This window comes from Piliocolobus tephrosceles, chromosome 11, assembly GCF_002776525.5.
Source record: "Piliocolobus tephrosceles isolate RC106 chromosome 11, ASM277652v3, whole genome shotgun sequence".
Lineage (NCBI taxonomy): Eukaryota > Metazoa > Chordata > Mammalia > Primates > Cercopithecidae > Piliocolobus > Piliocolobus tephrosceles.
The window spans coordinates 114135760-114207848 of NC_045444.1; the positions used below are offsets into that span (position 1 = coordinate 114135760).

Below are 72089 nucleotides of genomic sequence, written 5' to 3' on the forward strand. Positions count from 1 at the left end.
CTCCTGAGTAACTGGGACTACGGGCACGTGCCACCACACCTAGATAATTTTTGTATTTTTAGTAGAGTTGGGGTTTCACCATGTTGGCCAGGCTGGTCTCGAACTCCTGGCCTTTAGTGATCTGCCCATCTCGGCCTTCCAAAGTGCTGGGATTACAGGAGTGAGACACTGTACCTGGCCTTCTGCTGGGTATTCTTTTAGATACTCTTTTAATCTTCACAACAGTTCTGGGAAGTAGGACCACCCGTTTTATAGGCTAGAACATTGAGGTAGAAAGATGTTAAGTAACTTTCCCGAGGTCAGGCAGGGAAAGTCATGCATGGTGCAGGGATTTGAAGCTGGAAAGGCTGACAGGAGAGTCTGAACCACGAGTCTGTACCTCTTAAATAAGTGGCACAGACAAAACACATCCACCTGTAGCTCCAACAAGATACCGTGTCAAAGCGTCCCATTCCCTCTTCAGTCAGTGAGGAGATCAGGAGGCTGGTAAATTGAACAAACTATCCTTTCTGATTACTGCTTGTTTTTATTCCTTTCCAGGTCCATTTTTCTTGTCTTTTGCATGTGTATGTGAAAAGATTTTAAGCTTCTGATGTGATTTATTTAATAGTTACACAACAATTCATGCTTTCTGTTTCTTCCTGTCAATTTCATTAAGGTTTTTAAAAAATTTTTTGTAGAGTTGGGATCTTGCTATGTCTCCCAGGCTGGTCTCAAACCTTGGTTTCAAGAGATCCTCCTGCCTCAGCCTCCCGAAGTGCTGGGATTACAGGTGTGAGCCAATGGCCAGGCAAGTTTAACTATTAAAGTCTGAAGTTAGTCAGTGTGCTTATTCTCCTCCGAAATCATTCAAAGATCTTAGTATGCTTCATCTCAGGCGACTGCCTTTCTAACTGAAATGCAGTGGTTGGCCTGTATTTTAGTGCTATTTTTTCTTTACCCCATGGATGAGAAATTACTGTTGTTTTGTGGTCATTTGACTTTCTAGATCACCAGGTTTACTAGTTAGTTTGTTCAATACTGTCCTTCTCAAGGTCTCAGATCTTTCCTCTGGAATCATTTCCTTCTTCCTGAAGTACATCTTTTGATGCAAATTCCTTCAGAGAAGGTCTGTTAGTGGTAAATGCTCCATTTTTGTTTGTCTGAAAACATTTTCATTTCCCCAAAAGCTTTGAAAGAGACTTTCTTTTGGATACAATTCTAGGTTGATATTTATATCCCACTGTCTTCTGACTTCCATTGGGCTGAGACATCTACTTTTGGTTTAATGCTCATTCTTTTGTAGGTAGTCTTTCTTTTCCTTCTGGCTAGTTTTAGATTTTTCTTATTGTTATTGTTGTTCTTTAGTTTTACTAGAAGGTGTGTGGTTTGAATTTCTTTGATTTTTATGCAACTTGATTTTTTTTTTTTTTTGAGACGGAGTCTCACTCTGTCGCCCAGGCCGGAGTACAGTGGCTGGATCTCAACTCACTGCAAGCTCCGCCTCCCGGGTTTAGGCTATTCTCCTGCCTCAGCCTCCCGAGTAGCCAGGACTACAGGCGCCCGCCACCTCTAGTTTTTTTGTATTTTTTTGTATTTTTTAGTAAAGACGGGGTTTCACCGTGTTAGCCAGGATGGTCTCGATCTCCTGACCTCGTGATCCACCTGTCTCGGCTTCCCAAAGTGCTGGGATTACAGGCTTGAGCCACTGCGCCCAGCCACAACTTGATTTTTTTGAGACACTTGAGTTTGAGCATTGGTATCTTACATCACTTTGAAAAATTACTAATCATTATCTTTGAATATTACATCTTCTCCATTGTATTATCTTCTTCTGTAGTTTCAGTTAGACATTGGTTAACGTTCCTCCACAGAAGCACTGTTGCACATTTCAATGGGAAAATTCTTCATTGTTGAGACTGTTTCTTGTGTTACAGGACATTTTATATTCCTGGTTCCCAGATACTAAATGTCATTCAGATGAAAGTGACTTCATACATTTCCAAATGCCCCCTAAGATAAGGAGCAACACCTCTGCTTGAGAACCACTCTGAGAAATCTTCCCTTTTTCAACTATGTTTTTTTACCTTTCATATTTTTAAATCTCTTTGCCTCTCTGTGCTGAATTCTGAGTAGCTTATTAAGCTGTTTTCCATCACCAAATTTCTCTTCAGCTGTGTCTAATAATCTGTTTAACTTGGCCATTCAGTTTTTACCTTCAATTGTTTCAGTTTTTATTTCTTCAAATTAGGGAAATTTGGTCCCTTTGCAGATTTGTTTGGTCACCATTGATAGTCTAGTGTTCCTTTGCCATATTTACATTATCTTCTTTTATTTCTTTGAACTCAATATGTCATTGACTATATGAGAAACTTCGTAGGCCGGGTGCAGTGGCTCACACCTATAATCCTAGCACTTTGGGAGGCCGAGGCAAGCAGATCATGAGGTTAGGAGTTCGAGACCAGCCTGGCCAACATGGTGAAACCCCCATCTCTACTAAAAATACAAAAAAAAAAAAAAAAAAAAAAAAATTAGCCGGGCATGGTGGTGCGTGCCTGTAATCTCAGCTACTCAGGAGGCTGAGGCAGGAGAATCACTTGAACCTGGGAGTCAGAGGTTGCAGGGAGGTGAGATCACACCATTGCACTCCAGCCTGGGCAATAGAAAAAAAAAAAAAAGAAAAGAAAGAAAGAAAAAGAAACTTCACTCTTATGTGTCACTAAGAAAGATACCAGGATCTCTTTTTAACACACAAGTGTTCCTATAGTCTCCTGCTGTAGAGTAATATTTTTTTCTTTTCATTCAATACCTTGAGGGCACAGACAAAGTCTTGTCCATCTTCAGAAACTGATTAAAGATCTAGGACTTTTTCTTGAGATTTCCCTGTAATCTGAATCAAGGCTTACGCTTTAGGACTATAGTGGGAGAATCCAGGGAGACAGCATATTAGCTTGCACTGCTGTAACCAAGTACAACAGATTGGGTGGCTTAAACACCAAAAGAAATTGATTTTCTTAAAGTTCTGGAAACTGGAAGTCTGAGATCAAAATGCCATCAGGATTCAGTTCTGGTGAGACTTATCTTCCAGTCTTGTAGACAGCTGCCTTCTTACTGTGTCTTCACCTTATCCTTTCTCTGTCAGACAGAAAGAGCTCTGGAATCTTTTCCTCTTTTTATAGGAACATCAGTCCTGTAGGACTAGGGCATCACCCTTATGACCTTATTTAACCTTAATTATGTCCTTAAGGGCCCTGTCTCCAAATACAATCACATTGGGAATCGGGACATTCACATATGAGTTTTGGAAGGACACAGTTCAGTCCACAATGGATGGTAACTCTAACAGAATTCAAAACTCAAAGGAAAATCTCATTGGCATGCCGCATCATGTATTTCAATTACATAAGTTTTTCTGTAATTTCTAGAGTTCTACTTTATCTGTCCATGGAACCATCTTCTTCTTTGCAAGTTAATACCTCAGGTATGCATTATATTTCCATGTTACTCACAGTCAGAAGGACATGTACTTTCAACTGTGTCTAAAGGTGGTGATAATTTGCTTTGAGTAATACACATTTCCCTATCCAGTCAATCTGCCAAACAATGGTACAGAAGACAACAGGGATGTTTAGGTACAATCTGTGGATATGATAGTGGAATATAGCTAAGTGGCCCACAGAGCAGTAGAATCTCTTCTCTGGCCCCAGTCAAGACCTTGTGGTCCTTCCTTGAGAACACAGTCTCCATCTGGTTCTCTCTGGTGCTGCCAATAGCCTGGAAGATGGGCTGCATTCCCCATTGATCCTAGTCCTGCCTGGCTGCCCTGAGGCCCTTGGTTCCTTGATCATTTCACTCCTGCTGTGGTGACACCCTGGCACCTCATCTGCCAGCTTCCTCGGCTGTCCTCTCTGTTCCATTGTGCAAGGAGATGTTCTGGGCCTCTTCCATTCCACGTGGGATCTGGGGGAGGCTTGGGGGTCACTCTCTGAAGTTGAGCAGGCCATCCCAGGAAGAGGATAAGATACACATCAACATATTTCTTCTACCTCTATTTTTCTTTCTCTTCTTGTCCCCATATCCTACTGAGTCAGAAGGCATTCATACCCCCCTTCCTTGTATATCACACCTTCTGATTTTTTTTCTTTTTTAATCTTTGAAGCCTGGTTCTTAATATGTAAATAAGAGCTTTAAAATTTTAGAAAAATTTCTTCTAAACTGTAACTCTTTTTTAAAGCCAAATGTTTCCAGAGTGGATATAGATGAGAAAGAACTCTAGATTCCTTTATTCATTTCCTTTACACATAGTGGGATAAATAGTAACAAGGAAGTAGCTATTTGTCATGTGTCGTGGGTCACTCCACCAGCATCCTCCTCAGGATGGTACATAAGGGCCTCCCCCAGCAGAAGGAGGCATCAGACCTCCTCACCTCTCCCGAGTCCTCCCTCCTCACTTTACTCGAGTCCTCTCTACTGACACCATGGGTTGCTGTGGTTGTGGAAGTTGTGGTGGTTGTGGTGGTTGTGGTGGTGGCTGCGGTGGCTGCGGTGGTGGCTGTGGTGGCTGTGGTGGCTGTGGCAGCTGCACCACCTGCAGGTGCTACCGGGTGGGCTGCTGCTCCAGCTGCTGCCCCTGCTGCCGCGGCTGCTGTGGGGGCTGCTGTAGCACGCCCGTGATCTGCTGCTGCCGCCGCACCTGCAGTTCGTGTGGCTGTGGCTGTGGGAAGGGCTGTTGCCAGCAGAAGTGCTGCTGCCAGAAGCAATGCTGCTGCTAGGCGGCCGGCCTGGCTCTGCTTCTAGACTGAGATGCTGGGTCCTGCTTTCTCCAGGTAATGAGACTTTCCCCCATACCCCTGCCTGCTTCTCTCCCAGACCTCCCTATCTGGTATCACCTGGGTGTCCAGGAACTTGCTCCTTTGGATTCTATAACCCCCTCTTTGAATGTAGTGGTTTAAAATCTTTTTACTAAAAAAAAAAATCCAGATAGGAAATGGCCATTACCAAAATACAACCCCAGACTCATCCTTAAAGATCAGTCTGCCTTGCTGAGCCCAGCCAAGAGGGTCGTGATCCCAAGTGTTCTGTTTCCTGGGTATTCAGGTGGTCTCCACCTTCGTGTTTCTACTTCTCCACACCTGTATGGGCACTGTTTCCCACCTTTTCTGTGAGTTTTGTTTCCAGTCACCACATAGCTACTGCTTATTTCCCAAATAAAACAATGTCAACAACCCTGAGTGCTTCTGTGGTTAGTCTGCCATGTCAACAGGGGGAACATAAGATATTTCTATCTTGCTGGGTGTGGTGGCTCACACCTGTAATCCCAGCACTTTGGGAGGCTGAGGCGGGTGGATCACTTGAGGTCAGGAGTTCAAGATCAGCCTGGCCAATGTGGTGAAACTCCGTCTCTACTACAAATACAAAAATTAGCCAGATGTGATAGTGCGTGCCTGTAGTTCCAGCTAACTGGGAGGCTGAGGCAGGAGAATTGATTGAACCCGGGAGGCAGAAGTTGCAGTGAGTCGAGATAGCACCACTGCACTACAGCCTGAGCAAAAAGAGTGAGACTCCGTCTCAAAAAATAAATAAATAAATAAATAAACAAATAAATAAATAAAAAGAGATTTCTGTCTCCTTGAACAAGTTGAGTGACAGATGCACCATGACTGGACCGCAGTGCCAGCACAGGGCTGCTGGGGAGGCCACCACCAGGCCTTGGGACCTGGCCTCCCTGCCATCTACCTTTTCTCCATCTCCTGAGATCGGCACTTCCCTCAGGTATTTCCACACCTGCTGCCACATACCCCTGTTCTTCTAAAGACCCCAAGACCCAGCTTACTTGTCAAAAAGTAACCATGCACCTCTCCAGATGCAACTTCCTCAAAACAAATCTAAATACTTCACGTAAGTCCACGTCGAACTGTAAACAAAAGGCAGGTCTAAATAAGCTAGAAAAATGGCCTGTCATTTTTTCTAAGGATAGTTATTCTCTGGCCTTTTCTGTTCCCTTATTTCTGTTCTTTGTCTGTGAACCCTTGTGTTTGTGGCTGTTGTCCCGGAGTTGTTCTGTGTACAAACTAAAGCCCTTAAAATGTTTCTCCATAGGGTATTCCTATGAGCCACAAAACTGCTATCTCTTACAAAGCAAACCTACATTCTCATATTTTTTCTACCTTATTTTTTATTTCTAGCTATATTTTTCTTTTCTTTATTTTTGAGACTGGGTCTCACTCCGTCACCCAGGCTGGAGTGCAGTGTCGTGATCACGGCCCACTGCAGGCTTGAACTTGTGGGCTTAAGTCCTCCTCCCTCCTCAGCCTCCCAAATAGCTGGGACTACAGGTGCACGCCACCAGGCTCGGCTAATTTCTTCTGATTTTCTGTAGACACAAGGCCTTACTATGTTGCCGAGGCTAGTCTTGAACTCCTGGGCTCAATTGATCCTCCTGCCTCAGCCTCCCAAAGTGCTGTGATTACAAACTTCAGCCACAGTGCCCAGTGTCTTCTAACTTTATTAAAAGTGAAAGAACTGCAAAGGCCTAAAAACTTGTAGCCAATAGAACAAAGAATATTTTTAGTGCTTTTTCAAAGGCATGTTTCCCTCTACTGGTGTATTCCAAAGAGGAAAGGAACTACAATCAGTTTATTTAGTAAATTAAACCAAGATGCGATATGAGGCATCTTTTACTAGGAGTGATCAAGGTTGACTACTCAATCTTTTACTTATATTGACTTTGAATACCAAGTGAGTTGACCAAAGCATTTGTGACTATTATTATATTAACAACAAAGCAACCTTTGTTATGTCGTATAGTTGGTTAACAAATATGAACACAGAAACCAGAAGCACCTACGTGACCTCTAAGGGCAAATAATTAATATGAACAACATGTTCAGTGTCACTGTTAAGAACTGTGAGCCCCATTAGCCAATTTTCTAGGACCCTATGCTTTACTAGCATAAATATACATGGAAACTTTGGAATCAATACCTCCTTATTTAAACTAGTGGCTGTAGGCCGAGTACTGTGGCTTACACCTATAATCCCAGCACTTTGGGAGGCCCAGGCAGGCGGATCACCTGAGGTCAGGAGTTCGAGACCATCCTGGGCAACATGGTGAGACCCAATCTCTACTAAAATACAAATATTAGCCAGGTGTGGTGTGCACCTGTAATCCCAGCTACTTGGGAGGCTGAGGCACAAGAAGCGCTTGAAACCAGGAAACTGAGGTTGCAGTGAGCCAAGATCATGGCACTGCACTCCAGCCTGGGTGACAGAGTGAGACTCTATCTCAATAAAATAAATAAATAAATAAAATAAAATAATAAAATAAAATAAACTAGGACTTTCCAGGAGGTGGTACTGCCCCCGTGGGGTGCTTGGGAATTTGTAGAGGTGGTTTTTCATTGTCACTGTCAGGAGTACACTACTGGTATCTGTTGGGCAGGTGCAGGGATAGTAGATCCTGCCATATACAGGATATCTCCACAACAAAGACTTGTTTTATGACACATATGATTTTCAAAAGTCTCTTTGGCATTCAAATAAATGAAGCCCCTGTGTATAATATTGGAACCCATAATTAACTCCACTCTACATATAAACAGAGTATTTTTCCCATTAGCTTACTGTACAGTGAAGTTTCTAGGAAAGCAATAGCTATGTAAATTAAGAGAAGATTGCATTCTGGTTGGTTGGGAATTTTACCAAGCATGTTCCTTAATTTCAGCAAATCATGTCATTGATTGTCCCTCCGCAAAACAGAATTCACTTGCATGTCCATAGACAAGAATCAATTGCATCATCATCATTTCTTGGTGTTCCCATTAGTTCTCTGCATGGTTTTCTGTTCTCTGTAACAGAGTTATGGAATAGGCAGTGGAAGGCTAACATCAGAAAACCCAGAAAGATGTACTATAAACAATGCGTAGTCCTCTGCTGGAGACACCCAGTAATATTTTTGCTTATTCCAAATGTCTTAGGCATTTGAATTAGTTATAGTAGATTAGTTTCAGGTATTCTATTAACAGTATGTTACATTGCTCTTTCTGTGTATTTTTTATGCCAGGGGCACACTGCCTTCATTAGTTTAGCTCTGTAATAGGCTTTTATATCTAGTTGCAGAAAGTCCTCTCTCTCTTTTTTTTTTTTTTTCAAATTATCCATCTATTTTTCCTCTGTGTCCACATAAGTTTTTGTTTAGGTTTCTGTGGTGCAGTGGTTAGCCTGTTTACCTTACACATACAGGATCATTTCATCACAGGAAAACAGCATCTTTAGACTTTGTAATTATAGAAAAGCTCACAGATTGATGAGGAAAGAATCAACATTTTTACAATAATCCATGTTGTTATCCAAGGGAGGTAGGAATATAATTATAGTTATTTTTAAAACTTTTGGAGTTTTCAAGCTTAAGCAAAAAGGTTTTACTTCTTTAAAGGATTCAATTCTCAGATCAATCTAGTTCAGGGAAAACTATCATTGGTTTTCATTTCTGTAGTTGAGGAAAGCAAAGATCACAGAAGTTAAAGTGCTTGTTGAGATTTGCACAATTAGTATGTGGCAGATGTAGGATTTGACTTCCCATACCAAGGTCTGTGTTCTGTGTCGTTACATCAGGGAGAACCAAAGCCTAGGGTGGTTGCAGATTTATCTGATATTCATGCTTACTACGTTTTAGAAATTGGAGAAAGATTGATTTGAATCACAGCCATGATGAGAGCATCTTTCATTTGGTCTTGGGGTCCTCTAAGAAACTCTAGAGTTTTTAACATGAATAATACAGAGAGACACAAGCCTTCCCTTGACAGCATTCAAATGAAGACAAGAATCATGATTTTTAATATTTGTAAAATGACTTACTACAAAATGACAACACTTCAAACTTCAGCTTTAATCCCACTGTTTTCTTACCTGGAAGGCATCCAAAAATCTTACAAAAATACTTAATGAACATGAGTTAGTACATATAAAAACATAATTAACACATTTATACCATAGTCAGCAATCATAAGGTTATAGTCATTTACATAATCACAAATGTCTTAATTTTTATGTTGTTTTTTCTATCTTTCACAATAGGAAAATTTACAAAGGAAGAGATTGTTGTTCTCCCAAGGCCCTTAAGGGTGAAAGAGAATTCAATGCCTGAAGAATAGGAGTGGTTTTTTAAATTCTCTTTTTTTATTTTTCATCTTCTTACTTTTTGGTGGCAAGAACAAAGATCCACTTTACTTACAATTTTTATTTTTATTTTGTAATAGAGACAGGGTCTTGCTATGTTGCCCAGGCTAGTTTCAAACTCCTGAGCTCAAGCAATCCTCCTGCCTTAGCCTCCCAAAGTGCTGGGATTACAGGTGTGAGCCACTATTCCCTGCCAAGAACAGTAGTTTTGAAATCTACTCTTAGGTTGGGGCCTTCAGAAAACACAACTTGATAAATTAGATAATGATAAATTATGATGAGATATCAAATAACCAGCTGATAACATTTCAGCATTTCAAGGTTGAAAAAACTTCCTTGGAAAGAGATTTAAAAATTAGAAGTAAAATAGAGATACCCTCATGATAAAGCTTGTCCTACCCACGGCCCAGCATGGCTTTGAATGTGGCCCAACACAAATTCGCAAACTTTCTTAAAACATTATGAGGTTGTGTTTTGTTTGTTTGTTTGTTTGTTTGTGCATCAGCCATGGTTAGTGTTAGTGTATTTTATGTGTGGCCCAAGACAATTCATCTTTTTCCAATGTGGCACAGGGAAGCCAAGATTGAATACCCTTGCTCTAGATGATGAAAAATGGATCAGAGTAGAAAGAAATATCTGACTGTTCTACTGACAAAACCTATAAACTATCTTAACCGGGGAACATTGGTCATTCCATGTGGCATTTTTCTTGGATAAAGAGAGCTACTTGTGATTACTTGGAGTTTGTTGATGGATTGTGTCCATATTGGTCAGAGAATCCTGGGTGTCCTGGTTTGCTGAGTCATGTTTGCCTGTGTTTGGGAGTGGTGACAATGGTGAACAGACTGCTTTGATGTGGGTAATAGACTTTTTGATGAGGTTCATTGGAATCCATATTTTAAAAGTACCAAAGAAGCATAAAACATAAAGATGCATTTTGGTACTACAAATTTGCGACTAGAATATCTGTGTGACATGCCAAAGAGATGCTCATGGACCAGGAGGAATCAGCAAATAAGCTGGAACTTTGCCTCTTTTCTTCTGTCTGATGGTTCCTCTAGTCCTGGCCCACATGAATTCTGACCAGTTGTGGGGCGCCCCCTTCCTTTTTGACTTTGTTCAAGAGATTTTGTATGTGCTTCCCATCAGGAAAACTATCAGTGAGTACAAAATAACCTCCATGAACTATATAACTGGAAAAACTCAAAATTCCTAATACACAGATTAATTCTAAAGACAGATAAAGTACGATTTGCTTGCTTAAATGATGAGGTTACAGAGATCCAGGATCTGATATTGGTCCGTTCAGTTTGAGAACTTTTTTGACTACAACTCAGCATGCAGTACACACACATTTTCTATCCAGGGAAAGAGTATTTTTTATAGAGAGAGTTCAACTCTTACTGTTAGGTTGATGGAAAAGTAACTGTGGTTTTTGTGGCATTACTTTTAATGACAAAAACCACAATAACTTTTGCATCAACTTAATACTACCTAGGACTTCATATTTTTGCTTTTCTCTCTAGCCTGGGCAACATAGCAATATGTTTTGCTTTTCTCCTCTGGATTTTTGCTTTTTTCCTCTGGCTTTCAATGAACCAGTTTTTCTTTTTTTTTTTTTTCTTCCCAGTAGCTAACTTTTGCCATAATACTCAATATCTAAAAATAGGATATAAATAACTTAATGAAATAGTATTTTAGCATGAACGTAAAAAATTTTCTGATAAATTTTTTGAATATAGAAGAGAAAAGATAAAGAGAAGATATGAGTAATTGTGATACAAAGTCAACTAGAAGTTTTCAACGAATGTCTTAAATCTTGATTTTATTTGTCAAAACAAATCATTTTAAAAACGTGGGTGGCCTCTGGGGAAAAGACAGCTTGCATGTTAGATTTCTTTTCTAACTTGAGTGTCTTTTTCTCTCGTTTTCATTTTTTGCATAGCCTCTTACAGTAAACGGAAACATGCTGATTTCTAAAAAGACATTTAAATTAAGGTTTGGGGGTTTTTTTTGTTTTCTTTTTTTAAGAGTTTTAAGTAACAGGAAAAAAGGAGAAAGATTAATCGTGGATTTATTGGATTTGAATAAAAGGAGATCTATGTCAAGTAAAAAACTTGCAAAGAGATGAGTACTAAAATAAGAAGTAATTTCTCTTTGGGTAAAATAAAGTAAAATAAAATTACTTTTAAATAGTACAAGTTTCACATATTCACAGGTTAATATACGATGTTTTTCATTTATTTAAAAAATAGTTTAACATTGAATATAACCATATCACCCAAGTAGCAGACACATCATCTCTATGAACAACCCAGTGTGTTAGGCACACTTAAAAAAAATAGCTTTGTGAAGATATAATTTAGATACCATACAATTCACCCATGTAGAGTGTACAATTTTTTTGGCATATTCACAGGGTCATGTAAACATTAATACAATCTAATTTTAGAACTTTTTTTTTTTTGAGACGGAGTCTCGCTCTGTCATCCGGGCTGGAGTGCAGTGACCAGATCTCAGCTCACTGCAAGCTCCGCCTCCCGGGTTTACGCCATTCTCCTGCCTCAGCCTCCCGAGTAGCTGGGATTACAGGCGCCCGCCACCTCGCCCGGCTAGTTTTTTGTATTTTTTTTAGTACAGACGGGGTTTCACTGTGTTAGCCAGGATGGTCTCAATCTCCTGACCTCGTGATCCGCCCGTCTCGGCCTCCCAAAGTGCTGGGATTACAGGCTTGAGCCACCGCGTGCTTTTAGAACATTTTTGTCCTCCCTTAAAGAAACACCATACCCATTAGCAGTCAACTATCCTTTCCCAACTCCCAGTCTTTTTTTGAAATTGTTTTGGCTATTCTGAGACCCTTGTATTTCCACATAAATTTTAAGCTTCTCAACATCTGAAAAGGAGGCAGCTGGGATTTTGGTAAGGATTGAGTTAAAGATGCAGATCAGTTTGGAGAGTATTGCCATCTTAACAATATTAAGTCTTCCAATCCATGAACATGGGATGTCTTTTGATTTATTTAAATGATCTTTAATTTTTTCAACAATATCGTATAGTTTTTAGTGTACAAATCTTACACTATACTTCTTTTGTTACAGTTATACTTAAGTATTTTATTCTTTATGATTCTATTGCAAATGCAGTTATTTTCTGGGTATATTTAAAAAAATTATAGATGTGGGCCAGGCATGGTGGTTCATGCCTATAATCCCAGAACATTGGGAAGCCAAGGAGGGAAGATCACTTGAGCTCAGGAGTCTGCAGCCAGCCCCAGCAACACGGTGAAACGTTCTCTCTACAAAAAATACAAAAATTTGTCAGGTGTGCTGGTGTGCGCCTGTAGTACCAGCAAGTCAGGAGGCTGAGTTGGGAGGATCACTTGAGCTAGCGGGGGAGCGGAGGTTGCAGTGAGCAGAGATTGTGCCACTGCACTCCAGCATGGGCCACACAGTGAGTGAGAGCCTGTGTCAAAAAAAAAAAAAAAATTATAGATGTGAAAACTGAGGCTCAGAAAAATATCTTTTCCTAAAGCAATTGCATACAAGAACCATGTACAAAAGAATTACTCTACCTTGCCTAGGCATTCATGTGCTTACATAAAAGTTCCCTGTTTATTTTTTTAAGCAATAACAATTACACCTTAACAATATCTTAGTAATTGCTTCATAGCTTTAGAAGCAATTAAAAGAGGCACAGCAGGAGACCAGAGGTCATGAGGCTCACCTGAGCCCAGATTCTCAGTTCTGTCCTCACTGGTCAAGCAGTCTAAGTGATGGCCCGCTGGATCAGTGGTGAAATAACTGTTTCCCGACACCAGGACACAGCATTTCACGCTATGGTTTCCTGCAATCTGAGATCTGACATTGCTCAAAAGCTTAAATCTTATCAAAGAACATTTATGAATTCTCTTATTTTTCTACATTTATTTTTCTTTCTAAAAGTCACACATGAAAACATTCTTTTAAAATTTTCAAATGATGTAGGCAAAGCTACTAAGTTTCTCCTTACAAGTATCTCATCAATTCCAGTATGCTCCCCTGAGGAAATCAGTATTGTCAGTTTGGTGTATGACTTTCCATACCTCTTCCCAGGTATATGCATGTAGCTGCGGAAATATAGGCTTTACTTTTGTGACTATTATCTTAAGTAGCACCGTATGACACTTATTGCTCTGCAGTGTCTTGGAGATCATTCCATGTTCGTATAAGGTCTACTTTATTCTTACTAATCGGTGCAAAGTATTCATTGGCATAAAAACACTGTGTTTAAATTTAATCAATTCCCTGTTAATGGGCATTTAGCATTGGTTCTAATCTCTTGTTCCTCCTTGTTTGTTACATGCCACCAGGAGGATGAATGTTTCTTGAGGTTAAGTGTCAGTGTGGAATTGCTGGTGTCTTAGTTTGGTCTGCTATGACAAAATACACAAACTGGGTCTTATAAACAACAAACTTTATTTCTTACAGTTCTGGAGGCTGGCATGCGCCACCGCCCCCGGCCACCGTTCTTTAGAACTTCCTTCTGCAGTTTCTCCAGGTCCCAATGCTGACTAAGACCACATTGCCACCATCAATTCAACCTTTTCATTTTCTTTCTCTGTATTCATCTTTTTCTCTGCTGTCGTCTCCATAATCAAATGGTGTTTGTTAAAAAGTAGTATATTCTGATGCCCGGCACAGTGGCTCATGCCTGTATTCTCAGCACTTTCAGAGGCTGAGGCAGTTGGACTTCTTGAGCCCAGGAGTTTGAGACCAGCCTGGGCAACATGGAGAAACCCCATCACTACAAAAAAATACAAAAATCAGCCAGGCATGGTAGCGTACACCTGTAGTCCCAGCCACTTGGAAGGCTGAGGTGGGAGAATTGCTTGAGCCCCAGAGGCAGAGGCTGCAGTGAGCAGAGATTATGCCACTGCACTACAGCCTGGGTGATGGGAGTGAGACCCTGTCTTAAACAAACAAACAAACATAAAACATAAGCAGGATATATAAAATAGATGGTATCTCTTAATTCTACACTGATTAAATGGAGCCTCAAAGAGTATTATATAACTTACACACTTTGTAAGGAATAGAATATGATTGAGAATTAGTCCATCCAATTAAGGTTTAATCACATGGTCCCGTGATAAAGTATATAACAAAAGTAGAATTGTTGGGTTCCCTGCTTTGTAATCACTCCTTTCTTAATAAGAAGTATTCTTGGTTGAGCACAGTGGCTCATGCCTGTAATCCCAGCACTTTGGGAGGCCGAGGTGGGTGGATCACCTGAGGTCAGGAGTTCAAGACCAGCCTGGCCAACATGGTGAAACCCATCTCTACTAAAATTTAAAAATTAGCTGGGCATGGTGGCACATGCCTGTAATTCCAGCTACTCAGGAGGTTGAGGCAGGAGAATCGCTTGAACCCAGGGATGGAGGTTGTAGTGACCTGAGATCGTGCCACTGACTCCAGCCTGGGCAACAGAGCAAGACTCCATCTCAAAAACAAAAAAACCAAAAAAAAAAAACCAAAAACATGTTCTTGACAGTGATCTCTGAATGTGCACAGATAGCACAGCGATTTTGTGAAACTGACTTAAAGAATGTTTACTTTGACAAGGTAAAGTAAAAACACCTTACACTTCAATAGTTTCTCTTGCCTTGTTATATATGTGAGAATTATACGATGATGTCTTATGATTCCATGAAACTTGAATTATAATATGCTGGGTAGATACAAAGCGAACATCCCCTGTTTTCCCCCACATAATACTGTTCTGGTTTCAGTCAACTCTGGGCACAATATAACATGGATTGCCTAAGAGACTCAGAAGAGCTTTGGTTCTCTGAATCTCAATTTCTAGGAAAGAGAAAGGTAATGGACAGAAGAAGGCATAGAGGAAAGTGTAGATGTCCATCCCAAATTGCTGCTCCTTTCCTTCCATCTGAACTTGGGGGAAGAGAAGCCACATGCAGAGCCACAGAGAAGGCAGAGCAGTGAAGGAGCTACTGGCAACAGTCTACCAATGTCTTCCTTTAAGAGCGGGTGAACTGGCTGGGCACAGTGGCTCACGCCCGTAATTCCGGCACTTTGGAAGGCCTAGGTAGGAGGATCACTTGAGCCCGGGAGTTCAAGGCCAGTCTGGGCAGCTCAGGGAGACCTCCATCTCTATTGACTGATATAAAATTTAAAAAAAGAGTAGTTGAATTGATGCTCCAGAGGATCTGCTGGGCTGAATTTGGGCTGTGCTTGTTATTCCCGTGTGTGTGTGTGTGTGTGTAAATTTATGGGACACAGTGTAATTTTGTTACATGAATATGTAGTCCAGTGGTGAAGTCAAGGCTTTTAGTGTATCCATCACAAGAATAATATACATTATACATCTTAAGTAATTTCTCATAATCCACCCCTCCCAGGACCCCCACCCTTCCTGAAATGCAATTCAGGCATAATAAAGAATGAAATCATGTCTTTTGCAACAAGTTGGATGGAACTGGAAGCTATGATCTTAAGTGAAATACTTCAGATACAGAAAGACAAACATGGCATGTTCTCACTTATAAGAAAGAGCCAAATAACGTAGATACATGGATGTAGAGCTTGTCTTTTGTTTTGACTTGATCCTTCTCACCCTAGAGCTGTCTGAGATGTGACTGTATCTGCCCTGTTTCTGAGGCAAACTGCATTCCTCCCCCATTTTGCCTTTAGTCTAGCCACCAAAAGTAGTGGTATTTAGGCTTCCAATCAGTATCATTCTCCATGCACTCTTTTCTTGGCTTTACTTGGAGAATATAAAACTAGCCCAATGGTTCAAGTCTTCATTTAGGACAGACAAAATTTCTCATTTTGTTTTAACAAGGACAAGTGGTGGATCGTTTAAATGAGGGAAGGTGATTGCTGGGAGGAAAATGGTTCTTGGAAAAAGGGTAAATTTCTGATTCAAGTGACATTTCTATCCCAAAGCAAGTGAAATGCTGCAGCCTCTTATCTTCTCCTACTTGTATTTCCATGACCTGCAGATATATTGGGATAAATCCTGGGAGCAGATGATGTACCTTCTAGGATTGCTTAAAAACTCCTGACCTTGTGATTCACCCGTCTTGGCCTCCCAATGTGCTGAGATTACAGGCATGAGCCACCGTGCCTGGTCATAGGATTATGTTTTGTTTGTTTGTGTTTTTGAGATGGAGTCTCACTCTGTCACCCAGGCTGGAGTGCAGTGGCACGATCTCAGCTCACCGTAGCCTCTGCCTCTTGGGTTAAAAACATGGTGAGATGACCTCAAAGAAGAATAAGTACTCCCTTTGGAGAAATATTTGTCCAAGTCTTCCTTTACCTTGTAAGACTTTAATTTTAGGTCCAGGGCAATAGGATCATCTGGTCAGAATTTACAATTTGAGATACTGTATAAATAAAGCATTTGAGTGTTTTGAATCCCAGCCATCCTCCACTACTTTTGTGTGTGTGTAAAAGCAAACAGGTGACACTAAGTAAGCTTCACTGAAATGAATCCCGGTTAAGGTGAATACAAAAATGTGAATCTTTGTTATTTATTATCCAAGAATCGTAAATGTCTGTCTGTGAGTGTAAACTTAAACTAAGCATGTATTCTTCTTTGAGGTCACATTTCTCTCTGGTTCTGGTATTAGAGAAGAAAAAGTCTTCTGGCTGCTCTGTGGAGAGAAAAATCTATATACACAGATGATTACTGTAGGAACAACCCCAGATTGGCTCAATAAATTTTGGCAGTGATCCATGACTGAAACAAAGTCAAAAGTAGGTAAGCAGATTGGCCACTGGAATATCCTTACTAAAAACTAAACTGAGTGGGCCAGGCGCAGTGGCTCACACCTGTAATCCCAGCACTTTGGGAGGCCGAGGCTGGTGGATCACAAGGTCAGGAGATTGAGACCATCCTGGCTAACATGGCGAAACCCCATCTGGACTAAAAATACAGAAAAAAAAAAAAAAATTAGCCAGGCGTGGTGGCAGGCACCTGTAGTCTCAGCTACTCGGGAGGCTGAGGCAGGAGAATGGTGTGAACCCAGGAGGCAGAGCTTGCAGTGAGCCAAGATTGCACCACTGCCCTCCAGCCTGGGCAACAGAGCAAGACTCCATCTCAAAACAAAACAAAACAAAAAACAACAACAACTAAATTGAGTGTATTTGATAAAACTGGAATTACCTTCCAAACTCTTTTCTAGTTTAGATCATGGTTTCAGGTTGATTTTGCATAGTACTAATCTGACTGGTAACTCTTTGTGTGTCTTTTTCTTCATGAAAAAAATTAATGATTATTTTGAAGCAGTTTATAGGTCAAGATTAAGTTTTGTTGACCTATAAGTGAAACAGAGGGATCACTAATAAATAATCACTCCAGGATAATGTTTTGCATGGTGCATCCGTGACAGTCTCCTAGTAGGGAATGAAAATGACAAACTAGAGTCCACGGAATTTTGCTAGGAAGGGAAGGAAGCTAGTAGTCATGAGGTCTCTTAAGTGTTAAACCCTGAAGGAGACTTTCCATTCTTGTCAGTAAAATGTACACATAGTCTGTAGCTATTGATACATTGAAAACAGGTATTCAGATATACACGTTCTTTAAAATGTGTTTTAAGGTTGGTCAAATTACCGGTGGAGAAAAAGATAATAGATACAGACATGATAGGCTAGGCACGGTGGCTGACACCTATAATCCCAGCACTTTGGGAGGCTGAGGCAGGCAGATCACTTGAGGTTAGGAGTTTGAGACCAGTCTGGCCAACATGGTGAAACCCCGTCCCTATTAAAAATACAAAAAATTAGCAGGGTGTGATGGCGAACACCTGAATTCCTGGCTACTCAAGAGGCTGAGGCAGGAGAATTGCATGAACCTGGAAGGAGAAGGTGGCGGTGAGGCTGAGATCACACCACTGCACTCTAGTCTGAGCAACAAAGTGAGACTCAATATTTAAAAAAAAAAAAAAAAAGAAAAAGATACCGACATGGCAAAAGTTTCTTCTAGAGCATTACAGTTAAAGTGAATATAGGTGGACCACAGGATCCACAGGATTGTGTCTCTCTTTTTTTTTTTTTTTTTTGAGACGGAGTCTCACTCTGTCACCCAGCCTGGAGTGCAATGGTGTGATCTCGGCTCACTGCAACCTTTGCCTCCCGGGTTTAAGCGATTCTCCTGCCTCAGCCTCCTGAGTAGCTGGGACTACAGGTGCATGCCACCACACCTGGCTAACTGTTGTATTTTTAGTAGAGACAGGGTTTTACTATGTCGGCCAGACTGGTCTCAAACTCCTGACCTTGTGATTCACCCGTCTTGGCCTCCCAATGTGCTGAGATTACAGGCATGAGCCACCGTGCCTGGTCATAGGATTATGTTTTGTTTGTGTTTTTGAGATGGAGTCTCACTCTGTCACTCAGGCTGGAGTGCAGTGGCACGATCTCAGCTCACCGTAGCCTCTGCCTCTTGGGTTCAAGCGATTCTCCTCCTCAGTCTCCCGATTACAGCTATGCACCACCACACCTGTTTAATTTTGTAGTTTTAGTAGAGACAGGGTTTCTCCATGTTGGTCAGGCTGGTCTCGAACTCCTGACCTCAGGTGATCCATCCACCTCGGCTTCCCAAAGTACTAGGATTACAGGCATGAACTACTGTGCCCGGCCATGTCTCTTACTTGGAATAGTTTCTATTCAGATAATCATTGTTTTAATTTTAGAAAAGAAGCATAGCAACCATAAAAGGCCATATTGAGAAGGAAATAATTGAAAATTAACTTTTTTCCTTAGGTTCAAAATATATCTCCATTTAAAAACCAAAACCTGTATTGGTCTGTTCTCACACTGCTATGAAGAAATGCTTGAGACTGGGTAATTTATAAAGGAAAGAGGTTTAATCGACTCACAGTTCAGCATGGCTTGGGAGGCCTCAGGAAACTTACAATCATGGCAGAAGGCTAAGCATCTTCTTCACAAGGCGGCAGGACAGAGTGACTGCAAGCAGCGGAGATGCCATATGCTTATAAAACCATCAGATCTCGTGAGAACTCAATCACTTCCATGAGAATAGCATGGGGGAAATCACCGCCATGATTCAATAACTTCCACCTGGTCCTGCCCTTGACACGTGGGGATTATGGGGATTACAATTCAAGGTGAGATTTGGGTGGGGACACAGAGCCAAGCATCACATCCTTAAAAAAAATAATAAAGTAAATCCATCCTTATTTAGAATTTAAATACTAAAAGGGAAGGGTTGCTGTTCAGAGTTATAAATCACATTGGAACAATGTATAAAACCTACTGCATCTGAAAAAATACAAGTACACAGATAATCTTAAATGTTCTAAAAGTTCTCAACAGCTCACACTCAGGACTCAGCTCAGTGATCAGTAGTTTCTTTTTGTCATGAATTCCTTGCCCTGAGCAGGTGGAGTTGATCGGCCCTCCTAGCATGCGTCTGGGAATCTGCTCTTTTGGCCTTAACCTCTCTCTGGAAGAGCATGTGTTTGGCCACTGATCCTATTTATCTTACTGCTCGTCTGCTAGTCCTTAAAAGAGGGACCATGCCATCCTTTTTACTTTAAATTCACTGATTTTTTTTTTCTTTAGAATATGGGGTCTCTGTCACCCAGGCTGAAGAGCAGTGGCAAAATCATACGTCACTGCAGCCTCAAACTCCTGGGCTCAAATGGTCCTCCTGCCTCAGCCTCCTGAGTAGTCAAGACTACAGACTCACACCACCACACCCAGCACAATTTTTAAAAAGTCTTTTGTAGAGACATGGTCTCACTACGTTGTCCAGGCTGGTCTTGACCTCCTGGCCTCAAGCAACCCTACTGCCTTCGCCTTTCAAAGTGCTGGGATTGCAGGCATGAGCCATCACATCTCGCCAACCGTCACTGATTTTATGGTGCCCGGTAAAGGGCAGTTATGTAAGAAACTTTTGAAATGTAAAAATTCTTTAGATCAAAATGTTTTCTAGCTACTCCTGAGTTATTCTAAAGTATACTTTAAAATTCATAGCACTTAATTTCCCTGCAATCCTACAAGTTGACATTTTGCTGGTTAGTGGTCCCCAAACTTTTTGGCACCAGGGACTGGTTTTGTGGAGGACAATTTTTCCACAGACTGGGTAGAGGGGATGGTTTCAGGATGATTCAAGCACATTGCATTTAATGTGCACTGTACTTCTTTTCTTTCTTTTTTTTTTTTTTAGACAGAGTCTCACTCTGTCACCCAGGCTGGAGTGCAGTGGCACGATCTTGGCTCACTGCAACCTCTGCCTCCCAGGTTCAAGCAATTCTCCTACCTCAGCCTCCTGAGTAGCTGGGATTACAGGTGCCTGCCACCATGCTAGGTTAATTTTTGTATTTTTAGTAGAGATGGCATTTCACCACATTGGGCAGGCTGGTCTCGAACTCCTGACCTCAAGTGATCTGTCTGCCTCGGCCTCCCAAAATGCTGGGATTACAGGCATAAGCCACTGTGCCTGGCCTTGGGCACTGTATTTCCATTACTATTTCATTGTAATATATAATGAAATAATTATGCAACTCACCATAATGTAGAACTGGTGGGAGCCCTGAGCTTGTTTTCCTGCAACTAAATGGTGCCATCTGGGAGTGATAGGAGACAGTGACAGACATCAGATATTAGATTCTCATAAGGAGCATGCAACCTAGATCTCTAGCACACACTGCTCGCAGTAGGGTTCCCACTCCTATGAGAATCTAATGCCTTTCCGCTGATCTGACAGGAGGCAGAGCTCAAGTGGTAATGTGAGCGATGGGGAGCAGCTGTAAATGCAGATGAAGCTTTGCTCACTCACCTGCCACTCACCTCCTGCTGTGCGGCCCAGTTCCTAACAGGCCACCGACCAGTACCAGTCCATGGACCGGGGAAATAGGGACCCTGCTCTGGATTTTATCTTTCATGAGTGGGTACAATACTCTCCTGTGTTGAGTATAGAGCAGGGTGGTATCATAGAAAGACCACAGTGGTCAGACATACTTGAATTCAAATTGCACCTTCACTATTTCCTGCGTGCTTGACTTTGAACTAGTTTCACATGCCTATGAGCCTCCTTTCTGACTGAGGAATCACAGTTGGGATTGATCATCAAATGACACCCCAAAGTGGCTGGCACTTATATGAGGGGTCATTATTTAAAAAAGTTTTTTTAATTAATGAGATACCAAATAAAAAATTTTAATTTAATTTTTCAGTATCAGGTCTACTTATTATTAATTTTTTTGAGATGGAGTCTCACTATGTTGCCCAGGGTGGTCTTGAACTCCTGAGCTCAAGCGATCCTCCCACCTTAGCCTCCCAAAGTGCTGGGATTTCAGGCATAAGCCATGGTGCCCGACCAGGCCTACTTATTTTTTTCTTCTGTTGCTTGTCCCTTTTAATTATAAATGCATATTTAGTAATTCATTCACATTACCAAAAACATAAAACCATCATAATGGTTGCATAGCAAATCTCCAGTTCCTTATTCTTCAATGCAAATTTATTTCCGAAGAGGTTAAATGCTTTTTTGTAAAAGTAGTATTTTAATTTAATGGTGGGTTATTCATTTGGTGCAAGCATCAAATGCCATGAGAATGTGATGTCTCCCTCCCATTTCCCATTACTCCACGATGGGCAATCGTTGGTATGAATTTCATTTGTTTATTTATTTATTTGTTTGATTGTTGGTTCGTTTGTTCTAGACAGGGTCTCACTCTGTCACCCAGGCTGGAGTGCAGTGGCGCGATCTGAACTCACTGCAACCGCCACCTCCAGGCTCAAGCGATCCTCCTTTCTCATCTCCCTCAAGTAGCTGGGAGTACAGGTGCAAGCCACCATGGCCAGCTAATTTTTGTATTTTTTGTAGAGACAGGGTTTTACCATGTTGCCCAGACCGGTCTCGAATTCCTGAACTCAAGCAATCCACCTGCCTCAGCCTCCCAAAGTGCTAGGATTACAGGCATGAGCCACCGTGCCTGGTCTCATTTGTCTTTTTAGAAAAGTTATATGCATATGTAAGCCAATACAGATGTTTTTCTCCTTTTTGTACAAATGCTGAGTTGCTGCATTCATTATTACTTTGGTGCTTGACTTTTTTCCACTTGATAATAGAGCTCTTAGAGTTCTGTGTCACTAAAGATCTTCCTCATTTTTTAGCAGTTAATTTTGTTATAGGTGAATATGTGAATGAATCATAATGCATTTTTTTGTCCCCTTTGGGTCTCACTCTTTTGCTCAGGCTGGAGTGCAGTGGCACAATCTCAACTCACTGCAACCTCTGCCTCCAGGGTTTAAGTGATTCCTATGCTTCAGCCACCGAGTGACTGGGATTACAGGCATGCACCACACTCGGCTAATTTTGTTGGTTTTAGTACATACAGGGTTTCACCATGTTTCCCAGGCTTGCTTACAATTCCTGGCCTCATGTGATCTGTCCGCCTCAGCCTCCCAAAGTGTTGGGATTACAGGCATGAGCCACTGCACCTGGCCTCCTTTCCAATTTTTGACTTCTGATTTTTCTTGTTTGTCTAATTGTGATGCCTAACACCTCCAGTATAATATGTTAAAAAAGAAGGATAATGGACTGAGTGCGAGGTGGTTCACGCCTGTAATCCCAACACTTTGGGAGGCTGAGACAGGCAGATGACCTGAGACCAGGAGTTCGAGACCAGCCTGACCAACATGGTGAAACCCCATCTCTACTAAACATACAAAAATTAGCTGGGCAGGGTGGCGGGTGCCTATAATCCCAGCTACTCAGGAGGCTGAGGCAGGAGAATTGCTTGAACCCGAGAGGCAGAGGTTGCAGTGAGCTGAGATTGTATCATTGCACCCCAGCCTGGGTGACAGAGCAAGATTCTATCAAAAAAAAAGAATAGCAGCCATTCCTTCCTTGCCTTCAATGTAAGTAGGAATGTTACTCGTTTTCTCCACTAAGTGAGTGCATTGGTTCTTGGGCTGGATCTTAGTCCAGTGAATGAATTTGGGGATTTGGAGAGAAGTGTACTTGAGAAACATATTAGTCCATTATCACATTGCTATGAAGAAACACCTGAGACTAGGTAATTTGTAAGAAAAGGCGTTTAATTGGCTCACAGGCTATATAGGAAGCGTGGCAGCATCTGCTTCTGGGAGTCCTCAGAGAGCTTTTACTCATGGCAGAAGGCAAAGTGGGAGCAGGCATCTTCACATGGCCAAAGCAGGAGAAAGAAAGAGCGAGGAGCTGCTACCCACTTTTAAACAACCAGATCTTGCGATAACTCGCTGTCATGAGAACAGCACTGAGGGGATGGTGCTAAACCATTCATGAAGGATTCACTCCCATGATCCATTCACCTCCCAGCTGGCCCCACCTCTAACACTGGGGATTACACTTCAACATGAGATTTGGTGGGGACACAGATCCAAACCATATCAAAATGCAATTAAAGATTTTTTTGATTTATTTTAGAGACACGGTCTTGCTATGTTGGCCAAGATGGTCTCATACTCCGACCCTCAAATTATCCTCTCACCTCAGCCTCACAAATTGCTAGGATGACAGGTGTGAGCCACAGGTGCCAGCCCTAATATAAATCTTGACTCAGCATTCTTTATTCTCACTGTCAGACTGCTCAATGCATCCCTTCTTGAAGTTTCAAAAAACAGGTATGTTCAGATAATTTTCAGCAGAATTCGTCAAAAAAATGTTAAAAACTCTTTAAAATTTTGACACATTTTATGTAGCAGAATTGCTGCCATTTAAAAATTGGGTGTTTTGGTCAGCATGATGGTTCACACCTGTAATCTCAGCTCTTTGGGAGGCCGAGGCAGGCAGATCACCTGAAGTTAAGAATTTGAGACCAGCCTGGCCAATATGGTGAAACCCCATCTCTACTAAAAATATAAAAATTAACCAGGCATGGTGGTGCACACCCATAGTCCCACCTACTCAGGAGGCTGAGGCAGGAGAATGGCTTGAACCCACGAGGCGGAGTTTGCAGTGAGCCAAGATCACGCCACTGCATTCCAGGCTGGGTGAGACAGCGAGACTCTGTCTCAAAACAAACAAGCAAGCAAGCAAACAAACAAACAAACAAAAAACAGGTGTTTCATTCCACTCCCTCCATCAGTGTTTTCTTATTTCTAATACTTCTAGAAACCTCCTTTAAGTTTTCCTATTTTAGACAGACATCACACAGGTGCTGTTTTTTGGGAGAGGGGGATGAGAATCTTACTCTGTTGCCCAGGCTGGAGTGCAGTGGTACAATTATAGCTCACTGTGGCCTCTGACTCCTGTGCTCAACCCATCTTCCCCCATGACCTCCCAAGTAGCTGAGACTACAGGCACACACCATGCTGCCCAGCTAATTTTTAAATTTTTTAGTAGAGTCAGGTCTCACTGTGTTGCCCAGGCTGGTCTTGAACCTCTGGCCTCAAGCAAAACTCCCACCTTGGCCTCCCAAATTGCTGGGATTACAGGAGTGAGCCACCGCACCTGGCCCATAGATGCATTAACACCTCTATATGGTGGTGGAGAGAAGGCTCCCTGCCTCTCCCGGCCACTGGGAAATGACCTCAGTGTCATTCTGCAAATACACAAGAGGATCTGGAGCTATTCTTGAGGTAGACTTTCAACAGCAAAACTCAGAGCACAACATGGAAAATAATCATAAAAAATTAAATAATAATACTATCAAATCATAACTTGTGAATAATGCTGTTATCAGAGTTGAAGACAAGCCCTTAGAAATGGGATAAACCTAGTAATTCTCTTGGAGAACTGTAACTTAAACAGAAATACACTTATTAGAAGAAGAAAGAAAATGGCTCGTGTGACAAAAAGGTCCCATGCGTTGACTTCTTTGGTAAGATCAAACAAGTATTTAAGCCAAGCAATAGGGTCCGTCCAGTTAGTATTTCTCCCCACAAATGGTGAATACCAACTCCAGGATGTCTGGAGTTTTCTCATGGTTTGGTTCCACACCATCTGCGTGTCCTTACCAGTGAGAAAAACCAGAATTTTCCAGCTGCTACTAGTCACAGGGGGGTCCCCAATATGGGTTGCTTAATTATGACGATGGGTTCTGTCAATTGCATCCAGTAAAACTGGGCAGATAGAGAACTCATCTACAACTGAGGTTTTGTTGTGGTTTTGAAAGGTCCACTGGAATCCCGATTTGCAAAAAGCATGTCAAGTTATGGCAAAACATATGCCACCCATCTCAAAATCCTTCCTTATTATTGCATAGCTTTGAAAGCCACTGCTGCAGTTGTTGCAATGAGGTTAGAGTTTTGTTGACATGATGACATTACTCTCTTCCTCTGGGTGAGACATATCTGGATTCTCGCTTGGAGCAGGGCTCTGTACATCCTTCTGGGATTTGGTTGAGTAGATAATATACATGCTTCTCATTAGGAAAATTCCAGCAATTACTGCAAAATAGCTCCCATAAACTAAAAACTGGAGAAAAACAAATAATTAGCCACATATAAAATATGACCATCTATGTCAATGATAATACAACATAATACTGTTGGTTTGCTTGGATTATGGGGTAACTGAGACCCAGGTTTTTAATGTGGGTCATTTAGGTTGAACAATACTCTCCTATCAAGTAAGAAATCAAAATCAAGTAAGAAATCAAGATCAAGTAAGAAGATGTAAGCAATACAGTGACTAAGAGTCTTGGCTTCAGAGCAGGTTGCTTGGGTTAAAATCATAGCTACTATCATCAATAGTAAAAAACAAAACAAAACAAAACAAAAAAAACACTAAAACTCATTGATTTGTCTCTATGTCTTTGTTTGGAGGGTGGTGCAATGTTACATTCAATGTCTCCAAGAATAAATTTAAGCACTGAGGTTACTTCTTACCTGCATTATCCAGGTTAGTGTTGTCCTAGTTGCAATTATTGCTCAAAACGTACTTGGTGTGTTACAGTATGATAATTAAGGCATTGTATATTTCAAAATTTGCTTAACCAAGGAACTCAAGAAATTTAAATATTGCTTGTTGCAAGGTTGAGAAACCTTTGAGGTTACCTAGTTGAAAACAGAAGTATTGCAGCTTACCTGAATGCTGATTGGCAAGTTGAGCCCTCTCTGATCTACTACAATCACAGTTATGATGGTCTGAATCACCAAGGCAATAAAGGTGTTGATTCCAAATACCAGGGCATAGCGTTCCACACTCAGATTAACTGCAATCTGAAATCTATCATTAAACATAAATAAGCATTTTAACCATAACATGGGTGGAAGTCTTCAAAAGATAGAAATTAGTGCCCACAGGGGTACCTGTGTCACCCACCTCCAGCTCCAGGTAGTCCAGCAAAGAGAAAGAGAGAGACTGTCTAGGAGAAAGTAAGAGAAAATAACAAGCGTCTCTGTCTGGTAATCCAGAGAATTCTTCTGGATCTTATCCAAGATCACCAAAGCAGTACCTCTAAGAGTCTGCTAGAACCACAGTGTTACTGGGCTTGGGGTGCTCCCTAATGTAGATAAAGTTTAGATCATAACACCCAAAACCTTCTGAATACCTAGAAAGCCTTCCCAAGGAGGACAGGTACAAAAAAGCCCAGAGAGCAAAGACTACAATAAATACAACTCTTCAATACCCTGACACTGATGGACATCCATAAGCATCAAGATCATCCAGGAAACATGTTCTCACTAAACAAACTAAATAAGGCACCAGGGACCAATCCTGGAGAAACCGATATACGACCTTTCAGACACAGAATTCAAAACAGCTGTGTTAAGAAAACTCAAAGAAATTCAAGATAACACAAACAAGGAATTCAGAGTTCTGTCAGATAAACTGAATAAAGAGATTGAAATAATTAAAAAGAAGCAGAAATGCTGGGGTTGAAAAATGCAATTGACATACTGAAGAATGCATCAGAATCTCACACCAGCAGAACTGATCAAGCAGAAGAAATAATTAGCAAGCTTGAAGACAAGCTATTTAAAAATACAGTCAGGAGACAACAGAAAAAAGAAGAATGAGGCACACCTACAATATCTAGAAAATAGCCTCAAAAGGGAAAATCTTAAGTTATTGGCCTTAAAGAGGAGGTAAAGAAACAGATGAGGTAGAAAGTTAATTCAAAGAGATAATATCAGAGAACTTCCCAAAACTAGAGAAAGATACCAATATCCGAGGACAAGGTTACAGGCCACCAAGCAAATTTAACCCAAAGAAGACTACTTAAATGCATTTAATAATCAAACTCCTAAAGGTTAAGGATAAAGAAAGGATTCTAGGCTGGGCGTTGTGGCTCACACTGTAATCCTAGCACTTTGGGAGGCCGAGGCAGGTGGATCACAAGGTCAAGAGATCAAGACCATCCTGGCCAACATGGTGAAACCCCGTCACTACTAAAAATACAAAAATTAGCCAGGCATGGTGGCGTGTGCCTGTAATCTCAACTACTCAGGAGGCTGAGGCAGGAGAATCGCTTGAACCCAGGAGGTGGAGGTTGCAGTGAGCCGGGATTGCAGAGCGAGACTCCTTCTCAAAAAAAAAAAAAAAAAAAAGAGGATTTTAAAAGGAGCAAGAGAAAGGAAATAAATAACATACAATAGAGCCCCCATGTCTGGCAGCACACTTTTCAGTCTTAGAAAAGACTTAGAACCAGGGAGTGGCATGACATATTTAAAGTGCTGAAGGCAGAAAACCTTTACCCTAGAATGGTATATCCAGTGAAAATATCAAACCTGAAGGAGAAATAAAGACCATCCCAAACAAATAGAAGCTGAGGGATTTCATCAACACCAGACCTGTCCTATAAGAAATGCTAAAGGGAGTACTTCTGTCTCTAAGAAAAGGATGTTCATGAGCAATAAGAAAACATGTAAAGGCACAAAACTCACTTGTGATAATAAGCACATAGAACAACACAGAATATTATCACACTGCAACGGGTGTATAAACTACTCTTGTAAGTAGAAAGACTAAAAGATGAACTAATCAAAAATAGTAATTTTCAAGACAGTACAATAAGATATAAAGAGAAACAACAAAAAGTTAAAAAGCAGGAGGACAAAGTTATACCGCAGAGTTTTTATTACTTTTCTTTTTGTTTGTTTGTTTATGCAAATAGTCTTAAGTTGTTACCAGCTTAAAATCATGGGTTATAAGATAGTATTCGCAAGCCTCATGGTAATCTCAAATTGAAAAACATACAATGGATACCCAAAAAGTAAAAAAGAAATTAAATTATATCACCAGAGAAAATCACCTTCACTAAAAGGAAGAAAGAAAAGGAAAAAGGCCACAAAACCAGAAAAGAAATAACAAAATAACAGGAGTAAGGCCTTACGTATCAGTCTAAACTCTTCAAAAGAGAGCGGTTGAATGGATTTTTAGAAAGACCCAATGATCTGTTGCCTACAAGAAATACATTTTACCTATAAAGACATACATAGACTGAAAATGGAGTGATGGACAAAGGTATAACATGCCAATGGAAACAAACAAAAAAACAGGATTTGTAGCTATTCTCTCTCTATAGCAGAGAGAATAGATTTCAAGACAGAAACTAGAGACAAAGGTCATTATACAATGATAAAAGGGTCAATTCAGCAAGAGGATATAAAAATTGTAAATATATATGCACCCAACACTGGAGCACCCATATATAAAATAAATATTAGAACTAGAAAGAGATAAGAGAATGCAATACAATAATAGCTAGAGACTTTAAAACCCCACTTTCAGCACTGGATAGATTTTCCAGACAGAAAATCAATAAAGAAACATCAGACTTAATCTGTACTATAGAAAAAAATGGACCTAATAGATATTTGCAGAACTTCTCATTGGCCACAGAATACACACTGTTCTCAGCACATGGATCATTGTCAAGGATAAACCATGTTAGGTCACAAAGCAACTCTTAAAACATATTCAAAAATTTGAAATTATTAATATCAAACAATGTCTCTGACCACAATAGAATAAAACTAGAAATCAACAAGAGGAATTTTGGAAACTATAGAAACACATGGAAATTAAACAATATACCCCTGAATGACCAGTGGGTCAACAAAGAATTTGAGAGAAATTGAAAAATTTCTTGAAACAAATGATAATGGAAACACAACATGCCAAAACCTATAGGACACAATGAAAACAGTACTAAGAGGGAAGTTTATAGTTACAAGTGCCTACATAAAAAAGAAGAGAGGCCAGGTGTGGTGGCCCATGTGTGTAATTCCAGCACTCTGCAAGGCTGAGGCAGATGAATCACTTGAGCTTCAGAGTTCTAGACCAGCCTGGTCAATATGGTGAAACCCCATCTGTACCAAAAATACAAAAAATTAGCCAGGTGTGGTGGTGCATGTCTGTGGTCCCAGCTTCTCAGGAGTCTGAGGCAGGAGGACCACATAAGCCCAGGAGGCAGAGGTTGCAGTGAGTAGAGATGATCATGCCAGTGCACTCCAGCCTGGGCAACACAGTAAGACCCTGTCTCTTAAAAAAAAAAAAAAAGAAGAAGAGATGCCTCAAATAAATAACCTAATGATGCATCTTAAAGAACTAGAAAAGCAAGAGTAAACCTAACCCAAAATTAGTAGAAGAAAAGAAATAATAAACATCAGAGCAGAAAGAAATGAAATTGAAATGAAGAAAACAATCCAAAAGGTCAATGAAACAAAAAGTTGGGTTTTAGAAAAGATAAAATTGACAAACCTTTAGCCAGATTAAGGAAAAGAGAGAAGGCCCAAGTAAATAAAACTAGAGATGTAAAAGGAGACATTACAACCAATACTGCAGAAATTCAAAGAATCATCAGTGGCTACTGTGATCAAGTATATGCCAATAAATTGGAAAATCTAGAAGAAATGGATAAATTCCTAGATACAAACAACCTACCCAGATTGAACCATGAAGAAATCCAAAACCTGAGCAGACCAATAACAAGTAATGAGATTGAAGACATAATAAAAAGCCTCCCACTTAAGAAAAGCCCAGGACCCAATGGCTTCACTTCTGAATTCTATAAAAGAACTAATTCCAATCCTATCCAAATTATTCCAAAAAACAGAGGAGGGAATACTTCCAAACTCATTCTACCAGGCCAGTATTACCCCAACAGCAAAACCAGACAAAGTCACATTAAAAACAAAAAACAACTACAGGCCAATCTCTGATGAATATCAATACAAAAATTCTCAACAAAATACTAGCAAACTGAATTCAACAATACATTAGAAAGATAATCTATCATGACTAAGTGGGATTTATCCCAGGGATACAAGCATCATTTAACATATGTAAATCAATCAATGTGATAAGTCACATCAACAGAATGAAGGACAAAAACTATGATCATTCAATTGATGCTAAATAAAGCATGTGATACAATTCAGCATCCCTTCCTGATAAACACCCTTAAAAAATTGGGTATAGAAGGAACATACTCAACATAATAAAAGCCATATATGACAGACATACAGCTAGTATCAGACTGAATGGGAAAAAACTGACAAGAATGCCTACTTTTACCACCACTATTCAACATAGCACTGGAAGTCCTATCTAGAGCAATCAGACAAGAGAAAGAAATAAAGGGCATCCACATTGGAAAGGATCAAGTCAAATTATCCTTGCTTGCAGACGATATGATCTTACATTTAGGAAAACTTAGACTCTTACCAATAAACTATTAGAGCTGATAAATAAGTTCAGTATATTTGCAGGACATAAAATCAACATACAAAACTCCATAACATTTCTATATGCAAACACAGAACAATCTGAAAAAGAAATCAAAAAAGTAATCCTATTTACAATAGCTACAGATAAAATAAAATACCTAAGAATTAACTAAAGAAGTGAAATATATCTTTGCAATGAAAACTATAAAACACTGATACAAGAAATTGAAGAGGACACACACACACAAAATGGAATGATATTCCATATTTGTGGACTGGGGGAATCAGTATTGTTAAAACGCCCATACTATCCAAAGCAATCTACAGATTCAATGCAATCCCTATAAAAATGCCAAGGATATTCTTCACAGAAATAGAAAAAACAATTCTAAAATTTATGTGAAACCACAGAAGACCCAGAATAGTCAGAGCTATCCTAAGCAAAACAAAACAAAATGAAACAACAACAACAACAACAACAACAACAACAAAAACCGGAGGAATCACATTACCTGACTTTGAACTATACTATAGAGCTGTAGTAACCAAAACAGCATAGTTCTGACATAAAAGCAGACATGTAGACCAATGGAACAGAAGAGTGAACCCAGAAACCCAATAGTGAACCCACATACCTACAGTAAACTCATTTTCAACAAAGATGCCAGGAACATACATTGGGGAAAAGACAGTCTCTTCAATATATGGTGCTGGGAGAACTGAATATCCATATGCTGAAGAATGAATGGAAGTAAACCCCTATTTCTCGCCATATACAAAATCAAGTCAAAATGGATTAATGACTTAAATCTAAGACCTCAAATTATGAAACAACTACAAGAAAACATTGGGGAAATTCTCTGGGACATTGGAGTGGGCAAAGATTTCTTGAGTACTCCACAAACACAGGCAACCAAAGCAAAAATGGACAAATGGGATCACATCAAGTTAAAAAGTTCCTGCACAGCCAAGGAAAGAGGCAACCCACAGAATGGAAAAACAAATCTGCAAACTACCCATGAGATAAGGGGTTACAAACTATAGAAGGAGTTCAAACAACTCTATAGGGAAAAAAAGTCTAATAATCAGATGAAAAATGGGCAAAAATCTGAATAGACGTTTCTTTAAAGACATGCAAAGGGCAAACAGATATATGAAAAGGTGCTCGACATCATTGATCAGAGAAATGGAAATCAAAACTACAATGAGATATTATCTCACTTCAATTAGAATTATCCAAAAGACAAGCAATAAATGCTGATGAGAATGTGCAACCTCTGCCTACCAGGTTCAAGTGATTCTCCTGCCTCAGCCTCCCCATCAGCAGGGATTACAGGGCTCACCACCATGCCCAGCTAATTTTTGTATTTTTGGTAGATATGGGGTTTAACCATATTGGCCAGGCTGGTCTCAAACTCCTGACCTCAGGTGATCCACCTGCTTTGGCCTCCCAAAGTGCTGGGATTACAGATGTGAGCCATTGTGCCCAGCCATGAATATTTCTTTTTCAATGCAAAGAAATGATATAATCCTACTTTAACAAAATCCTCACATTAAAGAAAAAAAGCAACCTAAGATGCATGATTCTGATTAAGACATTTCCATGAAGAAAATAAACATACCACCTAATTTTTTTTTCCTTTGATGATTTTTTTTCCCGGAGTGCTCATATTTCTGTGTGGTAAGTTGTTTATAAAACATTTTTTTCACAAATTAAAACCAAAACTCGATGATGCTGTTGTCTCCACTCCTTTCATGCAATTTGAAATTTAAATGTTTCTCATCTCTTTTGGTTAATAGCAAAGCATATTTTCTGCAGTCAGCTTTAGCTATACCTTTATATGAAACCAAATGGTTTTTTAATCATTTTCTTAAAGAGATCTCTGAGAAAAAGTAGAAGCAAAAATGATAGGAAACTCTAAATCCCAGAAATCATTTTTAGAAAATGATTAAGAACTAGACCTGGCAAGGTGGGTCACACCTGTAATCCTACCATTTTGGGAAGCTGAGGCCAGAGGATTACTTGAGCCCGGGGGTTCGAGACCAGCCTGAGGAACATAGCGACACTCTGTCTCTACAAAAATGAAAATTAAAAATTTAGCCAGGCATGGTAGTGTGCACCAGTGGTTTCAGCTACTCAGGAGGCTGAGTTGGGAGGACTGCTTGAGCCCAGGAGATCAAGGTTGTGGTGTGCTATGTTTGCACTACTGCACTCCTGCCCGGGTGAGACCCTGTCTCAAAAAGAAAGAAAGAAAAGAAAAACTACTTGGTTCCATATATGACTGCAGCTAAAGGTTTCTTGTTATCTGTGTATCTATTTTTTTTAGTCTCCAACTTTTTAATAACTTTCCTGAGAATCTTTTGTGTCACAAAAGTATGTGCCTAGAATTTCTGAAGCAACCAAATGAAAGTAGGAATGAAATCTAAACCTAACCATTTAAAAGCAGATCACATCACACCTTATGTGGAAAGTTGATGGAAATAAACAAATCAAAACCTGACAATGGAGCTAGATGTAGTGGCTTGCACCTGTAATTTCAGCACTTTGGGAGGCCAAGGTAGGTGGATCGCTAGAGCCCAGGAGTTTGAGACCAGCCTGAGCAACACGGTGAAACCCCATCTTTACAAAATGTGAAAAATTAGCTAGGTATGGTGCCACATGCTTGTCGTCCCAACTACTCAGGAGGTTGAGGTTGGAGACTCACCTGAGCCTGGGAAGTCAAGGCTGCACTGAGCTGTGATCATGACCCCACCACTACACTCCAGCCTGGGCAAGAGAGCCAGACCATCTCTCAAACAAAACAAAACAAAAAGAAAATCCTGACGATGTATCATTGCTTTTGGTTTATAAACCTACAGAGTTTTTCCCTTGATGACTAAAGGTATATTGTAGCAATATTTAGAGAGCAAATAATTAAATGAAAAGTTGGCTTAGTTGTGTCTAAAAGTAGTCAACATTTAATATTGCCATTGACTAAAATCCTTCTGAAGTTCTTAGAGAAAGCTTAGGAAGACAGAAGAGAGAGTAATACAGTTCAGTTTTAGGAGTGGCTGGTAAAACTTACACTGCTATGGTTATAAGAAGCATATAGCTGGACTTGAATATCAAATAGCCAGCATAGCACACCCAGATGTTGGCTGTGTAATGCATGAGAAATAGAGAACCTGCACTGACAACTGAGAAGACCGCCAGAGCCAGCTCTCCCAGAAGGTCCCAGTTGACTTTCACATAACCCACTGCAAAGGCAGCCACAGCCCCTGAAAACAAAACATTGAAGGCAATCAAACACAATGACTTTGCATGCAAGAAAATATCAACGCCCTGTCTTAAAAACCCAGGTCTCAGGTAATTCTGAAAGATAAATATATTGCTCTCACAAAATTGTGTGATCGACCTGAATGTGGATCTATCCTTTTCTCAACCACGTCTTCTTTTGGCTTTTCTTTTCACTTGCTATTCTTTCGGTCACTTAGTCATCACACTTTTTTTTTTTTTTTTTTTTTGAGACGGAGTCCCACTCTGTCACCCAAGCTGGAGTGCGGTGGCCGGATCTCGGCTCACTGCAAGCTCCGCCTCCCGGGTTCACGCCATTCTCCTGCCTCAGCCTCCTGAGTAGCTGGGACTACAGGCGCCCGCCACCTCGCCCGGCTAGTTTTTTTGTATTTTTTAGTAGAGATGGGGTTTCACCGTGTTAGCCAGGATGGTCTCGATCTCCTGACCTCGTGATCCGCCCGCCTCGGCCTCCCGAAGTGCTGGGATTACAGGCTTGAGCCACCGCGCCCGGCCTAGTCATCACACTTTTAATTAGTATCAACTATATACCAGGCACTGTACTCTCCAGAGGGGCCAGAAAGGTTCCTAACCACAGCAGTGTAAGGAGAAATGATATTAACCTAGTCACTCAACACAACATGCAGGGATGGAAAAGGATGAAATAAATTCTCTGGGAACACATCTGGCCTCTCTATTTGCCTTTCTTTCCTCAGTTTTTGCTGTAAGTCTTTTTCAGTGATGAGTATCAGATGTGTTACACGGATAGCTTTAGTCTTTTTTCTTGCCCCACCCAGTGTTAGTCTTTATTATGAGTCTTTAGTAATCTCAGTCTTATTTCCAATCTCCACTCTAAAGCCTTCAACATCTGACATAATTTACTTGAGAAGCTTTGGGTGAAAACATCTGTATAGACTGACAGAGTTCAAGAAATTGAATAATTGACAGTAATTAGGGTTAGTACTTGCGTGTGGTTCTCTTCAACAAAAGTAAAAGGTATTTAGGGCTGGGGACAGTAGCATACTCCTGTAATCCCAGCACTTTGGGAGGCCGAAGGGCGTGGATCACTTGAGGTCAGGAGTTAGAGACCAGCCTGGCCAACATGGTGAAACCCCGTCTCTACTAAAAATACAATAATTAGCCAGCATGGTGGTGGGCACCTGCAATCCCAGCTACTCAGGAGGCTGAGGCAGGAGAATCGCTTGAACCCAGGAGGCAGAGGTTGCAATGAGTTGAAATCATGCCACTGCAATCCAGTCTGGGTAACAGAGTAAGACTCTGTCTAAAATAAATAAATAAACAAAAGGTATTTAGATTTCAAAGTACTACACAGACATATGACTAACTTTCCCACATATGATCATGACTACAGAGGAAAAAAAAATAACTATTTTCCCCCCATGGATTTGGAATGTAGGAGCAACAATTTCAGTGAAGCAATTCCGGCACAGTCCTGGTTTCCAGGAGTTAAACGGAAGCTTCCCAAAAGGGAGATAATAATAAAATAGAGGTCACATGGGTTTTCTAAAACTTTTTGTAAATGAGGGTGGGGCAAAATCTCACTTCCTAAAAAATATCTTCAAAGTCTCATTTGACATTTAAGCTTCCAGTTATTAGGAAATAAACATTTATTGTAGATTAAACTTCAAAGACAGATTTCCCTCTGATATTAAAATCCTGACTTTCACATCTCTTCCACCCCTCATTTAAATATCATGAGAAAGCTGCTTTTGAAAGTTGTTGGTGTATAGCCTAGAACTATTATAGGTGCATGCTAGTTAGTTCAAAGCCTGTATTAACAAAACCCTCAGTGAGAATTTGGAATCCTTAATTTATTTTCTAAAATAATAAAAACATATGAAGGGGTGGCCTGCCCCTCCACACCTGTGGGTGCTTCTCGCTAGGTGGAACGAGAGACTTGAGAAAATAAATAAAGACACAGAGACAAAGTATAGAGAAAGAAAAGCGGGGCCCCAGAGGACCAGTGCTGTGCTTCCAGAGGACCCACACTGGCACCGGTCTCTGAGTTCTCTCAGTATTTATTGCCAAAAAGATAAGGGAGTAAATCAGCAGTAAGACATACAGATACACGGAGATGTTCCATTTGCCCAGGGACGGGTGGGAGACAGATGTTTTTCTTTTACTGAGATTTAAGAGAATGGTACTGACCTTCAACCACAAGCAGGCTTTAAGCATTTGCCTAACAAAGCACATTCCTTACAGCCCAAAATCCTTTCAACCTTAATTAACACAGCGATGTTTTCTAGCAAGGACAAGATTGGGGGTAGAGTCACAGATTAACAGCATCTCAAATACAGAGCCAAATGTAGTCTCTTAAACTTACTTCTATCTATAATAACACAGTAACAGGCTGACCTCTTTTCCCCACAACATACACACACACACATATATATTTTGATATTAAAAATAATCCTAAAAGAACAGGGCATGTTATTAACCTTTGTGCTAATGATGAATTGGAATCTTAGGGATTCAACTAGAATTTCATTGTTTGGTGCTGAGCCCTGAGCTCCTAAGAGTTACTTGTTGTGGCTGGGTGTGGTGGTTCACGCCTGTAATCCCAGCACTTTGGGAGGCTGAGGTGGGCAGATCATGAGGTCAAGAGATCGAGACCATCCTGGGCAACATGGTGAAACCCCATATCTACTAAAAATACAAAAAAACTTAGCTAGGCGTGGTGGCACATGCCTGTAGTCCCAGCTACTTGGGAGGCTGAGGCAGGAGAATAGCTTGAACCTGGGAGGTGGAGGTTGCAGTGAGCTGAGATCGCACCACTGCACTCCAGCCTGATGACAGAGTGACACTCTGTCTCAAAAAAAAAAAAAAAAAAAAAAAAAAAGAGTTGCTTGTTGGAACTACAACACAGTAGAAAATCATGGCATTCTTGTTTTTTCAGTGACTTTCATTCTTGATTGAGAAAAAACTATGCTGCCTTCTGAACAGAGCTAATTCACTGCCACGAAGTTCGGTCCCTGGAGAAACGGTCTTAAGGGGGAAAAGCCAACAAAGGAAGATTAAGTGACATTTGCTTACCTCCAAAGGTTGCAGTAGCTTCTACGGCCCCATTATAGATGGAAGAATCTTGGGAAGGTGCCTTGTAATCCCACAGGATTTGAACATAGTTCAAAATCTGGTTAAAACCTGCTGTGGCAAAAGCCCACCATAGAGACCAGTAGAAAAGGCGTTTTGAGGAGTAGCACTCCTTCAGATCTTGGAACCACTGCACAAAAACTTCCACAGTCACATTCCTTGGTTTCAGGCTGTTCCGCTGGCCCTTATTCAGCTTCCCTGAAGTGCTGGGTATTTCTGATGTGGGTTTCTGCTTTTCACAGTCTGGTGCTTCACCTTTGTGAGTTTCCTCTAATACTGGATTCACACTCGATGACTTCTTTATCTCTCTGCTGGGTTTTGCATGAAAAAACATGCTTTTCTTGGGCATTGGTAGGAAAAGTGAGAAAAGGAAGGCTACGGAGACAGAGGCCAAGGATATGACGTTGAGGTAAAAGTATGACAGGTTCACCAGGGATACCAAGAGTTGGGCCAGCACGGACCCTGCTGTGTAGGCGGCCAGCGTGACGCTCCTGCAGTAGCCGCTCACTCTCTGGTAGTGCTCGGGGCTGACCACGCTGTATATGTAGGCGTAGTAGGCCACCTCGGTGGCGGTCATCATCCCATAGAAGAACTCTACAACCTGCATGGTCTTCACTCCTTGGCCAAACAAGAGCAGCAGCCAGGTAATGATGAAACTGATACCTTGCAAGATGATGACCGGCTTGTAGCGGACGTAATCAGTGAGGACAAACACAGGCAGCAGCAGCACCAGGTAGGAATATGTCCAAACGGGGAAGATCTCATTTGTTATCTGCAAAGTTGGTCAATTGCATGACCGTGAAGCACCAGTACTTTACTAAGGTACCTGTGGTTTGTACCTCAAATTCTGCATCCAATTGGAAATTATTCGCGTTACGGAGAAACATAATGAGAAAACTCATTTTCAAGGAAATCACTAAGAAAAGGTAGTCTCCTTTCCCATTGGTAAAAACCAACCAACTTATACACTTAGATAAACCCCGGTAGAAGAATATATTGGCTTATTGTGCAATCTGAATTATATATTAAGTTTAAATAGTATGTACAGTTGAGTAGATGAGTTAAAAAGCGTTTGGACACTTCTAAGTTTTTCAGATTCTTTTCTTTTTATTAAGATGGAGTCATGCTCAGCCACCCAGGCTGGAGTGCAGTGGCCCGATCTTGGCTCACTGCAACCACCGTCTCCTGGGTTCAGGCCATTCTCCCGTTTCAGCCTCCCGAGTAGCTGGAATTACAGGCACCCGCCATCATGCCCAGCTAATTTTTGTATTTTAGAAGAAACATGTTGATCAGGTTGGTCTTGAACTCCTGACCTCAGGTGATCCACCCGCCTCAGCCTCCCAAAGTGCTAGGATTACAGCTGTGAGCCACCACGCCTGGCCCAAGATTCTTAAAAAATATCATTTCCTTCTTGTTCAAATATTAACATTAGACAAGTAGACTATAATGTTAAAATAATCTAGGCTAGGCGTGGTGGCTCAAACCTGTAACCCCAGCACTTTGGGAGGCGGAGGCAGGTGAATCACGATGTCAGGAGTTCAAGACCAGTCTGGCCAACAGGATGAAACCCTGTCTCTACTAAAAATACAAAAATAAGGCAGGCATGGTGGCAGACACCTGTAATCCCTGCTGCTCGGAAGGCTGAGGCAGGAGAATTGGTTGAACCTGGGAGGCAGAGGTTGCAGAGAGCCAAGATCGTGCCATTGCACTCTAGCCTGGGCAACAGAGCAGGACTCCATCTCAGCAGCAACAACAAAAAGAATCCGACAGCCTTTATTTTCATGTGATCTATCACTACGTCAAATATTTCAGTCCTTCCAACATCTGGAAAGATATGGGAAGATAGGGAAAGAGTAAATAACTTTGCCACATTATAGAGTGGAAGCAAGTAATGCATCTCATTTTCCTTCCTGGGCAAATTTGCTAGGTTCCCAACCGTCCCCCATCTCCCCCTAACAATTCTGCTGATTTGTCTATGCCTCCATTTAATACGGATCATCTCACGGATTTAGTCAGAAATGCATAGGATATCCATTTTCATAATAGGAAGGACTGGAGTTGCTGATCTGTGGGGCATGATGGGTGAGTGCCACAACCTCTCAAATCACTGAACTTACTCACCTTGACACCTGGATCACTGAGGTTGCTGGAGAAAGCAGGAGACCACAGAGCAAAGACCACACAACTGAGCTGCTCCTTGGAGGGAGGATCTATTAACTGGTCCATAGTGGCTGCAGAAGCAGACCCCAGTGGACTCATTGAGTTGCTTCTGACCCTGCATCTGTCCTTTGTTGTCTTAATTGTGGCATGCTTCAACCTGAGCAACTCGGAAACACGGTTGTCCCTAAGTGATCTGATACTACAGAACAAGCTTGCCTTTCTGTCCTTGCCACCTCACCACCCGAGGCACCAATTAACCTTGCAGGCGAAGCCACACACTTTACATAGTGTTTTCAAGGCTGAGGCTGAGATTGTAAAATCAGCCCAGGGTAATTTTGCAGTTAGGTCAGTGCATTTTCTTGTTGTACTTCTTATAAAGAAATGCGAGGCCGGGGGCAGTGGCTCATGCCTGTAATCCCAGCACTTTGGGAGGCCCAGGAGGGTGAATCTCTTGAGGCCAGAAGTTCGAGACCAGCCTGGCCAACATGGTGAAACCCTGTCTCTACTAAAAATACAAAAATTAGCCAGGCGTGGTGGCTCATGCCTGTAGTCCCAGCTACTCAGGAGGCTGAGGCAGGAGAATTGTTTGAACCTGGGAGGCAGAGGTTGCAGTGAGCCAAAATCACACCACTGCACTCCAGCCTGCACGACAGAGTGAGACTCCATCTCAAACAACACCAAAAAAGAAAGACGTTGCTCTTTTAAGTAAGAGAATCTGGCGTTCCAGAGAAGGAGGCAAGGGCTGGGAGATAAAGCTGTTAATGGCTCACCTGCTGATAAACAGTGTCATAAAGAAATACCATAATTCTTTATGAGATCCTGCTTATCTCAGCAGCCTGAGAGTTTATTTAGATTTAGATCCTGTGCCTGCCAGTGATGCTGTTTTAGGATTAGTATAATGGAATCAATGGAGGCCTGAGAGGCTCCTATCATTAACACAAATGTTAGCACTCTATGCAAATCAAAAATTTGTTAACACATGTAATGTGTTTTGGCTGCAATTTTCTGCAAGTATGAGGAGGAAATAGTTTGAAAAGTTCTATATGTGACACATATTATGAAAATTGGGCTCACTGAATTTAATGTGTTCATCTTATTTCAAGGTGAGGGAAGCCCTGTATCCTTGTTCAAGTTCTGTAAAATTTAAAAAAGCACATTAAGATACATATGTATGTTAACTTACCTCTGCACTGGTCAGGTTTTTATCTGGTCCAGATAAATATGGGATAAGGAATGGTTCTGAGGGTCTCATCATGGAGAAAAAACCAAATATGCAGAGGATCACAGTGGGGTAAATCCAGGAACTGCTTGGTGAAGTTCTGTAACAATCCATGGCTGATCAAATGGAAACAAAGAGAAAATTAAGTGATGCTTATTCTTTTTAGCATCTTCGATGCGACGAAAACCTGATTTTTTTTTTTTTTTTTTTTTTTTGAGGTGGAGCCTTGCTCTGTTGCCCAGGCTGAAGTGCAGTGGCATGATCTCAGCCCACTGCAACCTGCGCCTCCCGGCTCAAGTGATTCTCCTGCTTCAGCCACCCAAGTAGCTGGGATTACAGGTGCCCGCCACCATGACTGGATCATTTTATATTTTTAGTAGAGATGGGGTTTCACTGTGTTGGGCAGGCTGGTCTTGAACTCCTGATCTCAAGTGAGGAAATTGCTTGAAATTCAAGCTTTAGACATAAAGCCCAACAGAGGATCTCATTTGTCACTGCACAGAAAAAACAAAAAACAGTCATTGTATGGTGGCTATATTTGAAAACATCTTGCTGTCTCATGTGAATTATCATGTGCACAGGGAAATTCACTAATTCCTCCACATTTTAGCTCAAGCTTTGCCTTGTTGTAACTCTTTTATAGATTTTTGACGGTCCTGTATGTGGTTAACTCCTCTGAGATAAATTTATAGGAAGGAACCTAATTTGTTGTATGATGCTTTTCTGTATACTATCTCCTTAAATCTACATGATATCTGTAAAATAGATATCATTTCCCCACATTCCCAGAGTAGCATATGGAAGATGCCTAAACACTGGCTTCAAACCACATGATCAAGATCTGAATCCAGGTCTCCCTACTCCCATCAGGAACCTTTCACCCACTCCACTCTCCCACATTCCAGAGGCTCCCTTAGCTGCTGGTATTAACCTAATGACAACCACAGTGAGGAGAAAAATGTGTATTTATAAACACATTCATACTAAAGATTATGGTTTCATGTATAGAGATTTTAGGGTCAATTACAGTTTGAAAGCAGGCTAGAGAGAAGGAAAAGCATTCTCATTCCAGAATAGCAAGTCACCTGGGTGGAATTCCAGGTATCCAGTGGGTGGGAAGCTTTACTAGGGGTTGGGGAGGTAGGAAGGACCTACTAGGTTACATCATTACGGCTTGCCACTCACCCTACCCTTTCCCAAGGTGACCCCAGACAGCTGCATAATTCCTCTCTTAAGTTTAATAGGGTAAACGCTGTTTATGTCAACAAAGCCCTTGAGTAAGCAGTGGAGAGAAAAGGGAGGTCAGATTTTGAAACTACCATTACAGCATCAGTGAGCAATGCTGACGATGTGAAAATTTTGCCAAAGGCAAATCAGAGTGACTGTTCACCTACTCCCTTAGTCCCGAAAACAGGGCTTTCTCTTCTTCCTGGAACGCTGCTGAGTTTGCTGGTGCTTTCTTTCTTTGTTGTTAATGATCTTATAGAAATGGCTGTCCTGGACGGGTAATCACTGAGACTTGGTCATCTTCTGAAGAGTGGTCTTGCTGGGGTGGCATCTGCTGCCTCTATATCCAGAGCCTCCTCTCCACCTTTGCGGACCATGGATTTGTTCACTAAATCCAGGTCATCATCTTCTGCATGCATCTGAGACCTATGACTTTGCTACAGTGATCCACAGGCTGCTAAAAGCCTGCTGGATTATCTACCTTTTTGTCTCTTTAGTGTTCTAATACTGCTGTCCAAATCAATTTAGTTGGGACAGTCAAGCAGGAAAAAAACCTATATAATACATGCCCTACTAAAAAGCACAAGCCCAAGAGAGCAGGGCATATTGCCTGGTTGTGCCTAACTTAGCACCTAATACATAGCACTCAAGGAAGATGCTGAATGAACTGAATAAACAAACAACTACAGCCTACCTGAAGAAGGGTAAGGGTAAAAAGAAGTGTCAGGAACAGGTGGCAGTCTTACAGAGGGAAGGGCATGAGTCACGCCTCACCACTGAGAATAAATTCAAGTGCTGCCTGGTTTTCCTGAGTGCATCTCACTTCCTAGCTGCATCCCTTAAAGGACAGAAAGGTCCTCAGCTCTACAAGTGCTTTACCATTTATGACTAGGACTATGATAATTGAATTACTTATGCAATCTTTTAAAATAATTTTTACATTTTGAAAAGGATTTAATTTTTCCTTGAGCATTCTCTGAGGCACATGGAGGCGGGATGGTTGTTACCGGATAGATGGGGGAATGGAGGGCTAGAGGTAGTAAGATTTGTGCTGATTTTCACCTTTAACAAACATCAGAGCCTGGACTTGGCCTCAGTTTCCTAATTCCAAGTTCAGCTATCTTTCCTCTTACCTTCTGTTTGAGAGAGCCTGGCTATATCTTCAAAATCCCCATTTTAAGCTGAGCATAGTACCCAGCACTTTGGGAGGCTGAGGCTGGAGGGTCACTTGAGGCCAGGAGATCAAGGTGTTAGTGAGTGGTGATCGCACCGCTGCACTCTAGTCTGGCCAAGAGTGAGATCTTGTCTCAAAAATAAAAATAAAAACCCAATTTCAGTTTATTTTAAAACAGTGATTTTCATATTGTGGCATCAAGGAAATTTAGTATGGGGTTGCAAACAGGATTATTATTAGTATTATTATTTGAGATGGAGTCTCACTCTTTTGCCCAGGCTGGAGCACAGTGGCATGATTTCAGCTCACTGCAACCTCCTCCTCCCAGGTTCAAGTGATTCGCCTTCCTCAGCCTCCAGAGTAGCTGGGACTAAAGGCACCCACCATGCCCAGCTAATTTTTGTGTTTTTAGTAGAGATGGGGTTTCGCCATGTTGGCCAGGCTGATCTTGAACTCCTGACCTCAGGTGATCCACCCACCTCAGCCTCCCAAAGTGTTGGGATTTTTTTTAATGGTACAAAAAATGTTAACTGTCAGAATGCATTGCAGAGAAAGGCTAAGCTTTTTTTCTGAAACTTCTGTTTAGGTCAACAATATATAAATACAGATACATAATCACAATGTACACTACCTTACTATGGGGCATGGCACTAAGTTAGAAGTTGTAGAGGAAGACTGGGCTCAGTGGCTCATGCCTGTAACCTCAACACTTTGGGAGGCCAGGGCAGGATGATTGCTTGAGGTCAGGTGTTTGAGACCAGCCTGGACAACAGAGTGAGGCCCAATCTCTTAAAAAAAAAAAAAAAGATATACACGTTCATGTATCTTCATAATACAATGATTTCTATTTCTTGGGGTATATACCCAGTAACAGGAATGATGGGTCAAATGGTATTTCTGCTTCTAAATCTTTGAGGAATTGCCACACCGTCTTCCACAGTGGTTGAACTCATTTACATTCCCACCAACAATGTAAAAGCATTTCTTCTTCTTGGCAACCTGGCCAGTGGGAACGGAACAATGAGAACACATGGACACATGGGGGCGAACAGCATGCCCTGGGATCTGTCAGGGGAACAAGGAGGCAGGGGAATAAGAATGGCTAATGGATGCTTGGCTTGTACAGAGGCGATGGGTTGATTTGTGCAGCAAACCACCATGGCAAACGTTTACCTATGTTACAAACCTGCACATCGTGCACATGTACCCTGGAACTTAAAATAAAGGTGATGAAACAAACAAACAAACAAAGATTTAGCCTGGTGTGGTGGAGCATGCCTATAATCCTAGCTACTTGGGAGGCTGAGGTGAGAGGATCACTTTAGCCCAGGAGTTCGAGGCTGCAGTGAGCTGTAATCATGCCACTGCACTCCAGTCTGGGCGACAGAGTGAGATCCTGTCTGGAAAAAAAAAAAAAGCAGAGGAAAAAAATGGACTAAATATGAACACATGTCCCTGATAAACGCAGTAACCACCTGTGCTGTCTCAGAGCATCACATCCTCCACAAGAAAGTACTACTCTGGAATAGACTGTTCTTTTGTCCTTTTTCCATTTATCGTTCCATTTTGACCTCATAATATTATCGGCCTCTAAAAAGCGCTCTAAACGTCCCTTTGCTTCCACTGCTTCTAAGGTGAGGACATGAATTGACTTGATTTTCCGAGTTCACACCTGTGAAAGCCAGGTGTTTACCTTTCCCCTTCATTTTCTGTGCATTCCAAATCACAAGATCGTCCTTTTAAAAGTTGCTGCTGTAGCAATAATCCTCACCCATTACTATAAGCTCCATCACTTTTTAAAAACGTACAAGAACACTGTGTAAACAGTAGATTAAAAAATTTTTTAAAGGCTGGGTGTAGTGGCTCATGCCTGTAATCCCAGCGCTTTGGGAGGCTAAGGCAGGTGGATCATCTGAGGTCAGGAGTTCAAGACTAGTCTGGCCAACATAGTGAAACCCCATCTCTACTAATAACACAAAAATTAATCAGTTGTGGTGGTGGGTGCCTGTAATCCCAGCTACTTGGGTGGCTGAGGCAGTAGAATCACTTGAACCCAGGAGGTGGAGGTTGTGGTGAGTGGAGATCACGCCACTGTACCCCAACCTGGACAACAGAGAATGACTGTATTAATAACAACAACAGGAATAAAAGGCACATTCCCCAAACAAAACTCAGCCTATCGGGCTCTCGTGATTTGAAACATGCAGTGAAGATGCTGAAAGTAGAAAGAAAGAGTCAATTCATCAGCTGCTCCTTTTAGCAGAGACTCAGGGCAGCTAAATCCACAACAGACCTTACCTTGGTGGACTTGGACGCACAGGAGAGAGTTTGCAGAGGCACAGTGTTAGTTACAACAGCAGATTGAGGAGGTGAACCCTGAGCTTTGGCCTTTGCTCCACTCCGGAGCCACAGTGACCCTGGGCAGGTCTCCCTGCTGCACCCGGGTGCACAGCAAACCAGAGTGCACCTGCCCCCAACCCTGTTGCAGCACACCACACGAGCCCTGAAGAAAACGGCCATGGACACTGTGGGGATACACAGAGGCGCTGATTCAGCCAGCACCTTTGACTTTGGCCAACATGGTGAAAACCCATCTCTAATAAAAATACAAAAGAATTAGCTGGGCATGGTGGCGGGTTCCTATAATCCCAGCAACTTGGGAGGCTGAGGCACAAGAATCTCTTGAACCCAGGAGGTGGAAGCTGCAGTAAGCCAAGATCGTGCCACTGCACTCCGGCCTGGGTGACAGAGCAAGACTCTGTCTCAAAAAAAAAAAAAAAAATTGGAAGGTGCTTCCACCAACTTCTAGGGAGTTATTGTATTCGGGCTGTAACTTCATCTTACTTGAAATGCATCTTACTGATCACTGCCTCACTCCATACACAAAAACTAATTTGACATAACAAATACTAATACCACAGCATGCCATCCAGAAGGAAACAGATCTTTGTTACCTAGGGACTGGCACATATTTGAAATGATAAAAAGAATCTTAAAAGAAAAAAATGATAAATTGGATTTCATCAAAAAGCCACATCTGCTTATCAAGAAGTATTGTTAAGAAACTGAATGGAAAGGAGGCCGGGTGCTGTGGCTCATGCCTATAGTCCGAGCACTTTGGGAGGTCGAGGTAGGTGGATTACTTAAGGTCAGGAGTTTGAAACCACCCTGGCCAACATGGCGAAACCCTGTCTCTATTAAAAATACAAAAATTACCCAGGCATGGTGGCGCAAGCCTGTAATCCCAGCTACTCGGGAGGCTGAGGTAGAAGAATCGTTTGAACCCAGGAGGTGGAGGTTGCATTGAGCCAAGATTGCGCTATGGCACTCTAGCCTGGGTGACAGAATGAAATTCTGTCTCAAAAAAAAAAAAAAAAAAAAAAAAAGCCACATCTGCTTCTCAAACGGTACTGTTAAGAAACTGGAAAGAGACCAGGTGCAGTGGCTCACGACTGTAATCCCAGCACTTTGGGAAGCTGAAGCAGGAGGGTCACTCGAGCCTGGGAGTTCAAGACCAGCCTGGACAACATTTTCTTTTATCATCTGTACAAAAAAATACCACACACACACACACACACACACAAATAAAATAGAAAGGGAAGCCACAGACTTAAGAGAAAATAGTCATAAAAGCGATATCTGATAAAGGAGTTATCTCCAAAATAAAGAACCCCTGCAACTCAATAAGAATAGATGAACAAAAGATTGAAATACTTTGCAAAAGATGTGGTAGGCCAAGAGCAAATGCAAAGATACTCAACATAAGTAATCCGAAATCCTAAGTTAAAACTAGGAGAGAAAACGACCACCAGAATGGCTACAGAGACCAGCATACCAAATGTTGGCAAAGATTTAGAGCAAGTGAATCCATATACATTGCTTGCACGAATCCAAAATGGTACCAACCCTTTGGAAAATCATTTGGCAGTCTATCTAAGAATGTTCATATATTCATATTAGTGAAAAAACGAGAAGCAACTAAACGTCCATTAAATGGAGAATGAATAAACAGTGATAAATTTTGGCAACCAATACTAATTAGCAATAAAAAGGAGTGAACTATTGCAAATACTTGAATGAATATAAAAAAAAATTTTCTGTGTCAAGGGATCGAGACACAAAAATGTATGATTCCATTAACATATAAAGTCCTAAGACAAGCAAAACTTACCTGTAGTGATGGAAATTGGATTGGGGGTTGCCTGGGGTGGGAGTTAGGGAAGACAGTGACTGCAACAGAGCACAGGGGAACTTCCTGGGGTGACCAAACACTCTACACCTTGATTGTGGTGATGATTGCAAACGTTTGTCCAAACTCATGTATTAATACTATACACTTACAATACACATTTTCTTATTTGTAAACCATACTGCTAGGGTTTGCATATCTGTCCCCTTCAAAACTCATGTTAAATCTTAATCCCAGGCCGGGTGCAGTGGCTCACACCTATAATCCCAGCACTTTGAGAGGCCGAGGCAGGATTGCTTGAGGTCAGCAGTTCAAGATCAGATTGGTCAAGATAGCAAGAACACGGTTCTACAAAAAAATTAAGTAAATTGGCTGGGCATGGTGGGTACATGCGTGTGGTCCAAGCTACTGAGAAGCTGAAGCAGGCGGATCCCTTGAGCCCAGGATATCAAGGTTGCAATGAGCCATGACTGCACCATTGCATTCCAGGTTTGGCTGCAGAGTGAGACCCTGTTGTAAAAAAAAGGTAGGGGTGGGTGGGGTTTTTCAGAAGTGATTAGATCATAAGGGCTCTGTGCTCATGAATGAATTAATGGAGTCAAAGCTTAATGTATTAATGGGTCATCATGGGAGGGGAACTGGTGGTTTTCTAAGAGTAAACTCTGAGCTAGCAGCCTTAGCCCTCTGACCATGTGATACCTGTGCCCCCTTGGGATTCTTTAGAGTCCATAAGAGAAAGAAGTGCCCCTTAAACCTTGGACTTCCCAGCCTCCATAACCGTAAGAAATAAAGCTCTTTTATTTCTAAATTTCCCACATTCAGGTATTGTTATAAGCAACAGAAAACAGATTACAAGAAAAAGATGTACTTCATAAAGATGATTTGAAATTTGAAAAAACAAAAACAAAAACAAATCACTGATACACGGAAGAAAATAAACTAATCTCAAACATTATCCTGTGTACAAGAATCCAGACTCAAAAAGGACGTACCATGAAGATTTCATTTACTCCAGGTCCAAAACAGGCAAAACTACTTCATGCTGATAGAAATCACAATTGCGGTCATCTTGGAGAATTGACGGTAAAAGGGCAGGAGGCAACTTTCTGGGTTGATGAAATATCCTGTATCTTGATGGGATATAGTTACATGGGTGTATACAATTATGAACACTGAAACTTAAAATCTTTGTATGTAGATTATACCTCAATTTAAAGAAATGCATCCTACTCTCCGTCCTTCAAAGCATTTTACTGTGCACAACTCTCTGTAGCTCTGGACTTTTTCTAGTGGTGCAATGACTATTTTAAATTTAAATTCCACATCAGGGCAAGGCCTCCATATAACAGGAAAGCCAAACAGGTTCTTTGAAAATGAGTCTGTCCCAGAAAATTGCTGATGAAAACAGTGCCTATAAAGCAAAACTAGGACAGGCCAATAAACCTTGTAAGTCTGGCCACATATAACATTCTTCAATTGATACAAACGGAATCTGAATCTGAGAAGCCGAGGCAGGAGGATCCCTTGAGTTACCTGTTTTTTCTGTGCCCACAGTTTCTTTCTTTCTAGAACCAAGCTGGCTTCCTGCCTTCAGATCCAACTTCTGCTCCTTCTGCTGCGCGCCACTATGAAAATCCGTGTCCTCTCCCTGGAGCCTCTTGTCCTCCTCCTTCAGACAGAGCTGCCAAGAGCAATAGCTTTATATGCAGAAGCCCATCCGCTTCTGGTGGCTTTATGTACCGGGGCCCACCCTCTTCTGCAGCCAGTGCCATTTGAAATCCCATCCAAAAAAAAAAAAAGCAGACACCCAGGTTCAGATCTTTCTGAAACACAAGTTACCAGAGAGATAAACAAATGACAAATGAATAACGCCTTCCCCTGACTATTTTTTTTTTTTTTTTTTGAGATGGAGTCTCCCTCTGTCGCCCCGGCTGGAGTCTGGAGTCTGGAGTGTAGTGGTACAATCTCTGCTCACCGCAACCTCTGCCTCCTGGGTTCAAGATTCTCCTACCTCAGCCTCCTGAGTAGCTGAGACCACAGGCACCTGTCACCAGGCCTGGCTATTTTTGGATTTTTAGTAGAGACAAGGTTTTGCCATGTTGGTCAGGCTGGTCTTGAACTCCTGACCTCAAGTGCTCCGCCCACCTCAGCCTCCCAAAATGCTGGGACTACAGGTGTGAGCCACCATACCCGGCCTTCCCCTGACTATTCTTACTAAAGTCACGTAATTTAGCTTCTATAGAATTTTGTGCTAAGTGACCTAGACTCTTAAAAAACTACAAAGCAGCCTTATCATCCATTTATAATCCTTTATGTCAAACCCCACACTCCCTGCCAAAAAAAAAAAATCTTTGCTGAAATAAAGCACTCCACACAGCTTCCAAAGACATGAACTAGACCCAGATATTCAATATGTGGGCCAGAATAGTTCTGTTGTTTATTTTTGTAAGAGCAGAAACGTGATATTTTAAAAATTTTATTTTTAGTAAAGACGGGGCTTTCCCATGTTGGCCAGGCTGCTCTTGAACTCCTGGCCTCAAGCAATTGGCCTGCCTCGGCCTCCCAAAGTGCTGGGATCACAGGTGTGAGCCACTGTGCCCAGCCCAAGTGATCTTTAAGATGCTTCAGATTTTATTTTATCATATATGGTACCATTCCTTTTAATTTGCCTGAGGTATTTGCTGGTAAATTAATCATTCCCTTCCAAATTCTGTTTATTCTGTTACGTCTATGTTCAGATCAATCTAGTCATAGGTAGAGCAGAAGGAATATGCCTAAGAAAACCATGAAACTGATGGGAGCAGCTTAGAAAGTCAACTGACCCCAGCCTGGGCAAAGTAGCGAGACCTCATCTCTATAAAAAAATACAAAAATTAGCCGTGGTGGTGTGCCTGTAGTGCCAGGTACTTGGGAGACTGAGGTGGGAGGATCGCTTGAACTGGAAAGGTCTAGGCTGCAGTGAGCCGAGATCCCAGCCACTGCATCCAGCCTGGGCAACAAGAGCGAGACTCCATCTCAAACAAACAAACAAACAAACAAAAACTTTGAAAACCCCAAACAAAACAAAAAAGGAAAGTCAACTGACCATCTAGTCATTGAGATGCAGTGGAAGTATCTGATTAAATGCACTGAGAGAAGGTGGGATTGTAGGGAAAAAATTGAATTAAAGAAAAATTAGAGGTCATTGGAGCTATTTTACAACTCTGTAAATTTTAACAACTGACGGCAATGTTAAATAATTATTGTCTCTAGACATGCAAATAAGGTTTATCCCGTGAAGGACAACAGTCTTCCTTTCCCCCATGGAAAACCAGTTTCAATATTCCTGATCTCTATGTATTTCATTATTCAATATTCCTGATCTACAAACATACCCATTCTTTGGATTCTTCTTTGATCTGGCTATTACAGACTCACCAGTTTCATCACTATTAAGTGGTGGGACTCAGAAGCCGATACCCCAAAATATGGGGCTTTGACATGCTAGAGGAGGTCTCTCTGACCTTCCCTGGTCCCAGCTCAACAAAGCCTTTATCTGCCTAAGATCCAGACCCACCAAAAGGAACAATTGTTTCTTTTCCCCTCCCTGTAAGACCAATATACCCCACACCTGAACAGATCCTTTCGCAGGATACTGTAGCTTATTCTCTCCCCTGGCCCATTCATTCTCCCTAGCAGGCCCCTCAACAGAACCGCTTTTCTCCTCCCTCCCATAACCTTATTTGCCAGGGTAGTCTATAAGCTTCCGAGACATGCTGCAGGGTGGGTAATCAATCATTCTGAGTCTCCCTGTGTGCATGTTAAATAAATGTGTATGCCTTTACCATTATACAACCTAATGAGTCTTGTTGGTTTTTTACCAATAATGACTGAAGGAAATTGGTATTTTTGTCCATTTCAGCTACTACTAGGATAATCTTATAAGATATTTGGGAAGTTATGTTTTGGTCTATTTAATATATGTGCCTCGATGAAAAACACCTTTTGCCACAGGAGACACCAATGTTTCAACATTGATAGGAGCAAAACACATGAGAGTCTTTTTTTTTTTTTTTTTTTTTGAGGCAGAGTCTTGCTCTGTTGCCCAGGTTGGAGTGCAGTGGCACAATCCTGGCTCACTGCAACCTTCACCTCCCAAGTTCAAGCCATTTTTCAGCCTCAGCCTCCCAAGTAGCTGGGATTACAGGCGCCTGCCACCATGCCAGGCTAATTTTTGCCTTTTAAGTAGAGACAGGGCCGGGCTAGTCTCGAACTCCTGACCTCAAGTGATCCACCCCGCTCAGCCTCCCAAAGTGCTGGGATTACAGGTGTGAGCCACCAACCCCCACCTGAGAGTACCTTTAGAAAACATTATATCTTTACCCTCTTCAAACTTGAAGAACTTGGAAAGTACCAACCTTTTGCACACTTCCGGCGGCGACATTGATTTGGTAAATAGATGTCACACTATTTATTTATTATTTGATGATTAGGTATTCTTTCCAGCAGTATTTTTGTAAAGCGTAGTTGTGTTTTCTTTTAGTTTCAATTAACTAAATTTCAAGTGGTGCCCCCAAAAGCCCCTGCTCTCTTAAATTCAAACTCACCTTCCTTTTTCTCACTAGGAAGGACCTTCTCTCCATCCTTGGATTGGAATTTGGAATTCTGTGCTAAAACGCCTTTGCAGTTAAAATCTATGAACGCGGGGTGTAACCATAGGAGGTGCTGGCACTTTACGAGAATCGTGATTTTATTTAATCTGCTTTTCCAGAAGGCTGCAAATGGGAATTCCAGACAAACCCACTTGGGTGAGTCCCAGCACGCGGGCTGTGGCGTGGCAGGAGAGCTCCTCACGCGGCTCGGAGTGTAGCCCAGGTCCGCTGAGTCAGGAACCTGCCCCCGGCTCTCCAAACCCGGGAGGAGAGAGGCGACACTGCTGAGACCGAGGGATGACGGTGCTGTTTCAATTAATTCGCCCCCCGAGATGTTCTTACCTACAGAAGGAGGTGTCTGTTCACCAAATCGCTCACTTGCCGGACGACCACTCACCCGCGGCTGCCGGGTGGATCCAAGCGCTCTTGATGGGAAGGGGGCGGAGCCTGCCTGGCCGGGAGCCCGGGGCCACGCCCCCACGTTTTGCACATGTGAATCCGCGCGTCCACGCCTTTCATCCCAGTGTGGAAGCCCAGGTTTTCCCGGGCCAGGGCCGGTTTTCTGGGCAGAAACAGTGAACTCCGCTGAAAGGAGCAACTTAAGTAGTACACTGACATTTAGCATAATGAAGCTAGAGGGCCTGAATTCGACGTCGATCGTTTGCTTTATTTACAAATATGTCCTTTCTTATGAATCCATTTATTTCTCCCCAAAAACTTTGGAGAGAAGGCTGGCTGGCTGTGACCCCTACTCTACACATGAAGAAAGTGAGGAGGAAGAAAGCAGGCCTAGTAAATAGAGAAGCCTGGGTTTTAGTTGGGGCTTCTGGCTCCAGAGCCAGTGTTTGTAATCACGCTGCATTATTTTTTTTTTTAAAGGAGGTGGAGTGGGATGGTTTTCTGGCACTTTGAAAATCTTCTGATACAAACTATTTTTTCTTTTCTTTTCTTTCTTTCTTTTTTTTTTTTTTTTTTTTTTGAGACGGAATCTGGCTCTGTCGCCCAGGCTGGCTGGAGTGCAGTGGCGCGATCTCGCCTTTCTGCAAGCTCTGCCTTCCGGGTTCAAGCCATTCTGCTGCCTCAGCCTCCAAAGTAGCTAGGACTACAGGTGCGCGACACCACACCCAGTTAATTTTTTGTATTTTTAGTAGACACGGGGTTTCACCATATTGGCCAGGCTCATCTCGAACTCCTAACCTCATGATCTGCCTGCCTCGGCTTCTCAAAGTGCTGGGATTACAGGCATGAGCCACCGCGCCTGGCCTTTTTTCTTTCTTTCTTTGTTTTTTTTTGATGGAGCCTCGCTGTTGTTGGCCCCGGGCTGGAGTGCAATGGCACGATCTCGGCTCACTGCAACCTCCACATCCCAGGTTCCAGCAATTCTCCTGCCTCAGCCTCCCGAGTAGCTGGGATTACAGGCGCCTGTCACCACGCCCGGCTAATTTTTGTATTTTTAGTAGAGATGGGCTTTCACCATGTTGTCCAGGCTGGTCTCAAACTCCTGACCTCAGGTGATCCACCTGCCTCAGCCTCCCAAAGTGCTGGGATTGCAGGCATGAGTCACAGCACCTGGTCACCTGGCCTCTTTTCTTTTCTTTTATTTCTTTTTTTGACAGGGTCTCACTTTGTCTCCCAGGCTGGAGTGCAGTGGTGCAACCCCAGCTCACTGCAACCCCAGCTCGATCTCCCAGGCTCAGTGATCCTCCTGCCTCAGCCTCCCAAGTAGCTGGGCTTGCAGATGGGTGCCACCACATCACATTAATTTTTTTTTTTTTTTGTAGAGACAGAGTCTCACTATCTTGCCCAGGCTGGTCTTGAACTCCTGGCCTCAAAGGATCCTCCTGCCTTGGCCTCCCAAAGTGTTGAGATTACAGGCGTGAGCCACTACGGTCAACCTACAAAGAGTTTATATATTAAAGTGAAATTTCTTATTAAACAGAAGATTTTTTAAAAAAGCATTACGAGGTTCTTATTGGTTAAAATGGAAACAAATTTTATTTTTGTTCATCTCCTGGTAGAACTGAAAAACCCTCCCTAAAGATGAACACTGCATGGCTTCTAAGGGCTACCAGCAGAAGTGAAATGGGTTAAAAGACCCCAAGGTGTCTTGGTTCTCTGTCCTGTGGCTCTGGGTTTCCTATTTTCATCTTCCTGATTTGTGGAAAGTCCCGAGCTGAACCTTAGGTGTAGGAGTGCCCTGCTCATTGTGCAACCTTGCAGATTGCTGGGTTCTTCCAGAGAATGTTGTGAAATTTTCTTAAAGGCTGAAGGTGTCATGATTTTCTCCACACCTCTTGAAGAAGATGAGTTCAAATTGGATCTTGAGAAGTTTACTCTGATTCTCTAATATCTCATAGCCATAGTCTAAGTCAGAGAGAGATATTGAATTCATTCATGCATAGAAACATAAATGACACATTTGCAGATTACGTGACATGACATTTGAGTTTGATCCCATATGATCGTGTGGGGAGAAGGGTGTGGATGGGGTCATAGATGACAAAAGATTGGCCATGTGTTGATTATTGTTAACTTGGGCAGTAGTTCTTAGAAATGGATTGTACTGTTTTCCACTTTTGTATATGTTTGTTGTTTTCCATAATACAAAATAGTTTTAAAATCATTTATTCTGACTGGGCACAGTGGCTAATGCCTGTAATACAGCACTTTGGGAAGCCGAGGTGGGTGGATCGCTTGAGCCCAGGAGTTCAAGATCAGCCTGGGCAACATAGTGAGACTCTGTCTCTACAAAAATACAAAAATTACCCAGGCATGGTAGCCTGCATCTGTAGTCCCAGTTACTTGGGAGGCCGAAGTGGGAGATTGGCTTGAGCCTAAACAGGTGGAGGTTGCGATGAACTGCGATCACGCTATTGCACTCCAGCCTGAGTGACAGAGCCAGACCCTGTCTCAAATAAACCCACACACAAAAAAGAAAATAAATCATTTGTTCATTAAGAATTTATTTATTGAGTAACTGCTATGTGCCAGACACTGTCCTAGGTGCTTGGGATGCATTCGTGAACAAAGTTAAAAATCTCTGCCTTGTAACTTACATTTTAGCTTGGAGTGGGGTATGTAGAAGGAACGTAAATAGTAAACATGATGAGTTAGTGAATTTTATAGTGTGTTAGAAAGTGATAAGTGCTATGGATTCCCTTGAGAAGAGGATGGACAAGGGGACTAAGCCTGAGGCTTGGGGCTCCAACTTGGGAAAGAACCTACAGGGAGGCTGGATGAGAACAGTAGGAGAGGGAGCCACAGTGTATTAGGGAGTTGCTCAACACTGTGTACCTCCCTATTATACTTCCTTATTACTCAAAAATGTGACTGCAATTATGTCCATGAAAATCTATACAAGGCATGGTGACTCACACCTGTAATCCCCGCACGTTGAGAGGTCGAGGTGGGCAGATCACCCGAGGTCAGGAGTTCGAGACCAGCCTGGCCAACATGGTGAAACCCCACCTCTACTAAAAATTCAAAAATTAGCCAGGCGTGGCGGTGCACCGCTGTAATCCCAGCTACTTGGGAGGCTGAGGCAGAAGAATAGCTTGAACCCAGGAGGCGGAGCTTGCAGTGAGCCGAGATGGCGCCACTGCACTCCAGCCTGGGCGACAGAGCAAGACATTGTCTCAAAAAAAAAAAAAAAGCTTTTGAATAGTTGATATAGGAGTAGAGAAAGGGAGGCCAGGCAAAGAAAATCTCACATTAGGATTACTGTAAGTATGCTAATTTAGTTGTTTCACTCTTAAATGTCAACTCTTTGAAGGTAAAGATTTATTTTTAGATTTTTTTTTTTTTTTTTTTTTTTGAGATGGAGTCTCACTCTGTTGCCCAGGCTGGAGTGCAATAGAGTGATCTTGGCTCATTGCAACCTCCGCCTCCTGAGTTCAAGGGATTCTCCCGCCTCAGCCTCCTGAGTAGCTGGGATTACAGGCACCTGCCACTACGCCCAGCTAATTTTTGTGTTTTTAGTAGAGACAAGGTTTCACCATGTTAGTCAGGCTAGTCTTGAACTCCTGACCTCAGGTGATCCGCCCCCGCTCGACCTCCCAAAGTGCTGGGATTATAGGTGTGAGCCCCTGCACCTGGTCTTATCTTTAGATTTCTATCTCGGCTGGATATCTGGTGTAATAGAGTAGTTACATATTTGCTGAGTGAATGAGCAAAAAACGCGTGGAGAGTTGGAGTGAAGCTATGACCTGCCATGCTGGGACCATCCCAGCAGAATTCAGTTGCAGATGTTGGAGCTCATAAACCCATACCGCAAAATACAGTGCCTTGGGATACCAAAATGCAGAAGCCTAAAGATCTCTCTGATCTCCCCGACAAGGTCTCTTCCAAAGAAGTTGAAGTCTTTTGCCTGCCTAAGATCTAGACCCACCAAGGGGAACTATTGTTTTTTCTTCCCTCCTTGTAAGAGTAAGAATATAAACACACTTGAATAGACCCTCTCACAGTCAAAGATAACTACTTACAAATTAATCTCAGTTCCTGATTCTTTATTGTCCTTCAGCGGAATTCCTCTTCTTCCTCCTCCCATAACCTGTTTAGCCAGGCTGGTATACTGAAGGGGGCCAGCCCTTCCATACCTGTGGGTATTTCTCGTCAGGTGGGACGAGAGACTGAGAAAAGAAATAAGACACAGAGACAAAGTATAGAGAAAGAACAGTGGGCCCAGGGGACTGGTGCTCAGCATACAGAGGACCCATGCCGGCACTGGTCTCTGAGTTCCCTCAGTATTTATTGATCACTATCTTTACCATCTCGGCGAGGAGGATGTGGCAGGACTACAGGGTAATGGTGGGGAGTGGATCAGCAGGAAAACATGTGAGCCAAGGACTCTGCGTCGTAAATAAGTTTAAGGAAAGGTGCTGTGCCTCGATGTGCACGTAAGCCAGATTTATGTTTGACTTTACACAAACATCTCAGTGCAGTAAAGAGCAGTATTGCCGCCAGCATGTCTCACCTCCAGCCATAAGGCGGTTTTCTCCTATCTCAGTAAATAGAATGTACGATCGAGTGGTACATCGAGACATTCCATTCCCAGGAATGAGCAGGAGACAGATGCCTTTCTCTTCTCTCAACTGCAAAGAGGCCTTCCTCAGCACAGACCCCTTACGGGTGTCGGGCTGGGGGATGGTCAGGTCTTTCCCTTCCCACCGATGCCATATCTCAGGCTGTCTCAGTGGGGAGAAACCTTGGACGATACCCAGGCTTTCTTGGGCAGAGGTCCCTGAGGCCTTCCGCAGTGCACTGTGTCCCTGGGTATTTGAGACTGGAGAATAGCGATGACTTTTACCAAGCATGCTGCCTACAAACACATTTTTACTGAAGCACATCCTGCACAGCCCTAAATCCATTAAACCCTGAGTCAATACAGCACATGTTTCTGGGAGCACAGGGTTGGGGCTAGGGTTACAGATTAACAGCATCTCAAGGCAGAAGAATTTTTCTTAGTACAGAACAAAATGGAGTTTCTTATGTCTTCCTTTTTCTACATAGACTCAGTAACAGTCTGATCTTTCTTTCTTTCTCCCACAGTATATAAGCTTCTGAACCCTGTTGGGAGGTGGGCACACTGTGAGGTTCTCTCTGTGCAAATATTAATATATTTCTATGCCTTTACCTATTTTTTTAATCATCCAATGGATTCCCTTGAGAAGAGGATGGACAAGGGGACTAAGCCTGAGGCTTGGGGCTCCAACTTGGGAAAGAACCTACAGGGAGGCTGGATGAGAACAGTAGGAGAGGGAGCCACAGTGTATTAGGGAGTGATGCCATCTCAGCTCACTGCAACCTCCACCTCTCGGGTTCAAGCAATTCTTGTGCCTCAGTCTCCTGAGTAGCTGGGATTACAGACATGTGCCACCACACCCACCCAGCTAATTTTTGTCTTTTTAGTAGAGATGGGGTTTCATCTTGTTGGCCAGGATAGTTTTGAACTCCTGGCCTCAAGTGATCCGCCAGCCTCAGCCTCCCAAAGTTCTGGGTGTGTGCCTTTTCTCTAATGAATTTACTCTTTTTTTTTTTTTTGAGACGGAGTCTCGCTCTGTCGCCCAGGCTGGAGTGCAGTGGCGTGATCTCCGTTCACTGCAAGCTCTGCCTCCTGGGTTCACGCCATTCTCCTGCCTCAACCTCCTGAGTAGCTGGGACTACAGGTGCCCGCCACCATGCCCGGATAATTTTTTTTTTTTTTTTGTATTTTTAGTAGAGATGGGGTTTCACCATGTTTAGCCAGGATGATCTCGATCTTCTGACTTCGTGATCCGCCCACCTCAGCCTCCCAAAGTGCTGAGATTACAGGCGTGAGCCACCGTGCCCGGCCATATTTACCTTTTTTGTGAGTTGGTTTTCAGTGAACCTTTGGAGGGTGAAGGGGAAACTGCATTGACCCCAACACGGACCCACATCATGGGAGGATGTGTAGACGAGCACAGGAATTTCTGTCAGTGACACTGATGACAAAAGATTGGAATTTACTCCCCAATTTTTATCTTTATTGTAAAATCTGCTACAGGATAGTATGGGACCTGGCATCCACTGACTGAAACCCATCCCAAATGTTTACATATCACCCGTGGTCTTTTGCTTTGTTGGCCTCATCAATGCAAGGTGCACATCTTATAGAACAGAGAGACACCTGAGAATATGAAGAGATTGTTAATTTTTATTAAGGAAGAGTAGCCTTTTTTTTTTTTTAACAGGGTCACAGAAACAGGAAAGAAGTTAGTGAATGTACAATATGAAACAACAATAAATCCATCATAAGAATTTTTTTCAAAAGAATAAAATATTAGTTTTCACGATTTTATTTTGTTAAGCTCAAAATACAAACAGATTTTTGACATGAGTGGCTGCGCTTCCACCCCTTATGTTGATAATATATGCTAATCTTTTATCTTTTTTCAAATGAAGACAAGATTACAAAAACGACAGAGAATAATAGCATAATAGCACAATAGCATAATAGCATAATGCTAAGTCTTGGAAGATACAGGGAGAAGAAATTGAAGTAGTCATACCACCACAAAGGAAGAAAAACAACCTGAGACTTCAGACTGCAAGGGACAGCATGAGCAGTTCTAATACATACAGGTAGATGAGGCAGGACAGAAGCAGAAAGGAAGGGTGGAGGAAAGTTGCACCAAATTCTGTGAGCAAAGCCTCAGCGTTTCTTAGGCTAGAGGCAGAGCCAGGCTGGTCCCCCTAGCAGCAGCATTGCTTCTTGCAGCAGCACTTCTGCTGACAGCAGCTCTTCTGCTGGTAACAGCCCTTCCCACAGCCACAGCCACATGAGCTGCAGGTGCGGCGGCAGCAACAGATCACGGGCGTGCTGCAGCAGCCCCCACAGCAGCCGCGGCAGCAGGGGCAGCAGCTGGAGCAGCAGCCCACCCGGTAGCACCTGCAGGTGGTGCAGCTGCCGCAGCCACCACCGTAGCCACCACCACAACCACTGCAGCCACCACTGCAGCCACCACAGCCACCACCGCAGCCACCACCGCAGCCACCACCGCAGCCACCACCGCAGCCACCACAACCACAGCAACCCATGGTGTCAGTAGAGAAGACTCAGGTGAAGTGAGGAGGGAGGACTGAGCAGGGGTGAAGAGGTCTGATGTTCTTTGCTACACAGGCTCTTAAATACCCCTTCCAGGCCTAACATGCGGCAGGTGGCCACTTCGTGTTTCCTCCAGCTTCCCTGGAGGAATTTCACAAGACCCTGAGTGTATTTCCTCATTGAACACCTCTGACGTCATAGAATTGCTTATTTTTACATTTACTTCTTCCTCAAGTTATGCTTCTAATGAAAACAACATGTTTCTTAAATATTTAGTCTTGTTTTAACCTAGCAGTTTTCAAGTGTAATCTATGAGTCTCATTTGATGAAAGCCCATCTCCTATATTCCATGCATCAGAATTCCTTGGCCCCGAGAAGACGTTTCCCTTGATTTCCCCCTCCTCTAAAGGAAGCCTTTTCTGTTTTCAGGGGCTGTCTGCAGAATGCAAGAGAAGGTGAGATTCCACATGGAGAAGCAAACACTCAAAGCTTCACGTGTCATAAGGTCCCTTGGCTAACATCTCAGAAGACTTTCTCACCTGTTTTCAGACTTACTTTTGCTGTTGATTTGCAAGTCAAAATATGGGAAAGATATCCGTCTTGGGTTGATAGTCACAGTGTATTTCAAAGTAAGCTTCCCACACTGGCTCATATTTCCCTCTTGTCCTATACACATGAAGTAGTGGATGAGGTAGCCAAGAACCTCTGCCACCAGCAGGTTTCATGTCCCTTAAAAAGCCATGGTCCCTATGTGACCCAGTTTCCTTAGCTTAGGGTAAATAATGTATACTCTTTTAAAAGACCTTATTTTTTAGAGCAATTTTTGGTTCACATCAAAATTGAGCTGAGGGCCGGGTGCGGTGGTCCATGCCTGTAATCCCAGCACTTTGGGAGGCTGAGACAGGCGGATCACTTGAGGTCAGAAGTTCCAGACCAGCCCGGTCAACCCCTGTCTCTACTAAAAAATACAAAAATTAGCTGGGAGTGGTAATGGGCACCTGTAGTCCCAGCTACTTGGGAGACTGAGGCAAGAGAATTGCTTGAACTCGGCAGACGGAGCTTACAGTGAGCCAAGATCGAGCCACTGCACTCCAGCCTGGGTGACAGAGTGAGACTCTGTCTCAAAATAATAATAATAATAATAGTAATTGAGCCAGAAGTACAGAGTTCCCTTATACCCCCTGTCCTCCCCAACACAGCCTCCTTCACTACTCACATCCCATGCCAGGGTGGTACATTTGTTACAACTGGTGAACCTCCAGTGAGACATCATAATCACCCAAAGTCCACAGCTTTCATCAAGGCTCACTCTTGCCTTCTTTCACCACCCCAGGTACTTAACCCCTTCAGAATCATATGTCCCGCCGGGCATGGTGGCTCATGCCTGTAATCCCAGCACTTTGGGAGGCTGAGGCAGGCAGATCACCTGAGGTCAGGAGTTTGAGACCAGCCTGGCTAACATGGTGAAACCCTGTCTCTACTAAAAATACAAAAATTAACTAGGTGGTGGCTCATGCCTGTAGTCCCAGCTATGCGGAAGGCTGAGGCGTGAGAATGACTTGTATACGGGAGGCAGAGGTTGAACAGCCTGGGCAACAGAGTGAGACTTGGTCTCAAAGAAGAAAAAAAGAATCGTATGTCCTAGAAATTGTCTCCAAAAAATTAAAAGAAAAGAAGAACTTCATGTAAAGCCCTTTTGCAGCCTTCAAAGGCTATTCCTAAATTGGCATCCTTTTCCGGAGTGCTATGATGTGGGGTATTCTCCCTTATATTTCTGTAGAGCAGTGGATCTCAATGAGGGGCAATTTTGCCCCCAGGAGACACTTAGCAACATCTGAAGACATTTTTACTTCTTTTTGTTTTGTTTTGTTTTGTTGTTTTGAGACAGAGTCTCGCTCTGTCACCCAGGCTGGAATGCAGTGGCGCAATCTCAGCTCACTGCAAGCTCTGCCTCCTGGGTTCACGCCATTCTCCTGCCTCAGCCTCCCAAGTAGCTGGGATACAGGCGCCTGCCACCGTGCCTGGCTAATTTTTTGTATTTTTAGTAGAGACGGGGTTTCACCGTGTTAGCCAGGATGATCTTGATCTCCTGACCTCGTGATCCTCCCACCTTGGCCTCCCAAAGTGCTGGGATTACTGGGATTACAGGCATGAGTCACTGTGCCTGGCCTGACATTTTTGCTTGTTATAACTGGCAGAGACATTGTCATAACTAGTGACTTGAGGCCAGAGATGCTGCTCAACATTCTACATTGTGCAGGACAGTCCTCACACAAGGAATTGTCCAGCTGAAAATGTCGGTAGTGCCAAAGTTGACAAATCTTGTCGTATTTAGTGTTTTCCCTTTCTAAAGCATTTTTGCCTCCATTATTTTGAAACAATATTATTGCCTGAGATTTACCTTAAAAAATTATTCTTCAATTAGTTAACAAAGATGCATCATGCCCATGTCAGGTAAAATATTCTGGGCTGGGGCCAGGCATGGTGAGTACGCCTGTAATCCCAGCACTTTTGGGAGGCTGAGGCAGGAGGATCACGTGAGTCCAGGAATTTGAGATAAACCTGGGCAACATAGAGACACCCTTATCTCTACAAAAAATAAAAAATTAGCCAGGTGTGGTGGCATGCACCTCTAGTCCTACCTACTTGGGAGGCTGAGGTGGGAGGATCACTTAAGCCCAAGAGGTTGAGGCTGCAGTGAGCCATGATCATGTCACTGCACTCCAATCTGTGTGACAGAGTGAGGCACTGTGTCAAAAAAAAAAAAAAAAAAAAAAAAAAAAAAGAAGCCTGTGCTGTGTGGGAAGTTTCTGTAGCAGAACATTTTGAGCCATGATTTGGCCTGTGAGTTAGAGCAGGAACTAAGGCTGAGGGGGTCAGGGCACCACCATGCCCGGCTAACTTTTTGTGTTTTTTCTAGTAGAGATGGGGTTTCACCATGTTGGCCAGGCTGGTCTCGAACTCCCAACCTCAGGTGATCCACTCGCCTTGATCTCCCAAAGTGCTGGGATTACAGGCGTGAGCCACCACACCTGGCCAACACAGTGTTAAATATATTGAATAATGAAACATAGAGCCAGGCTTTATAACACTGTGGTGGGGACCAAATCTTCCATTCTCAGGTGGACAATCTCCAGTGAGAGTATCCGGCTGCTTCTGCAGTTGGCAATGACATTTGTGCCCGAGACACCTGTCATTTCTCCAGACTTTGGTAAGATAATTTCTGGGCACTATACAGGAATAGCCTCCTGATAATGTTTATTCGTTGTTGGAATGTTGGACCATCCATTCAAGCATTGCTGTTGTACTATATGGGCTTTCTGAGTGTGCCCAAGGCTGTTGATAATACCCCCTTTCCCATGACCCTCAGGAGGTCTTACTGGAATTTTTAGGACATTCGACTCAGAAAATAAACAAAACAAGTAATCTCATAAACCTAGCTCCCATTCCAAAGGGCAGGAAATAATATATTATGAGATTCTCCCATGACAATTGACCCAAACCATAATAAGGAAGTGGTCACGTGTCTTCCCTCTCCTCTCCCCAGATTTGGTACATAAGGGCCTCCCCCAGCAGAAGGAGGCATCAGACCTGCTCACCTCTCAAGTCCTCCTTCCTCACTTCACCTGAATCCTCTCTACTGACACCATGGGCTGCTGTGGTTGTGGAAGTTGTGGTGGCTGTGGTGGTGGCTGCAGTGGTGGCTGTGGTGGTGGCTGTGGTGGTGGCTGTGGTGGTGGCTGTGGCAGCTGCACCACCTGCAGGTGCTACCGGGTGGGCTGCTGCTCCAGCTGCTGCCCCTGCTGCCGCGGCTGCTGTGGGGGCTGCTGTAGCACGCCCGTGATCTGCTGCTACCGCCGCACCTGCAGCTCATGTGGCTGTGGCTGTGGGAAGGGCTGTTGCCAGCAGAAGGGCTGTTGCCAGCAGAAGTGCTGCTGCCAGAAGCAATGCTGCTGCTAGGCAGGTTCCCGGCCTCTGGGAAGATGCTGCAGGTAACTAACTGTCCCGTTGGTAAAATGTTCTCTCCCTCCTGCCAGTCTCCTCTGATTTGAAAGTCACAGGAAGTTTTATCCACATTCCCTGGTCTCTGAGATCCTGCCTGCACATGAAAACCACCAACACAAACCTTCTCTATCAATCACCAATCAAAGTATGAGTCCAGCAAAGCAGAGGAATATTTTTAATGCTATGTTTTCTTGAAATTTTACTATTGAAATGTTTGCTTCTATTCCTTTTTCCTCCGTTCTGTAGTTTCTGTATCCTGCATGTCTGCTCCTGCTTTCTGTTTCTGTAAAGCTGAGACAATATTTTCCCAATAAACCACATAAAATTGGCATTAAAGGCTCATGGACATCTCCTTCTTCCTTTTGTTATTCTAATGTGTTTAAAGGAACGATGCAATTAAATCTAGAAAACTAACACTCCCTATGTTTGTTTGTGATGGATTTAGAATAATCACTAATAGACTGGGCGTGGTGGCTCACGCCTATATTCAAAGCACTTTGGGAGGCCGAGGCAAGCGGAGTTCAGGAGTTCGAGGTCAGGAGTTCGAGACCAGCCTGGCCAATATGTTGAAACCCCATCTCTACTAAAAATACAAAAATGAGCTGGGTGTGGTGGCAGGTGCCTGTAGTCCCAGCCACTTGAGAGACTGAGGCAGGAGAATCACTTGAACCCGGGAGGAGGAGGTTGCAGTGAGCCAAGATGTCACCACTGCACTCCAGCCTGTGCGACAGAGCGAGACTCCATCTCGAAAAAAAGAAACAAAAAAGAATAATCACTAATAAACCAGGTGCAGTGGCTCACACCTATAATCCCAGCACTTTGGGAGGCTGAGGTTAAGGCCAGGACTTCGAGACCAGCCTGGTCAACATGGTGAAACCCCATCTCTACTAAACATACAAAAAATTAGCTGGGTGTGGTGGTGGGCACCTGTGGTCCCCGCTGCTTGGGAGACCAAGGCAGGAGAATCACTTTGAACCTGGGAGGCGGTGATTGCAGTGAGCTGAGATCATGCTACTGCACTCCAGCCTGGGCAACAGAGTGAGACTCTGTCTAAAAAAAATAAAAAAAGAAAAGAAATCATGAACAAACTGTTCCTAACAGGTTTTCACACAGGGGTAAAAGTTTGTTGGCTTCTATTATCCTGTTATCTGAATTAGAAAAAACATTCAGAAAACTGTGTCAACAAGATTTTATTTCATCACTTTCTCTCTACCCTTAGATTCAACTTTTCTAACAGATTTTAACCTCAGCATCTATAGCCAGATGAAATTCAACACCTCAAGCTATTTAGGTCTTGGTTACTTTGGTTTCAGTTCTATTAACATACTGAAATTTAATTACAGCTCAATGAAATTAAAAAAAATTATCATCAGTACTAGTTAATTGTCTTTCTGGCAGATTATGGTCACAAAATACTAATGTGGTCATATTTGAATAAATCTATTCATAAAAGTTGTGACCTACTAAAACACTATATCCACTTTAAATGCACACACACACACACACACACACACACACACACACACATATATATATATATATATATATTTTTGAGATGGAGTCTCACTCTGTTGCCCAGGCTGGAGTGCAATGGCACAATCTCGGCTGACTGCCACCTCTGCCTCCCGGGTTCAAGCAATTATCTGCCTCAGCCTCCTGAGTAGGTGGGATTACCAGCGCCCACTACCACACCTGGCTAATTTTTGTATGTTTAGTAGAGACGGGGTTTCACCATGTTGGCCAGGCTGGTCTCGAACTCCCAACCTCAGGTGAGTTGGCCTTGGGTTCCCAAAGTGTTAGGATTACAGGCGTGAGCTACTGCGCTCAGCCCCACTTTAATTATATTCTATCACAAGTAAGTAAGAATATTATAAGAACAAAAAAATACAGAGGTCACAAGGGGCGGCTTTCAGACCACATCTGTGAGTCCCCTGAAAGTGAAGCCACATATGGTGTATGTTGAAAAACCCATCTTCAGAATGTAGTGGCCTTTTTAAAATGAGATTTCCATTATAATTTTGAGCTTAACTCTGTTCCCTGTTGAAAGCAAGAGATGGAGAAAGGGGCAGAAGACTTCTCCATGGGGTTGGCAGCCACCCTGGGCCTGAGAAAGGTGATTTACTGCTTCTTGCTTCTGGACCACAGAGGTCTCTTCTCTTTCTCTTCCATTCTTGGAAGCACTCACAGAAAGTAGATACTTGAGAAATGCTAGAGTGAAAAGAACTGTAGAAGATGCTAGTCCAGGGGCAAGTTCAAAGTCCACAGTAAATAGTAACACCACGGATGCTTCCAAAGAGGCTGTTACGAGGGTTTCACAAGGCTCAAGGAAAAATGGGCACTTTTTGCTGACTCAAGTGTGTTTCCATATGGACCTAAAAGATGAGGAGCTACAGTGCTGACTTGGCAGTTATTTCTTGTTATTGCCTGTCAGCTTCAGCATCAATATGTGGATCAAAAAAACCAGGTAATAATATAAAGTAGATGAATTTGCTTCAGCATATATCTGGCAATCACAAACTTTGCATCAGACACTGTGGTGGGCAAAATAAGATACGCGAAAATGAGATAGGGCTGGGACCACATCTATACTACTGGGGGGGATTGGATCCGAGTGAACAGTCTTTAGTGCGAGGATAACAGCAAAACCAAAAATATGCATCAGTAGCATAATATTTTTATAGATACATGATATTCACTCATTTAACAAATATTTATTGAGTATCTATGATGCACTAGGCACTTTTCTAGGAGTCAAGAATGCTTTAATGAACAAAATGGATACAAATGTCTGCCCTCATGGGCCAGGCACAGTGGCTCACGCCTGTAATCTTAGCATTTTGGGAGGCTGAGGCGGGCCGATTGCTTGAGCTCAGGAATTCAAGACCAGCCTGGGTAACATGGTGAACCCCATCTCTACAGTAATAATAATAACAATAATAAGTAATCAGGCATGGTGGCACATGCCTGTGGTCCCAGCTACTGAGGAGGTTGAGGTGGGGATCACTTGAGCCTGGGAGGTTGAGGCTTCTGTGAGCCAAGATTGCACCACCGCACTCCAGCCTGGACCACAGAGCGAGATCTTGTCTCAAAAAAAAAAGTATTAAAAAAAAATCTGTCCTCATGGAACTAGTAACCTAGTTATGGGAGGTAGATAACACACATCATAAATAAGTATATTATATGGCATGTTAGAGATGGAGAGACAGAACATACAAATGAACAGTGGCCAGATCATACATAGAAATAGATCTCTCACCTGTAAACTGCAGCAAACATCCCAGGAAACCAACCAATTATCTATCCTAACCAGTCCATGCATCCAACCTACTCACTACAATCAGACTTGTAGGAAGTCAGACCACTATCTCTTAAAAACAGTCCAGCAAGCCAAATGAGGGCAATCAGCCCCAAATGGCCAGGACTTAATTAATAACTGGCAGTTTCCCTAAGTCTTATTCCCTTTTTCCAATTTAGGACCAATTAGAAAGAGTTGAATATGCACTCCTAACGAATCACATAAGATGCCCCACTTCTAGTTAGTCTGTCTACAATGTTCTATACCAAAAGCCTCTCATCTGGGCATACCTGAAACCTTCCCTTCTTCCAGTATGAAGCTTTCCCACTCCTCTGCCTGCTTTCGAGTGTCCACGAAAACACAAGTGATGCTGTGGCAAACCATCACTTTGTTATGGCAAGCATAATTAAATAGCTTTTACCTGGACTCATTTGGTGGGTTGTCATTTATTTCCACAAGACTCAGAAATTTCATCCTAAGTGTGTGTAAATTCTATAGCTACATACAAGAATGCTCACAGTAGCACTGTCAAAAATAGCAAAAATCTGGAAACAACGGGACTTCCTATCATCTGGAGAGTAAATGAACAGAAATGGAATGCAAGTAGATGTAGTAAAACCATGTCCAAAGAAATGCAAAGGAATAACAAACACAAGCTTTTTCTGTTTTTGTTTTGAGACAGGGTCTTATTCTGTTGCCCAGGCTGTAGTGTCGTGTCATGATTATGGCTCATTGTAGCCTTGATCTCCTGAGTTCAAGTGATCCTCCTGCCTCAGTCTCCTGAGTAGCTGAAACTACAAGCACGCTCCACCACACCTGGCTAACTTTTAAGTTTAATAGAGACTAATTCTTGCTATGTTTCCCAATCTCAAATTCCTGTGCTCAAGCAATCCTCCTGCCTCTGCCTCCCAGAGTGTTGGGATTACAGGTGTGAGCCACCACTCCTAGCCAAACACAAGCTTTAGGGCAAGGACTACCTTGGCTGTAGGAGGGCAGGAGGACAGGTTGGGCAGTGAGGAGCCTTATGTTACATCATGCTGTCAAGGTCCTGAACTGTAACATCATTAAAATAATTAACAAATTAAATAAAGAAGGCTATGTTTAAAGTGTTCTATGAACCAAAAGGGCACACAAACCATTGCTTCCTGTGCCCCTTAAAAAATAGTATATGTTAAAATGTGGTAACTGTTATGAAGAAAAAAAAATAGAGCACAGTATGAGAGATTGGGATTGAAGGAAGAGTGGATGGGATTTCAGTTTCAAATTAGGTGGTCCAAATAGGACTCAGGTAGAGCCTGACATTCCATCAAAGACTAGAAAGTCTATTGAGGGTTATTTTGCAAAACAACTCTCCAGGACAAAAATAAAATGCTGGAAAACCATTCTAGATTAAAGTTCAATAAAAATATATATTTGATTGGATCTAACATGAAAAATTATTAAAAATGCAATTCCGAATTATAGGACATTCTTGGGATAATTAGGGAAATTTAGTGTGATAATAGTATTGTAGTTCTAGGGGAAAATCTCCCTTTTGGGAGACACTTCCTAAAATTTGTAAGGGTAAAAGGCCACTTCTTCAACTTACTTTCATTCAAATGGGAGAGAGAAGGCTGGGTGCAGTGGCCCACTCCTGTAATCTCAATCCTTTGGGAGGCTGAAGTGGATGGATTGTTTGAGGCCAGGAGTTCGAGACCGGTGTGGGCAACATAGCCAGACCCCATATCTACAAAAATACAAAATTAAATTACATTAAAGAGAGAGAACTAAAATGAAATGTATGGCAAAATGTTAACTACTGGTTAACTTAAGTAAATGGTATATAGGATTTTACTGTAATATTCTTGCACATTTTCTGTGGGTTTAAGATTCTCCAAAATAAAAATATTGGGAAAAAACAAAACATAGAAAAATCATGGGGCGGTGTGAAGTGGCTCATGCCTGTAATCTCAGCATTTTGGGAGGCCAAGACAGGAGGATTGCTTGAGCCCAGGAGTTGAAAACCAACCTGGACAACATAGCAAGACCCCATCTTCATTTTTAAGAGGCATAGGAAAATGATGGAAGAAAATACGACAAAATGGTAAAAGAGGTTATTACAGGCACTATTAATTTTCTTGTTCATGATTTTCTGTATTTTAAAATTGTTTATAATGAACTTACATTTATTATTCTAAATTCAGATAAAAAACTTAGAGGAGAGAAAAACCACTCCATTTTCCACATTTTTCTTTTTCAATGTTCTATGTCAATTTCCATAACTTGACATGACAACACGTGGACTCGGGAAAGAGGCAGAGGCAACTGCTGATGTCTAGATGTGGCACCTCCTGAGGTGTTTGGGAAAGTGCTGTTACTATCCACAGTGTGCATTTTGGAACAACTCTCAACTCCGTTGTGAATGTGTTTTGAGGTAGGTGTCCCATCTAGGTTGTGTTTCCCTGGGAATCTAAGCAATGGTTGTAGGTGTGGTCTAATTCCCTGAGCAAAGATGTTCTGGGCATGACCTATAAGAATTCTGAAGACGTGCTAGGTGAGGTGGCTCACACCTGTCATCCCAGCACTTTGGGAGGACACGGTGGGTGGATTACCTGAGATCAGGAGTTCAAGACCAGCCTGGCCAACATAGTGAAACCGTGTTTCTACTAAAAAAACACAAAAATTAACCAGGTGTGGTATTGTGTGTCTGTGGTCCCAGCTACTCAGGAGATTGAGGCAAAAGAATCACTTGAATCTGGGAGGTGGAGGTTACAGTGAGCAGAAATCGCGCCACTGCACTCTAGCCTGGGCAACAGAGTGAGACTGTGACTGAAAATAATAATTAATGATAATAAAAATAAATGCTGAATACTTGCAGAGAATAAGATTAGGGCGAATTACTTACTGAAACCTATGGCCTGAGCAAACTTGAGGCTAAGAATCCCCTGATATTTCCCCCAGATTACTTCACTCTCAGCCTACAGGAACCCTGAGGATTTGAGGTTTTCGGCCAATTGAAAAATCAGACAACTGCATTCCACAGAGAGCGGAGGGCAGCCATTGTGTGCTGTCACTGCTGCTGTTTTTGCCTGACATCCCCCAGCCCAGCCCCAAAGCTACTGTGTGTGTGTTGGAGGACACATGGGTCCAGGAAAGTAGAAGAATTAGGAGCACTGCTCTGCCTGGTTGGGGGTTACTGAGGTCATTCATACTTCTTAGCTGTGATGTCAAAAGCACACTACAGGCTGGGCACGGTGGCTCATGCCTACACTCCCAACACTTTGGAAGGCTGAGGCGGGTGGATCACCTGATGTCAGGAGTTCGAGACCAGCCTGGTCAACATGGTGAAACCCTGTCTCTGCTAAAAATACAAAAATTAGCCAAGTGTGGTGGTGCACGCCTGTAATCCCAGCTACTTGGGAGGTTGAGGCGTGAGAATTGCTTGAACCTGGGAGGCAGAGGTTGTAGTAAGCCAAGATTGTGCCACTGCACTTCAGCCTGGGCGACCGAGCGAAACTCTGTCTTAAAAAAAAAATAAGACAGAAGAGCACAAAAACAAGGTCCCCAAACAGAGTCCTGAGTCAGCCGTCTGTAGCTGAACCTAGTGGCATGGACCTATAGTCCCAGCTATTGGGAGGCTGAGGATGGGGAAGCACTTGAACCCAAGAAGCTTGAGGTTGCAGTGAACTATGATTGCACCACTGCACTCTAGTCTGGGTGACTGAGCAGGACCGTGTGTCAAAAAGTTAAGAAACAAAATAAAACAAAAAGGACAGCCATCTCATACAGCAGGGCAGACAGGTCTGGAAGGAGCAGAAACCAACTGAGGGAGTCTGGTCCTTATTGTCTCTAACGTGGGCATCATAGACATTACATGAATGTCTCAAGTAGGGCGCTGGGCAGCTGAAACGGAGAGCAGGAGGAATCCTTGTAGCCCTGCACCTGTGAGAGGTGTATCAAGGGAGGGTGTCTTAAGCCTTTCTTTTCCTTTCAAAAAGTCAGCTTATGAAAGAGGTGCCAGTTGTAAAACCACGGACAGTGACATCCCGGGGGACATGCAGCCGCTGCAGAGCCTGGTCGTTGTTGATCAGAACCTGCAGTATAAGTTCCAAGAGGGACTGCAGGGTCCCCATAGCATGGGCCTCTTCTGTGAGTTGTCTGGAGAACAGAGATTAGCCAGGCAGACCTTAAACTCTGGAGATAGTCAGGCAAGAACCTTACCCTACTGACTTACTCACAGCTACGGGCTACCTGGGGCAGGAAATGGAGGCCTGACAGGTAGAGTCAGTTGGACTGAATGGGATCATTCCAAATAAACATTCCATTAGTGTGTGGGCAGGCCTAGGCCTGGAGCCTCTCCATGGGTCTTAAATGTGAGAGAGGCACGAGAGAAGGCCAGCCACCAAATGTAAACTTTGTTGCTTTTCCCAATTATTTAACAGATAAACAACAAACAGAAACCTTACCCTTGGCAGATGACTTAGGAGTAGGCCCTAAATAATTGTATTTTTAGGATTTTGCATAGCACAATATTTGTTTTTGGAATGTTTAATGATCAAGCCATTCTTCTGGTGAATGAAAAATTCCAAGGAGCTAGAAAAGAGAATATCTGTGTTTTAAGGTGAGATATAATGTGCAAGATAATACATTCAGAAACGCCTACTCTGTTTCTTTCTTTTTTTTCTGAGATGGAGTTTCACTCTGTCACCCAGGCTGGAGTACAATGGCACAATCTTGGCTCACTGCAACCTCTGCCTCCCGGGTTCAAGTGATTCTCCTGCCTCAGCTTCCCGAGTAGCTGGTCTAATTTTTTTTTTTTTTTAAACAGTCTCGCTCTGTCTCCCAAGCTGGAGTGCAGTGGCACGATCTTGGCTCTCTGCAGTCTCTGCCTTCTGGGTTCAAGGGATTCTCCTGCCTCAACCTCCTGAGTAGCTGGGACTGCAGGCATGCGCCACCACATCCAGCCAATTTTTGTATTTTTTGGTAGAGATAGGGTTTCACCACGTTGGCCAGGTTTGTCTCAAACTCATGACCTCAGGTGATCTGCCCACCTTGGCCTTCCAAAGTGCTGGGATTACAGGAGTGAGCCACCGCACTCAGCTGAGAAGTTTTTTTTTTTTTTTAATAGATCATAAGACAGTGTGATGAATTCCAATAGAGAGAAAAACAATGTTTTGTCTAACCTATGACAACTGAGAAGTATCAACAGAAACACAAGACTTTTACCGGGCTTTGGATTCAGACTCTCATGGTTATAAAGAAATGGAGATTATTCTTAAATGTTCTAGGCATTTATTTAATTCAAAAGATACCTATTGAATACTTACAATGTGTCGGGCACTATTTTAAGCCCCGGAGCAAAAACTGTACACACATTTAAGTTCTTACGAACACAAACGTCTTAGAGGTATGTTCTCATCCAAACAGAGGTTTAAGAGATGAGTAAAAGTTAAATTTAGCATTATTAGCTTGTTAAGAT

At 42.5% G+C, this 72089-nt stretch overlaps 1 protein-coding gene across 2 annotated transcripts; it reads right to left on the minus strand.

The window, feature by feature from the left end:
* Positions 1-24821: 24821 nt before the first annotated feature.
* LOC111527545 (thiamine transporter 2) lies at positions 24822-52192 on the minus strand. 2 transcript variants are annotated; one of them, XM_023193902.1, is made up of 7 exons: positions 52110-52166; positions 40511-40662; positions 39289-39484; positions 37111-37939; positions 33851-34043; positions 26196-26337; positions 24822-25584 (listed from the first exon to the last, which is right to left on the minus strand). In XM_023193902.1, the coding sequence occupies exons 3-7, from the start codon at positions 39424-39426 to the stop codon at positions 25408-25410; spliced, it is 1479 nt and encodes a 492-aa protein (XP_023049670.1). In that variant the 5' UTR covers positions 39427-39484; positions 40511-40662; positions 52110-52166; the 3' UTR covers positions 24822-25407. The 2 variants fall into 2 exon arrangements, with proteins under 2 accessions (XP_023049670.1, XP_023049669.1); XM_023193901.2 differs by lacking the exon at positions 39289-39484 and having other exon boundaries at positions 52110-52192.
* Between the last annotated feature and the right edge of the window lie 19897 nt (positions 52193-72089).

Bases quoted from the DNA above. Each gene is read 5' to 3' on its own strand.
- LOC111527545 (XM_023193901.2), bottom strand. From the start codon at position 40,660: ATGGATTGTTACAGAACTTCACCAAGCAGTTCCTGGATTTACCCCACT. The intron at 26,338-33,850 runs GTAAGTTTTACC...GTTTAATGATAG, and splicing joins CTTCTTATAACCATAGCAGT to ATTTCAGATTGCAGTTAATC. The intron at 25,585-26,195 runs GTAAGCTGCAAT...GTTTTTCTCCAG, and splicing joins ACTTGCCAATCAGCATTCAG to TTTTTAGTTTATGGGAGCTA.